At 38.6% G+C, this 72,089-nt stretch overlaps 1 long non-coding RNA gene, 2 other non-coding genes and 2 pseudogenes across 4 annotated transcripts; 2 read left to right on the top strand and 3 right to left on the bottom strand.

Annotated features, from left to right (window-relative positions):
- Positions 1–10,515: 10,515 nt before the first annotated feature.
- LOC110891230 lies at positions 10,516–13,429 on the bottom strand (annotated as a pseudogene).
- Positions 13,430–32,501: 19,072 nt separating this feature from the next.
- Positions 32,502–32,608, top strand: LOC118484426. Its single transcript, XR_004873537.1, has one exon. It is a non-coding gene; the product is annotated as a small nucleolar RNA R71 (small nucleolar RNA).
- Positions 32,609–40,597: 7,989 nt separating this feature from the next.
- Positions 40,598–40,704, top strand: LOC118484643. The gene has a single exon (XR_004873746.1). It is a non-coding gene; the product is annotated as a small nucleolar RNA R71 (small nucleolar RNA).
- Positions 40,705–49,481: 8,777 nt separating this feature from the next.
- LOC118484295 lies at positions 49,482–52,553 on the bottom strand. 2 transcript variants are annotated; one of them, XR_004873227.1, is made up of 8 exons: positions 52,467–52,553; positions 52,294–52,314; positions 52,028–52,072; positions 51,571–51,755; positions 50,758–50,786; positions 50,603–50,657; positions 50,031–50,521; positions 49,482–49,964 (listed from the first exon to the last, which is right to left on the bottom strand). It is a non-coding gene; the product is annotated as an uncharacterized LOC118484295 (long non-coding RNA). The 2 variants fall into 2 exon arrangements; XR_004873226.1 differs by having other exon boundaries at positions 49,482–50,521.
- A 1,370-nt stretch (positions 52,554–53,923) lies between these two features.
- LOC110887393 lies at positions 53,924–58,570 on the bottom strand (annotated as a pseudogene).
- Positions 58,571–72,089: the final 13,519 nt, after the last annotated feature.

The raw sequence follows: 72,089 nt of genomic DNA, 5'->3' as shown, positions 1-72,089 counted from the left end.
CAAAAGAAGATTGACCCTGGAAGCTTCACAATTCCTTGTTTGATTGGGAAATCTCCCATTCGCAATGCACTAGCCAACCTCGGGGCTAGTATCAACCTCATGCCCGCATCAATGTTCAACCGACTCGGCCTAGGAAAAACAAGCCCTACAAAAATGAGCATACAACTCGCCGATAGGTCTATCAAATATCCACAAGGTGTCGCTGAAAATCTATTGGTCAAAGTCGGCGAATTTGTCTTCCCGGCCGACTTTGTCATACTAGATATGGAGGAAGACACCGAAGTACCGCTTATCTTAGGGAGGCCATTCCTAGCTACGGCCCACGCAGTGGTAGACATGAATGGTGGAACACTAACATTGCGGATTGGGGACAAGGAAATGAAGTTCGGAGTTGGAAAAAGAGTGGAGGACGATGACCCGGTCACTTACATGAAGGTCATAGACTTAAGTTTGGATGATGCTCTCCGATGGTGCAGCATGGGATGCAAAACATCCCACTTGGGTAACATATGACTAGGCTTTGGGTCTAGCCAATGACCCTTATAAACGTGGCGCACCACGGAGCCACTCGGCGGAACTATCCTTAGTTTAGTTTAAATTAATTTTTATGTTTTCTAGTTTAGTTTTAATTTTTAGGAATAAAACACACTCGGGATGGTGAAGGATACCAAGGGAAAACTTGAACCAGCACCCCATGCACAAAATCAGAGCCTCCCGCAAATTTTTCTTCGTTACAGCAAGTTCGGCACGGGCCGTGTTTACAGCAAGTTCGGCACGGGCCGTGTCCAGCCAACACGGCCCCGTGCTGAACAATCTGCAGGAAATCGCCCAGTTCAGGTAACTGGACACGGGGCGTGTTCACTGAACATGCCCTCGTGCCCAGGCTTCTGTTTTTTTAAAATAGTTTCTTTTACTGGCAACCTGAACACGGGGCCGTGCCCGGACACCACGAGCCCGTGTCCAGATGCCCAGTAACATAAAAATTTGTTTTTAAACACACCTTTACACATTCAGTCAACCTAAAAACTTGTTTTTGGGACACATTGAAGACAATATGTAATTTAAGTGTGGGGGGGGGGGGTGCTAAAATCTTGAATCTTGCAAGTGCTAATTACAAGCCTTACACAAAACTCTATTGGAACCACTAAACACCCCGATTTTTTTTTCAAAAATTTTTCATTTTTTTACTCGTCTTTGTTTAATTTGAGAATTTCAAGTTCTAAAAAGTTTATATTTTTACAAATTTACAACCGATAGCGTCGTGATAAATAGAACCAACATAAGACAATTATGAAAAGACATGACAAATCTAATTAAAATTTGATTATATATACTTGATCACATAAAAACTCATTCCCTCAAAAAGTGAGTTTTGAGCCTTTATTGAGCATACAAATACACATCTTTAAACTAAATGCTCATTTTTCGTTTCTTGTGTGAATAGCCGCTTAGTTCTTACGACTCTAGAACTTGCCATGACGATACATTCCCGGTCCTTACCAACTTAAACTCAAGTAAGTAAATGATGGAGGCATTAGGACTAACCCTTTTTATTTCAACACCATTATTTTTCTTTTTTTTTTACCACCTACCCAAAATCCCCCTAGTTAACCCCTTTGAGCCTAAACTTTTTTCATTTCTTAACCCAAAACAAACATTCTTTTTCCAACCAAAACCCTTTTTCATTTTTAAACCCTTTATTTTAGTAACAAAGCTCGGTTTTTCTTATAAATTCCTTATAAAAAAAATGATAATGATGAAGCCAAAAGAAGAATAAACAAACAAGTTTATCAAAAAGAACTTTGTTTGAAAAATTGCTTCATTAGAATAAAAAATAGTTATAAAAAAAATAAAAAGTGTTATGAAAACTGACGCTTTTTACGTCTTTCGCCCTTTTCCACTAACCACTAAGCCATCCACCTACCTTTAACCCAAGCCTAACCCTTCCCCCCAAAAGTCCTCTTGATATTTACAAAGGTATATAGATAAAAAGGAGGAGGATTAATTGCTTGGCAAGCTTATGGTAGAAGTAAGTTCCATGCCGCTCTCGAGTGTTTCACAAAAATAAATATTCGGCCGAGTGTTGAGTGATACCCCGTAAGGTATGTGAACTTGTATATAAATGGAATTTTAAAAAGGCATGTTATGCCCCTAATAAGTAATTTATCTTATGTAATGTTTTAAATAAATCATGACGAATAGGATTGTAAATAATATAAAATTAAGACCTAATACAGAATCTTGGAAATCCCAACACTCTATGACAAGCCCAAAAACCTTCTCTTCTACCCATTCCATTTGGGAGTGTAGGCCACATTATAAAGAGTTTTACTTGAGGACAAACAAAGATTCAAGTGTGGGGGTATTTGATGTGTGCAAAATGCAACATATAAATTACATCAAAAGCGGCATAAAACTAACCCTTTTTTAGTACTAATGTTGGAAAAAGTGTGTTTTTGTCTTCCATTTGTATTTTCAGGATTAAATGAGCTAAAATTAACAAAAGAAGCAAAAATGCAGCCAAATCTAACAAAAATACAAGAAAAGGAACAAGCGTGGCATGCCCGACCCCCCGACAACATCTCCCCAAGCAAGAACAAGAGAACAGAAGGCTGAACACGCCCCCGTGCTCAATGAGCACGGGGGCATGCCCAGGTGTCTCCAGAAAAGACAAAGTTGTAGAAGCTTCTATCACCCACCACGGGGGCGTGTCCAGCGGACACGGGGCCGTGGTCAACTCTAAGATTAGCAGAATCTAGGAAAATCTTGATAGTACAGATACGCTCCTGCACACGGGGTCGTGCCCAGCGGACAGGAGGGCGTGGTCAACTAATGCAGACAAACTGCATTTAACGAAGAAAGAGAAGATGGGTGGACACGGGGTCGTGCCCAATGGACACGGGGCCGTGTCCGGGCTTCTGTACAGGCTATAAATAGGGGTGCTTGGCTCATTTGCAAACCATCCCTTGGCAAACCACCTCTCTCACACTTCATCCACCCACCACCATTACAACACACATCCACCACCATCATCCATCATCCATAATAGAGTGTGTGAGTAGTCTCGGGATCCAAGATTGATCGTAAGAGTTCTTGACAATCAAAGGCCATGTTTGCCTAAGTCTCTTACATCACTTGGTGAAGACAAGTGTCTAGTGTAATACTTTTTATTTTTAATCTTTTGGCACTTTTTATTTGGTTATGTATTAACGACTTTAATAACTAGTTTCTTATGTTGAAGGTGAATCTTTCTTATCATTTGTCCGTGGTGTCTTGGCATTATTTTACTGTCTATATAAAATAAAAGATTTTCACCATTCGTATCTCCACGGTCTATATGGAAATATGTTGGCTACCTGGCCGGGGGTTAAGGGAATGGTTTGGTAAGAGTCTTGCCTTGTTCAGTATATAGATCCTGCAAAGACCTGGGTCAACTTTAGTAGGATCTCCTTCAATACCCACTGGTATTGGATGGCGGGGATCCGAACTCCTTGATCCCCTCGTATGTAAGCTACTATTAAAACTTTAACCCGGCTATTTAGGATTGTATCCCTGCTGACTCACACTACTTAGCCGAGGGTAACGTCACATTCAAAAGAGGGGCCTACCATATTATGCATTAATAACTTAATTAATTATCTTTCAATAATCCAACCCTTTAGGATTGTATTCTTGCTGACTCAAACTACTGGGTTGAGGGTAATGTCACCTTCAAAAGAGGGGCCTACTACTATAACAAAGATAATCTCTTAAAAAGTGTAAAAGTGCGAAAATAATCAAAGGTTACACTAAACACGAGTCGGATCCAACTGATTCATCTTGTCTATCTGTTTTTATTTTTATTTTTTTTCAGCATTTTTAGTTTTTATTTTCTAGTTTAAAACCTTTTTCTAAACTTTTGATTTGATTAGACGTTGAGGATAAACCGGTATTAAAAGCTCTTGTGTCCTTGGACGACCTCGGTATCTTGCCAACACTATATTACGCTCACGATGGGTGCACTTGCCCACATGTGTGTTCGGTGTTAGCAAAATAACGTGTTTTATAAATTTAAAACTTGACTAACGTGTAAAAAGGGCTAAAAATATACATAAAAACCTATAACACCGCACGCACATCAATAGTTTTATTAGTATCAGTTTATAGAAGATACACAATTGTTAATTTATACACATGTGTACTGACTTTTATACATCTGTGTATTATATTCAGAAATGGTTACATATGTGTATATTAACAACATATAGTATATTGTGCATGCACACGAGTATATTCATATAAAATTATGAAATTAATGTAAACGAAACAAGTCAAATGTGTGAAAGCACCGGATCGATGACGAACATCAAACATTGCACTTGATTCAAGACAAGAAGAACAAAATATGAAGAACACAATAGAAAGATGTAGAAGATGAACTCTTTATTATGAATCAGTCATCACAGATTACACAAACCAAAGGAGTATACATCATCTACAAGCTGGTTTAGATCACAAAGATCTAAACCCTAGCTTTCTCTCACTAACACATAGTCTCTCTCTCTCTAGAATTCACACAGAATGATGAACGAGTGGGAGAGCTGCACCAAGCTACAAGAGTTGCACAAAGCTTTCTCTAAATCGTTTTACTAATCTACACAATACACACATATATATAGGCTAGGGACTAAACCTCGGACAAACCAATTCTACACCAAAACTCAGACAAAAGTTCTCCCTAGGAACTTCTTGGGACAAATTGTCCCTAGGAACTTCTTGGGACCAAACTTTACATAAAACTCTGACCAAGAAATTCCTTCCAAAACTTGGACAAATTGTCCCTAGGAACTTCTTGGGATAAATTGTCCCTAGGAACTTCTTGGGACTAAGTTTGGACACTTGTTCAACAAAGACCCTAAATGTTGGAAGCCTTGCACTTATCACCAAAAGTGCATTAACAAACTCCCCCTTGATCAATGCAGGTCTTCATGTGGTCTTGAATTCTTCGTTATGGTTGACTTTAACTTGGACTTCTGCTTTGGTTGACCAGAACTGATAAGCGACAGTTACCCGGCAGGAACTGCACTTACAGTCTCCCCCTTAACTGTTGCATCAGTTCTGTGTGGCATCGATAATCTTCAATCACGGATACTGCACTTAGATACTCCCCTTTAACTGAAGATATCATGTCAGCTTTCAACTTTGGCTGAGACTTGATCTTTCTGGTAGAGCACAGCGATCTTCAACCCTTCTAATTAAAGACTTGCTGACGATCACTTAAGGCCGCTTTGAGAAACCCAAAGAATCCAACATCAAACATTGTAGATCCTCTCCCTCAAACTACTCCCGAATCAAATTAACGCGAACCGACCTACAACCACATGTAGGAATATCGCTTGATACATTAATCTTCAAACCTAACCGGTAGCAGAAAGAAACATTGGATTTCCAATGTCCAACCTTGAACACTTCAAACTTCACAAAGACATGAAGCTCAGTTCGATAAGTTAATAACAAACTGAACTTTGTAAAAGTACATCCACCATCTTGATCAAAATCTTCAACCCTTCATGTATGATCTCATCTCATCACGAATCTTCATGAATCAATCTCCTATCTTCACGAATCCCCTGAATCCCCGAGGGCTTCCATCTCCGACCTTCCCCTCTAATCAAGAAGCCCCACATTATTTCGAGACTAGAACTAATCTTCTCTACTCTAAATAGCAACTTAATAAGGCTCAATCTTCAACTAGTCGTCAACCGAGAATTCAGCTTCATCATGTCAACACTTGATTAATAACATAAACACACGTGACAAAAACTCCATCACACACGAGCTATTTCACGCACAAGCTTTATATTTACAAAGAAAACAGGAATTTCAAAATTTTTACTCCCCCTTTTTCTTTGTAAACAAAACAAAAATCCAAGCAAGTCTTATTTTCTTCACCTCCTCACTTGATCCGGACAACATAAGTACCATACAACTTTTCGATAATCCAAAACCGACTTCAAGTCTTCAAACTACGCATAATTCTGACTCTTAGTTAGTTATCCGGTACCCCAGGTAACCCGGAATAACTAGAAAAACTCGGAACATGCACAACTCGAAACTTCCGAACTACACAAGCTTCTAAACTTAGTTAAAAATCCGGTACCCCAGGTAACCCGGAAGCTTAGAAAATTCGAAACTTGTAAAACCCGAAAGCTCTTGAAACCTCGAATCAGATCATCGGAATAGTACTTAGAGTACAAAGAAATTCAGAACAAGCAAAGACATCCGAAAAACCCATAACCGATCACCAGTTCGTTGTAAAACCGTTCGAAGCTCATTTTCCAAGCCTCGCAATAGAACCGGTTTCCTGATCACCCCGTTCATCCCCACTTGCAAACATCGCTCCCACACTTGTTCTTCGGCGCTCGCAGTCGCAATAATCAACGGTCGATTACGGCTACGAAACTTACGAGTCCGTGTGGCAACTTCGAAGCCGTCCATCTCAGGCATGTGGAGATTCGAAATCACGACGTAAAACGGGCTCATTGTGGGCCCGAGCGAGCTCAAGCACTCGAAACCCTCATTAATAAATACCAACAACATCTTATGCGATTTCGCACTACCGTCACTTTGGGCCCATAAAATCCACATCATCATCGTATTATGAACACCGACTTCCTCATTCTTTGGGCCCACCATTCATCTAATAAAATGAATCAAAATAACCCAAAGGTCAAGAATAGCAATCATGGCCCAATCATTTTCATGTACTTACCTTAGCCCTACCAAAAAAAAAAAAAATCACAACACCCAAAATTCTTACGAAGCCCAATAATTTCTCAATCATTTTGCAATCATTGGCCCATAATTTTCCAAACCCATGCAAACCCTAGTCTAACTCATTCAATCTCAGCCACCACCTCCATGTGCCAAACCCTAGCAACATAACAAATACGCAGCTGTCATCACCCAATCAAACCCAAACGACATCGGACATCTCCATCGATCTACCGCCATGAAAGATCATCGTACACGCCGTCTTCCACCAGAAACCACTTAACTTCCAAACCCGTGCTGCAAAAACATTCAGCCGCCGTCACCGGAAAACACCCATATCCGGCCACACCAAAGAACACTGAACATCTGTAACCAACGATACCCTCTATCTCGTTCAATCTTCAACATCCTTTACCGTGCACCACCTTCATCCGCCTCTCGGAGAATCAGTAAACCTCGGAGCAATAGATAACCTCGGAGCTGAGATAAAAAATCAAACCTCGGAACAGAACAGACACAGTTGTCAGTTCAAAAGCTCGGACAGGCAGTTCAAAACTCGGACAGATTAATTGCTTTTAATAACATCGGATCAGTTAATTCAAAACTCAGAGTTTCAAAACTCGGAAACTGAGTAGCTCTCAAAAAAAAAAAAACTCGGATCAGTGATTTCTTTTAAAATATCGGAACTGTAAAAAGGCTGTAAAATTCGGACCTGTTATCATAAATTCGGAGAGACAGTTTCAAAGACAAAAAACTCGGAAACATTAGAGACTAACCTCTGACCTGAATAAAAAAAAACTCCGAGTTGAGTAAAACTCGGAATATTTTTAGCATAACTCGGAGAAACAAATTCGGAACTACTATTTTGATTGTAGAAACTCGGAGAGCATCGGAACATGTCAAACCTCGGAAGGGAACTTTGAGCAGAACCTTTTAAAGCTTGGAATTAACGAGAGACATAAAACTCGGAATAGTTATACTGTTTAACACATACAGCAAACTAGTACAGAAGGAAACTTGTAAAGGAAACTTGTAAAAACTCGGACAGACATATAATTACTTCTTCATCGGAACAAACAGAGCTGAGTTAAAACTCATACACGATTAGGTGAAGTATGGAGACAAAACTCGGACCTGTTTAAAAACCTTCCAATACTCAGAACATTTGGACACAGACTATTTAAACGGGCTCACACTTCACCAAACTCGGAGACTGAAACTCGCACTTAAAACCCAAAACTCGGAGCAATACAAGAACTTGGACTCGTTTAAGAACTCAGAAGACGTAAAAGTTCGGAAATAACAGCTTCATGTAAAACTCGGACATGAAACTCGGATAAGAAACTCGGACTATTGAACTTGCTTCAAAAGTCGGACCATCCAGAACTATATAAAATTCGGACAGTGACAATACTCGGATATGGTGAAGGTCAGACACAAATCTCCGGACTTTCTCCCTAGTGTGACTTCACACTAGTTCACCAAAACCCCGGAAACAACAAACACAGAGTTTTAAAAACTCAGACAAGTTTAACACTAAGAAAAACTCAGACAGAGCAATTTTTGGATCAAACCTCATATCTGCAATAACTTGGAGAACAAAACAACCACGAACAACTCCATTTTCTTCAACTTTTCTGCAAAATCTTCAAGTCTTCAAGATGTTTGGCGGAAACAAACATCAAATCAAGAGCAATGGTGATTCAGAAGGCAGTTAGACCATTCTAAATCGGTAACCATGCTCTGATACCACTGTGAAAGCACCGGATCGATGACGAACATCAAACATTGCACTTGATTCAAGACAAGAAGAACAAAATATGAAGAACACAATAGAAAGATGTAGAAGATGAACTCTTTATTATGAATCAGTCATCACAGATTACACAAACCAAAGGAGTATACATCCTCTACAAGCTGGTTTAGATCACAAAGATCTAAACCCTAGCTTTCTCTCACTAACACATAGTCTCTCTCTCTCTAGAATTCACACAGAATGATGAACGAGTGGGAGAGCTGCACCAAGCTACAAGAGTTGCACAAAGCTTTCTCTAAATCGTTTTACTAATCTACACAATACACACATATATATAGGCTAGGGACTAAACCTCGGACAAACCAATTCTACACCAAAACTCAGACAAAAGTTCTCCCTAGGAACTTCTTGGGACAAATTGTCCCTAGGAACTTCTTGGGACCAAACTTTACATAAAACTCTGACCAAGAAATTCCTTCCAAAACTTGGACAAATTGTCCCTAGGAACTTCTTGGGACAAATTGTCCCTAGGAACTTCTTGGGACTAAGTTTGGACACTTGTTCAATAAAGACCCTAAATGTTGGAAGCCTTGCACTTATCACCAAAAGTGTATTAACAAACTCCCCCTTGATCAATGCAGGTCTTCATGTGGTCTTGAATTCTTCGTTATGGTTGACTTTAACTTGGAGTTCTGCTTTGGTTGACCAGAGCTGATAAGCGACAGTTACCCGACAGGGACTGCACTTACAAAATGTATGTAAATTCGTAATATACATATATGTATATATGTAACATCCGGTATTTTTGCATTTACGTTTATTTTTCCATCGTACTAGTATCTGATTATCCTTGCCTTATAACATTTTATCATTCTTATTTTATTTACTAAGAAGTTATTTTTTTAAAACAAATATATTTATTTTTTTATCATCTCCAATAATGTTGCAAAAAAAATTGACTTTCGTGATCTATATAAGTGAGCTAGTGGAATTGGTTCTTGATAATTATTTATTGTTATTTCATTTTAGGCTGTTGTATGAGTTGTTTATGTAGTTAGTATTTCCCTCTCCCTTTCTCTTGCTTGGTTGATATTTTTTTATTTTTTATTTTCTGGTGATCGGCTCCGGTTACATCCATGTTGATATGATTATGATATCTATATATGTTAGAGTAAGGTTAACGTACAAAAAGCCTTATCATACATCACGTAGGAGACAATGGTAACCGTTGGATCAGGGGTATAATCACGCATGTGACCACATAATCACGCATGGGACCACATAATCACGCGTGGGACCACATAATCACGCATGAGACTATAATCACGCACGTTCTATGATAATAACGCACGTTATATTTTTTGTCATGTATGTTAATGTAGGTTAAGCCTTGAAGTACATTATACTTTCTCATATATGTTATACATGATATATGTCATACTATGTGTATATTAACTTCTAAAATCTATAAACAATTCTATTGATAAGTGTAAACTTTTTTCCCAAAAATAATTGTGAAAACTAAAGCCTTTTTATTGAAATAAAAATATGTTATTTTTATTAAATTTTGTCCATTCATTGTAATTTCCAAATATTTGTTGTTTTCCTGTACACATAAGCTAAGTAAATGTAACATTTTGTGTTAACTTCTATCTAATATATCTATCAAATATAATGATATTACTTTGATCTGTGTTTGAAAATGGAATCGGTTGACCGGTCTGCTAGCACAGGAAGAAGCTAGCAAGCATCCTTGTAACTAAACCAACATTCAATTTTCAAAACATTAATTACATTACTTTGTTGTTGAAGAACATTATTTACATCAATAGAACGTCTATAAATATGATTGAACTCAAATTATGTATTTAATAGTGAAAAGAACATATATCATGATTATATTATTTGTTACAACTTTTAAATTAAGTCACCGCGGGAGCAAATATAGAAAAAATAAATTATGTAAGATTTTGATTACTTCACTAGAAATAAGACCACACAATACATAAAAATTAGTCGTACAACCATTTAATATTACATAAAAACTTCTGAAAAACACGTCTTAAAAGCTTATTGCTTGCTAATCACCTATCGAATCATAGCAGGTAAATTATATTTTGAAATGAGTGGTACGTCTTCATGGATAACATGATCGTCAATGTCTTGTGTCAACATGTTACCTAGCTCTTCGACAAATCTCTTCATTGCAATAGCCGGCAACCATACGGATACCAAGATTCCAGACTCGCCCTTATGATTTATGTAACGTGTATAGAAACCAGCAATATGGTGATTAGGCCCTGCATACACAGATTTCCCCCACCCGAAATCTAGTTCAAGTAATCCAAACCATGTCAAATCTGATACCATAAAGCTTCCAACGGTTGTGAAGAGGGGTCGTCCTCTTATAACCATTAGATCAGTAATGGATCTCATGTACTCCTCAGTGACTTCAGATTTGGCTTTCATCACAAGCTCCAACACGTATCCTAAAGGTTTGTTACATATGTCTTGAGCTTTAGAAATAGCAGCCGGGAAGCCAAACATATTTCCATAATATCCTACCGGGATCATAGGCTTGAACTTTGAATGCGCATTGACAATGATCATCAAACGCATGTCATCTTCAAGGTTCGGTTGGATAGCGATTGTACGACAACGCCAAAGGCCAGCTGTTAGCACCTCAAAGGTGGCACAACTTTTTAGGTGTGTTGGAAGGAACCTACGAAGAGCTGAAATCTGAGTAGGTCCAAAGAAAAATGACCTGTGTTCCATATCATCCAACGTGAAGATTTTACCGTTCGTGTCTGCCACTTCATCATACTCGTGATGAGTGCATGTCACATACGGCACTTCTCTTGCACAAAGCAACTCTCTTTGCCAAACAGGGAATATTGATGGTACTGATGCACCATTTGTCATTTCACTCAATGTTGTCATGAATTGTGCGTACCCGAATCCATCACACATGGTATGATTGAACCGTACGGCTAAAATGAAACCTCCACATAAGAGTCGTGTCACCTATAAATTGAATTGATTAAAAAAAACTTCAGATAAACTATAAATTCACATAAAATAACCTTGTTTACCAAAGAAATTGTTAAACTGGCCTTTTTAATTTGCTTTTTACATAAACGGACATTGACTGATCGAGCACATGGGCGCAAGGTAAGTTATTTCATTTTATTTTTTGTTATTTCATTTTTTATAATTAATTTAAAATTGAAGTTATGATACTTTTAAGTTTTATAATATGGAAAATTGGTATTTAATAAACCAACCTTTGCCCAGTTGGTAAATAATAATCCAACCTACAGAATTGGTATATAATAATCCTACCTATCAATATGTTGGTACTCAATGAACCTCCGTTAGTTTTTTTTAACTAAAGTTAGTTTTTAAGTTTTATTTATTACACAAACAGTCCCTGTAGTTGTAATTTACTAGTTTTAACTATGAGTTAATAGCCAAAATGGTCCCTGAGGTTAATAGCCACAGCACCGCCACCACCACCACCACCACCACCACCGCCACCACCACCATCGCCACAGCACCGCCACCACCACCACCGCACCGCCACCACCACCACCACCACCGCACCGCCACCATCTCTGTCTTTGATCATCGACGCCTAAGGGGTTTGAATTCAGATGCAGCAACAGACGATGACTGACCAAAAACATCACAGATCCAACAGCTCTAGCGATGGTGGTGGTGGTGGTGGCGGTGCGGTGGTGGTGGTGGTGCTGTGGCGATGGTTACGGTGGTGGAGGTGCTGTGGCGATGGTGGTGGTGGTGGTGGTGGTGGTGGTGGCGGGGCGGTGGTGGCGGTGGTGGTGGTGGCGGTGGCGGTGGTGGTGGTGGTGGTGGTGGCGGTGCTGTGGCTATTAACCTCAGGGACCATTTTGGCTATTAACTCATAGTTAAAACTAGTAAATTACAACTACAGGGACTGTTTGTGTAATAAATAAAACTTAAAAACTAACTTCAGTTAAAAAAAACTAACGGAGGTTCATTGAGTACCAACATATTGATAGGTAGGATTATTATATACCAATTCTGTAGGTTGGATTATTATTTACCAACTGGGCAAATGTTAGTTTATTAAATACCAATTTAGCTTATAATATTTTAAAAGTTTTTATTTTTAAGTTTTTAACTTCTTTTACAAAATTAAGCACTAATTTTTTTTTTTAAATAATTGAAGTTTTTGATTACTTAAAAATTAATTTTTAATAACCTTCTCTTTTTAAAATACTTTTTAAAAATTTAAGGTTTTAAACTCCAAAAACATCTATAAGTTAATCATCAAACTAGTCAAAAATTAAAACTTTCTTATTTTCCTGTATAATTTTCCCATAGTTCCACATGAAAGTTTACCTGAATGAGGAACAGTGGTGAATCAAGGATGCCACTAGATCCAGGAACATCATAAAGAAGCTCTTCCCTACACGGGAACGGCGGTTGTAGCGCGACCCCGAACTGCTCTAGTGTAACATCCGCTTCCGCTTCGATAAACAACACACCCTCTCCCGAGCAATCCACCATAAGCTTCCTTGCGGGACCTTCCTTTAGCCTGCCCGCGAACGGGTAGTAAAACACTAACGCCTTAGCCAGCGCCTCCCTGATCACACTCGCTGGATTCTTATTTCCCATTTTTGGATTGCTTCCGTAAAAATGAAAAAAATGGAATATGAAACCTTAGGCATTCTTGATCATCTATGTCGGAAAGAGGCTTCAGTTCCCGAGGTGTCGGTTTAGCAGGAACGATGAGCTCTGGTGGATGTCTCCGGACGGTGAACGTCAACGGAGTGGTGGTGGTTTGTTGTGTCATAACTGGTTTAGCTTTGTGTTGGTAATTCGAATTTGAAAGACTGTGGTATCATGTATACTTGTAGTGGTGTGAAATTTGGGGACCCCTCACGGTCTTCTACACGTTTACGTAAATTAGCCCGTGCACGAGGTTATATACCCTCCACCCTAATAAGTGCATGCATGAGGTTATATAATGATTCGGAATCATTATAAATAAATCGAATTAAAACAAATTAACTACTTCAGAACCAGATACTTTATACGTATAGAAAATGTTTCAAATACAATAGTCACTTTATACGTATAGAAAATGTTTTAAATACAATAGTCTTTAACGTGCGATGTGTACGATATTAAATCACGCATAAATAAAATATAACGTGTGTGAATGTATGATTTCTTCATGCGTGATTATATGATTTGTTCATGCATTATTATGTGTTTTGTTCATGTGTGACTAGGGTTTGAATTTTATAACATTTGTGATTATTATCGTACGAGTCGCACGTTATGGAATATTGTACATGTGTATATATATGTGTGTGCGTGTGTGTGTGCGTGCGCATGTGAAGGTTTAATGGGGAACTCAGAAAAAGTGTGGAACCGGAGGAAACCAACTCAAACAAGCTACGATTGAACTCATTTCAGCAATGTTGGTATCTGCTCATCACTATAAGGTTGGAGGGTGTAGGATGGAGCCCCTAGAGGCTTTATCAAGACATGTCAGCGACACGTAGTATCCACGACAGCCAGATAGCTTTATAACGTCTTCCCTTAACTTGTAGGGTGTGGGATAAAGCCCCCTATTAAACAAAATTAAAAAAAAAATAGATTTGATTGGATTAAATCATGCGGGCCCCACCTGAACATCTCCTTCTTCCCGTTACCATGGTGGCGAACAACTCCATGGTGCCCTATTAACTGTCACGGTATGGGTGGTGAGCCAGTGGGCGCTATCGGTGATGAGGTGGCTGGTGGCGCCCCCCATACCCTCCGGCCTAAGAATTGCATAGTAAAAGCGGCGACACGTGTCGCCGCTAAAGATACCGATCATCGCCGCTAAAGGTATTAGCAATGACATATCACCGCTAATTGTGACAACCCTCAAATTTACATGTAACCGTACAGTTTATTAATGATAATAAAAGTACTTGATGACTGTGCTGAATTATTTAACTGCTCTCCGATTACTGTGTTATAATTACATGTGCGTGTTAGCATACTAGTAGTATACAGAAAAATTACTAAATAGTCCGGTATATTTTCCTATGTGTTAGGAATTAATTTCGTTACAAAAATATAGGTATAAGACGCCTTACGGAACAATTAAACAAATTAACGAAACAGTATCCGACTGAACAACCGGACATTACCCGAGATACGAAAATATTGTCAGAAATATTATTTTATCATTTTAAATTAATTTTGGTCACAAAAATCCCCATACACCATGTAAACATGACATACACCCACTATTCTTGAAAATACCCTTAACCTTCAAACTTAATACCTATTAGTTAACAAAAATTTCACGTTACCCCCCCCCCCCCCAACCGATTTTTCAGCCAAATCTTCACCAAATATTTTGTTGAGATAATATTCTTGTAATCTTCATTATGGTTGGGAAAGAGATAAGTAATCATGACCATAGGGATAGGGTGGCTCATGGTGTAAGAGCATCTTTACATGCATTGGTCCTTGAGATCACCCATCATTACTAAACCACACTCTCTCACTCACTCCCTTTCCTTATTTTCGGCCCCCCATAACCGAAACCACCACCATCTCCCTCATATCTTCTCCTTCAACACATTCAAGTGCCATTCCAAGCTCCAAAATTGATTCCTAGAAGTTGCAAGTGGAAGAGCTTACAAGGAAGCTTTGTTCAAGTCCTTCTCACCATCTTCTTCTCTTCATTTTTTTTTGTTCTAGATTCCTACCCTAGCCTTGTGCTAGTAGTAAGTCTCTTCACACCCTTGTTCCATCTTATTCTTGTTATGTTTTGTTTGAATGTTCATGACACACAAGAGCTAAAACACTAAAATGTTGAACTTAAAGTTCTGCATAAAAACCATATATAAAAAGGGTGTGTGAAGTTTAAATCTGGATGGTTTAGGGTTGGTTAAAGCATGATTGAAGTTTTAACACTTGTTCATCAATAAACCATGGTTAGGGTCTTTGTCTATGCACTTTTAGTCACTTCCACAATATAAACAGCTTGCTGAGTTGAATTTTCAGCCAACTTCAACAGGCTGTAACGTGATCATTTTACATCAAAAAACGGATTTTCTAAAGCCTAAAATGTGTATTTTGGAATAACTAAACAAATGGCACTGGAATCATAATTTTTCGAAACCGTTTACTATTTTTAAAAGACTGTTTTTGGACAGCAGCTCAAGCTGCATTTTCACTGCAGAAAAAGTGTGTCATATTTGGAGTCATAACTTGAAACCTGAGTAAAATTGACTCATGGAACTTTTACAGTAGTTGGTCACCGTTGTCAGGACGACCCTCCAACTGGAATTTCGTCAAACGGACTTACGGTTAATTTTTAGTGAATATTTCCGTAAACTGCAATCAGAAAGTAACAAATCAGATTGCAGTCGAGAAAATGATTTTCTATAAAATATGGGTAACGAACTGGACTCTGAAATTTTTACATAATAAATATTGGAACATATAGAACCTTCTGTAAAAATTTGAGAATTTTTGGAAAAGGTTAACTATTTTATTAAAATGCTCGAAAACAGTCCAGTTTTGATTAATAAAGCTGAAACGACATAAGTAGTGATTTGCGTGTCTATATGTCGAGTAGGTTATCCGAGAATGATATAACATGTTATATGTCAATAAAAGTGTTATGTGCAATGTTGTATGTTTGTCTACGAGTGGGGAATAGATGGGAAACTTATAAGGGCATGAACCGTTAAAGTGATGCATGTTATGTGATAGATACGTGTAGGGACTTTGTGTTCTATTTGAAATCACTAATAAACTAAGTGATAATTATACTAGGGCGTAATTGACCGACCTTGACTATTAGCTATATTTGAGAATCAAACCGAGCAACCAAGGTGAGTTCACACTCTTTCCAAGGCATGGGATTCCCGGTGGGTTGGGAATGGGATTGAATGGCTACTCGAACTATCATTTCTATTAAACTACTTACTACTGTCATCGGATTGAAGGGCACGTACGTAAAGCCTACGTACACGACCATAAGACCATCAACTCTATCAATTGAAGTCCCTCATTTATCGACTTAATCGCTGAGGCCTATGGCGAGCGGGTCATTAGTTAATAGCGCTATTAGGTTTAACAAACCTCACACCGTGCCAGTCGGACGGGCGTGTACTAATGGACTATGGGCAAAGGGTCAATGCTGATAGACATTGACTTAGGGCACCTCTTACATTTTCGTAGCTGTCGATACGCGTGGTCTAGTAACACATGGGAAGCCCCCACCAACCTTCGCAAACATGTCAGAAAGATCGCGATACGAATTCATACGATACATGATTTACAAAACGAACAAATGATTTACGAAACGAATGCTTTAACTAAACAACCAGCTGTGAATTCACTCAACTTTGTTGTTGACTCGTTGTTACATGCCTTACAGGTCGCTAGATGCTTGGAGCTTGCACGAGGAAGGAGTTGTTGTGGTGTACGGACTGTTATGTTCCGTGCTTAATATTTAAATCCTTATGAACTTATTAAATTTGCGTTTTGGACTTTAAACTTATGGACTATGAATTTATATTTTGATATCACGTATTATGCTTCCGCTGTTTAATTTAAAACTTGGTTAACAGGCTTTTGGTCACCAATTGTATTGTGGTTGGTTTTATTTACTTAAAATACGTTGTTCAATATGATTGGTGGCTCGATCCTGGTCACGTCACGCCTCCAAGCGGTGGTACTCCGCATGGTGGATTTTGGGGGTGTGACAGATTGGTATCAGAGCCATTGGTTATAGTGAATTTGGTTTTAAAAAGGGAAAAGCTTTTTGATAAAACCAGATTATAACCTGTACAGTGCTCAACGATCCACAACGACGCTTCGCTCCACGTGCAAGACTCGACACAATAGGTGGTATGATCTATGTTATATTGTCGGTTAGATAGTCTACACTGTGCATTAGATAACGTGATAATTGCTATATGAACCTTGTGTGCTTACTCTCTACTGTCGTCCCACACTTACGCACTCCCGCGACACTTTCCTCACTTACGCTGCCTTGTTATGAAGATCATGAGCGGACGCGGAGGACGTATCAATCTCACTCTAGCCCAGTTGACGGCTTTGATCAACGAACGAGTTGCTGAGGCACTCGCAGCTGTTCCTGCAGGAGGTCCACATGCTCAGCCTCCTGTGTGTACGTTCAAAACATTCATGGATTGCCGACCTTGCACCTTCAGCGGCACAGAAGGAACTGTAGGTCTACTTCACTGGTTCGAGAAGCTTGAGTCTGTATTTGAGATGTGTGAATGCCCCGAAGACCGAAGGGTGAAATATGCTACTGGAACACTCGAAGGAGCTGCATTAACCTGGTGGAAAGCACAGGTTCAATTGCTTGGGTTGGCGGTTGCCAATGCCACCCCATGGAACGGTTTCAAGGAACTGATTAGAGAAGAGTACTGCAGTCATGACGACATCCACAAGCTGGAAGTGGAATTTTTCAATCTGAAGATGACGGGATCTGAAATTGAGGCATACACGAAGAGGTCAAATGAGCTAGCCATCTCGTGCCCTACTATGGTGGACCCTCCCTACAAACGCATTGAGCTGTACCTTAAGGGTTTGGTGCCAGAAATTCAAAGCCACGTAACCTCAGCTAACCTTGGCACTATACAGCAAATCGTCAAGTTGGCTCATCGTCTCACTGATCAGGCAGTTGAGCAGAACAAACTGCCCAAACGTATTAGCGCCACTATTTATGATACTCTTACCGACAACAAGCGAAAATGGGATGGAAACTCCAGTAAGGGTTCTGCTTCGGGTCAGTCTCAGCAGCGAAAGACTGAAGACTACCAGAGTCCTGGTCAGCAATCCTCCGGTAATCAAGGACAGGGTGGATATCGGGGAAACCACCCAAAGTGCAACAAATGCAACAGACACCATAGTGGTCAGTGCAACAAGGGACGCTGTCAGAGGTGTCTCAAGATGGGTCATGAAGCCAAGGATTGCAGGAGCTCACGACCTGCAAATCAGAATCATCAGCAGCAACAGCAAGCACCGCAGAATCAGCAACAGCAACAGGGCAACAGGGGATGCTTTCAGTGTGGCGCTGAAGGCCACTTTAATAAGAACTGTCCCCAGCTGAACCAGAATCAGAACAACAACCAAAGGAACGGGAACCACAATGGAAATAACAACGGAGGCAACGATGGAGGTAACAATAATGGCAATGGCGCCCAAGGTCGTGTGTTCGTGACTGGCCAAGGGGAGGCAAGGAACGATCCCAACGTTATGATGGGTAAGTTTCTTCTGGATGATTTCTTTGTTACTGTGTTATTTGATTCGGGTGCCGATACTAGTTATGTGTCCTTGAAAGTTAGCCAAATGCTTAAGCGCACTCCAACACTTTTGAACACCAAACACATGGTAGAAATAGCAAACGCTAAAAGTCTTGAAGCCACACACATAGTTAAGGGCTGTAACCTCGTCCTAGCTGGTCAGAACTTCTCCATCGATCTTATTCCTATCGTTCTGGGTAGTTTCAACGTCGTGATCGGGATGGATTGGCTATCTCATCATCAAGCGGAGATTATTTGCAAGGAGAAAATCGTCCGCATTCCTCGTTCTGGTAAAGAACCCCTCATAATTCGTGGCGACAAGAGTGGTGCTGTTGTGTGCATCATCTCTTTCCTTAAGGCCCAGAAGTGTTTGCGAAAGGCCCACACCGCTATTCTAGCCCTCGTTTCTGATGCATCCTCAGAGGAAAAGAAGATAGAAGACATTCCTATTGTGCGCGACTTTCCCGGGGTATTTCCTGAGGAATTACCTGGTCTTCCGCCTCATCGCCAAGTTGAATTTCAAATCGAGCTAGCTCCTGGAGCAGCGCCCATAGCTCGAGCACCGTATCGTCTAGCTCCATCGGAACTTGAAGAACTGTCCTCGCAACTAAAAGAACTCTTGGAAAAGGGCTTTATACGTCCTAGCTCTTCACCCTGGGGAGCTCCAGTCTTGTTTGTGAAGAAGAAAGACGGTACTTTCAGGATGTGTATTGACTACCGCGAGCTCAACAAGGTGACTGTGAAGAATCGGTATCCTCTTCCACGCATTGACGATTTGTTCGACCAGTTGCAAGGGTCGAGTTATTACTCTAAGATTGATTTGAGATTGGGATACCATCAGCTGAGAGTCCAAGAGGAGGACGTCTCCAAAACAGCATTCAGAACTCGTTACGGCCATTATGAGTTTCTAGTTATGCCTTTCGGATTAACGAATGCACCTGCAGTTTTCATGGACCTCATGAACCGAGTGTGCAAGCCTTACCTGGATAAGTTTGTCATAGTGTTCATTGACGACATCCTGATCTATTCGAAAAGCCAGGAAGAACACGAGCAACACCTGAGGCTTATTCTGGAACTTCTTCGAAAAGAGCAGTTGTACGCCAAATTTTCGAAATGTGACTTCTGGCTTCGCGAAGTCCACTTTCTAGGCCATGTGGTAAACAAGGATGGGATTCATGTTGATCCATCCAAGGTTGACTCGATCAAGAACTGGCCTGCACCCCGTACACCAACCGAAATCCGCCAATTCTTGGGTTTGGCAGGATACTACAGAAGATTCATCAAAGATTTCTCCAAGATTGCGCAACCTCTCACTTCACTGACTCAGAAGGGTGTCACCTACCGTTGTGGTGATGCACAGGAGTCCGCATTTCAGCACTTGAAGGATAGACTCTGTAGCGCAACTATCCTCTCATTGCCTGAAGGCACAGACGATTTCGTGGTTTATTGCGACGCTTCCATCCAAGGACTTGGTTGTGTGCTGATGCAACGTGACAAGGTCATTGCCTACGCATCACACCAACTTAAGGTTCACGAAAGGAACTACACTACGCACGACTTGGAATTGGGAGCAGTTGTTTTCGCACTTAAGATATGGAGACATTACCTGTACGGTACCAAGTGCACCATTTACACCGATCACATGAGTCTCGAGCATATCTTCAAGCAAAAGGAATTGAATATGCGACAACGCCGATGGGTAGAGCTCTTGAACGATTATGAATGCGCTATCAAATACCATCCAGGCAAAGCCAATGTTGTGGCCGACGCCCTCAGCCAAAAGGATACTATACCTAAGCGTGTACGTGCGTTATAGCGTACCATCCAATCTAGTCTTCCTGCCCAAATTCGTGATGCTCAGGTTAAAGCATTGAAAGCAGAAAACATCAGGGCTGAGTCCTTGCGAGGATCGAGGCAACAGCTAGAACAAAAAGAAAACGGCGCCTACTATGTTAACGGACGCATCTGGGTTCCACTGTATGGAGACCTACGCGAGCTGGTGATGGATGAAGCACATAAGTCTCGTTATTCAGTACATCCTGGTTCGGATAAGATGTACCACGACCTAAAGACTACATACTGGTGGCCTGGTATGAAAGCCAGCATATCAACCTACGTCGGTAAATGCTTGACTTGTGCTAGGGTCAAGGTCGAATATCAGAAACCATCAGGCCCACTTCAACAACCAGAGATACCTAAATGGAAATGGGAGCAAATTTCCATGGATTTCGTTACTGGCCTGCCCAGATCTCAGCGCGGAAACGATACCATTTGGGTGATCGTGGATCGACTGACCAAGTCTGCACATTTTCTGGCTATCAAGGAAACGGATAAGTTTTCTACTCTAGCAGACATCTACCTAAAGGAAGTAGTATCAAGGCACAGAGTGCCAACCTCCATCATTTCAGATCGTGACGCGCGTTTTACTTCTGAACTGTGGCAAGCTATGCATAAGTCTTTTGGCTCACGTTTAGATATGAGCACCGCTTATCACCCATAGACAGATGGGCAATCTGAACGCACCATCCAAACCCTTGAGGACATGCTTAGAGCATGCGTAATCGACTTCGGCAATGGCTGGGAAAGGCATCTTCCGTTAGTGGAGTTTTCGTATAACAACAGCTACCACACCAGCATCCAGGCTGCTCCGTTTGAGGCATTGTACGGACGTAAATGCCGATCACCTCTCTGTTGGGCAGAAGTTGGTGACAGTCAAATCACTGGCCCAGAACTCGTAGTAGATACAACAGAAAAGATTGCCCAGGTACGACAACGAATGGCGGTAGCTCGTGACCGTCAGAAAAGCTATGCCGATAAACGAAGAAAACCACTCGAGTTCCAGGTTGGGGATCGAGTGCTACTCAAAGTCTCACCTTGGAAAGGTGTAGTTCGTTTTGGCAAACGAGGCAAGCTCAATCCGCGTTACGTCGGACCATTCGAGATCATTGAGAAAATTGGCAAAGTCGCTTACAGGCTGAACCTACCTGAAGAACTCAGTGGAGTTCACAACGTATTCCATGTGTCGAATCTGAAGAAGTCTCTGTCAGATGAGACCCTCATAGTTCCTCTCAAAGAGCTCATAATCGACGACAAGCTGCGATTCGTCGAGGAACCAGTAGAGATTACGGATCAAGACGTTAAGATTCTCAAGCACACCAGAATACCTCTCGTCCGAGTTCGTTGGAATTCCCGTCGTGGCCCAGAGTATACCTGGGAACGAGAAGACCAAATGAAACTCAAGTATCCCCAGTTGTTTAAGAAAAGTGCAACCACTACTGAGACTGAAGCTACTGCAGAATTTCAGGACGAAATTCCACATCAACAGGGGGATGATGTGACACCCCAGGAAAACCAAGAAACCAACGCAACTTAACTAGCTTCTCAGTAACCACGTGCTAAATTTCGGGACGAAATTTTCTTAACAGGGGGAGAATGTGACAACCCTCAAATTTACATGTAACCGTACAGTTTATTAATGATAATAAAAGTACTTGATGACTGTGCTGAATTATTTAACTGCTCTCCGATTACTGTGTTATAATTACATGTGCGTGTTAGCATACTAGTAGTATACAGAAAAGTTACTACATAGTCCGGTATATTTTCCTATGTGTTGGGAATTAATTTCGTTACAAAAATATAGGTATAAGACGCCTTACAGAACAATTAAACAAATTAATGAAACAGTATCCGACTGAACAACCGGACATTACCCGAGATACGAAAATATTGTCAGAAATATTATTTTATCATTTTAAATTAATTTTGGTCACAAAAATCCCCATACACCATGTAAACATGACATACACCCACTATTCTTGAAAATACCCTTAACCTTCTAACTTAATACCTATTAGTTAACAAAAACTTTCACGTTACCCCCCCCCCCCCAAACCGATTTTTCAGCCAAATCTTCACCAAATATTTTGTTGAGATAATATTCTTGTAATCTTGATTATGGTTGGCCAAGAGATAAGTAATCATGACCATAGGGATAGGGTGGCTCATGGTGTAAGAGCATCTTTACATGCATTGGTCGTTGAGATCACCCATCATTACTAAACCACACTCTCTCACTCACTCCCTTTCCTTATTTTCGGCCCCCCATAACCGAAACCACCACCATCTCCCTCATATCTTCTCCTTCAACACATTCAAGTGCCATTCCAAGCTCCAAAATTGATTCCTAGAAGTTGCAAGTGGAAGAGCTTACAAGGAAGCTTTGTTCAAGTCCTTCTCACCATCTTCTTCTCTTCATTTTTTTTGTTCTAGATTCCTACCCTAGCCTTGTGCTAGTAGTAAGTCTCTTCACACCCTTGTTCCATCTTGTTCTTGTTATGTTTTGTTTGAATGTTCATGACACACAAGAGCTAAAACACTAAAATGTTGAACTTAAAGTTCTGCATAAAAACCATATATAAAAAGGGTGTGTGAAGTTTAAATCTGGATGGTTTAAGGTTGGTTAAAGCATGATTGAAGTTTTAACACTTTTCATCAATAAACCATGGTTAGGGTCTTTGTCTATGCACTTTTAGTCACTTCCACAATATAAACAGCTTGCTGAGTTGAATTTTCAGCCAACTTCAACAGGCTGTAACAGGATCATTTTAAATCGAAAAACGGATTTTCTGAAGCCTAAAATGTGTATTTTGGAATAATAAACAAATGGCACTGGAATCATAATTTTTCGAAACCGTTTACTATTTTTAAAAGACTGTTTTTGGACAGCAGCTCAAGCTGCATTTTTACTGCAGAAAAAGTGTGTCATATTTGGAGTCATAACTTGAAACCTGAGTAAAATCGACTCATGGAATTTTTACAGTAGTTGGTCACAGTTGTCAGGACGACCCTCCAACTGGAATTTCGTCAAACGGACTTACGGTAAATTTTTAGTGAAAATGATTTTCTATAAAATATGGGTAACGAACTGGACTCTGAAATTTTTACATAATAAATATTGGAACATATAGAACCTTCTGTAAAAATTTGAGAATTTTTGCAAAAGGTTAACTATTTTATTAAAATGCTTGAAAACAGTCCAGTTTTGATTAATAAAGCTGAAACAACATAAGTAGTGATTTACGTGTCTAAATGTCGAGTAGGTTATCCGAGAATGATATAACATGTTATATGTCAATAAAAGTGTTATGTGCAATGTTGTATGTTTGTCTACGAGTGGGGAATAGATGGGAAACTTATAAGGGCATGAACCGTTAAAGTGATGCATGTTATGTGATAGATACGTGTAGGGACTTTGTGTTCTATTTGAAATCACTAATAAACTAAGTGATAATTATACTAGGGCGTAACTGACTGACCTTGACTATTAGCTATATTTGAGAATCAAACCGAGCAACCAAGGTGAGTTCACACTCTTTCCAAGGCATGGGATTCCTAGTGGGTTGGGAATGGGATTGAATGGCTACTCGAACTATCATTTCTATTAAACTACTTACTACTGTCCTCGGATTGAAGGGCACGTACGTAAAGCCTACGTACACGACCATAAGACCATCAACTCTATCAATTGAAGTCCCTCATTTATCGACTTAATCGCCGACGCCTATGGCGAGCGGGTCATTAGTTAATAGCGCTATTAGGTTTAACAAACCTCACACCGTGCCAGTCGAACGGGCGTGTACTAATGGACTATGGGCAAAGGGTCAATGCTGATAGACATTGACTTAGGGCACCTCTTACATTTTCGTAGCAGTCGATACGCGTGGTCTAGTAACACATGGGAAGCCCCCACCAACCTTCGCAAACATGTCAGAAAGACCGCGATACGAATTCATACGATACATGATTTACAAAACGAACAAATGATTTACGAAACGAATGCTATAACTAAACAACCAGCTGTGAATTCACTCAACTTTGTTGTTGACTCGTTGTTACATGCCTTACAGGTCGCTAGATGCTTGGAGCTTGCACGAGGAAGGAGTCGTTGTGGTGTACGGACTGTTATGTTCCGTGCTTAATATTTAAATCCTTATGAACTTATTAAACTTGCGTTTTGGACTTTAAACTTATGGACTATGAATTTATATTTTGATATCACGTATTATGCTTCCGCTGTTTAATTTAAAACTTGGTTAACAGGCTTTTGGTCACCAATTGTATTGTGGTTGGTTTTATTTACTTAAAATACGTTGTTCAATATGATTGTTCAATATAATATATAGCTCTCAAAATTCAGTAGCCTAAAATATTACTCAATACTAAAAAAAAACATATTCAAAATAAGTTTATCTTAATACATTACAAGCCAAAATCATGTTTGAAAAATAAGTTTTAAATTTTAATGAAATACAATATTAGTTCATTAGTAAGGTAGTTAAGATTCAAATACGCCGTGGATGTCAAACTACAAGCCTAAAGACAAATAAATAATAACAAGTTTTTTGTAATATATTATAATGTATATAAAAATAAAAGGTGGGGTTCGGCTACAAAGTCCATTTTTCTTACAAAGTGTACAAAGTCATGAAACACTACAATTTCAACCATAAAACACACTCAAAACCCACAAATAACATGGTGAAGATCATTAAAACACAATATCCAAACCCTAACAGTCCTTAAAAACTTCAAACACACCATCATACAACTTTATGAATATAAAACACAACATGATAATCAACATAAAACACACTAATATCAGTCATTCGATAATCATAGCCTTATCATCCAAAACACAACACAAAATCCACAAATATGGTGTTTTAGTAATCTCCACTATGTAATTTGTGGGTTTTGAGTGTGTTTTATGGTTGGCATTATGGTTTTTTATGATTTTTTACACTTTCTAGGAAAAATGGACTTTGTAGCCAACTCCCACCCTAAAAATAAATATATTATAAAGAAAATAATCTGAACTAAGCCGAGCTGAGCTACCAAACGAGCCAAACCGAGCCAATTCGGCTCGTTACGAGCTGTGCTGAGCTGGCTCACTTTCTAACCGAGCCGAGCTTCAAACCGAGCCATATCGAGCGAGCTTTTTCCGAACTAAATCCGAGCGAGCTCCGAGCTGCGAGCTTTTCGGACAGCCCTAGCCGCCGGTAATACTTGGCTACTAATGAGCAAAAATTTCGTCACTAATACACTTGTCTCCGCTAATACTTCTGCCGGAGGATTTCCAAGAAGCTCGCCGAAGACAAACCGGAAACTACAATTTTTCATAAACTCGAACAAAAAAACTGAAACATCCATAAACTCAAACAAAAAAACCGAAACATAAACTCAAACGAAAAAACTCTTGAAACTACAATTTTCCGGACTATTTTCATTCAACTCTCATAAATCTATAAACTGAATCAAAACATTTTACATAAAATACACTACATATTTTCCACCTAAAACTAAAAAACAGGCCGAAGCACCCGTGATGAAGAAGATGCTCGGTGGCGAAGATGTTTGGTGATGACGAAGATGCTCGGTGATGAACGATGGAGCTTCAAATGTCACAACGGTTATTGATATGGCGGTGGTTGATGGTGGCGGATGACGGAAACTTTGCTGGGTGGTGAACGGTGGAGTGCCGAAGGTTAATGGTGGCGATGACGACAACTTTGCTAGGTGCTGAATGGTAGAGTGTTGGTGGTTGATTGTGGCGGTTGGCGGCTAAAGGTGGTGGTTGTGCTTGTTGGTGAATGGTGGAGTTTGATGAACATGAAGGTTGAAAGGGGTGTTGAGATGGGTTTGTGTTTTAGGAGGATAAGATATAAGGGGTGTGTGTTTGTTTGTGTAGGAGGTTGATGGCGGCCATTGGATCAGTTTTAATCAATGGTCAGCAACAAATCTAGAAGAAGCACACAGATCGATTCCTTTAGCAGCGACAACAATAGGGGCGACAACGAGCAATAGGGCCGACCTGCGTCTATGTCGCCGCTATTGCAGTCCCCGCTAATACTCAGATTTCTTGTAGTGCATTGAACCTTAAGGTTTAGCTTTTAGGGTTTAAGGTCTCTAGTTAGCATATTTGATGCGTGTGTAGTGTGATATATTTTTAAGTATATTTTTAGCCCTTTTTAACACATTAGTCAAGTTTTAAATTTATAAAACACGATATTTACTAACACCAAACACACATATGGGCAAGTGCACCCATCGTGAGCGTAGTATAGTGTCGGTAAGATACCGAGTTCGTCCAAGAACACAAGAGCTTTTAATACCGGTTTATCCTCAACGTCTAATCAAATCAAAAGTTTAGAAAAAGGTTTTAAACAAGAAAATGAAAATTAAAAATGCTGAAAATAAAAATAAAAACAGATAGACAAGATGAATCACTTGGATCCGAATCGCCTTTAGTGCAACCTTTGATTATTTTCGCACTTTTGCACTTTTTAAGAGATTATCTTAGTTATAGTAGTAGGCCCCTCTTTTGAAGGTGACTGATGCGTGTGTAGTGTAGTATATTTTTATATATATATTTAAGCCCTTTATACACTTTTAGCCAAGTTTTAAATTTATAAAACACGATATTCACTAACACTAAACACACATATGGGCAAGTGCACCCATCGTGGACGTAGTATAGTGTTGGTAAGATACCGATGTCGTCCAAGGACACAAGAGCTTTTAATACCGGTTTATCCTCAACGTCTAATCAAATCAAAAGGTTAGAAAAATGTTTTAAACTAAGAAAAATAAAAACTAACTAAATGCTGAAAATAAAAATAAAATAAAAACAGATAGACAAGATGAATCACTTGGATCCGACACGTGTATTAGTATAACCTTTGATTATTTTCGCACTTTTGCACTTGTTTAAGAGATTATCTTAGTTATTGTAGTAGGCCCCTCTTTTGAAGGCGACGTTACCCTCAACCCAGTAGTTTGAGTCAGCAAGGATACAATCCTAAAGGGTCGGATTATTGGAAGATAATGAATTAAGTTATTAATGCAAATTGTGGTAGGCCCCGCTTCTTGCGGTGACGTTACCCTCGGCTAAGTAGTCTGAGTCAGCAGGGATACAGTCCTAAATAGCCGGGTTATAGTATTAATAGTAGTTAACTTATGAGGGGGTCAAAGAGTTTGGATCCCCGCCATCCAATACCTATGGGCATTGAAGGAGATCCTACTAAATTTGACCCAGGTCCCAAGCAGGACCTCTAAACGCTGAACAAGGGCAAGACCCTTACCAAACCGTTCCCTTAACCCCCGACCAGGTAGCCAACATACCTCCATATAGACCGTGGAGATATGAATGGTGAAAATCTTTTATTTTATATAGACAGTAAAATAACGCCAAGACACCACGGACAAACGATAAGGAAAGATCACCTTCAACATAAGTAACTAGTTATTAAAGTCATTAATACAAAACCAAATAAAAAGTGCAAAAGATTAAAAATAAAAAGTATTATACTAAACACTTGTCTTCACCAAGTGATGTAAGAGACTTAGGCAAACATGGCCTTGATTGTCAAGAACTCTTACGATCAATCTTGGATCCCGAGACGACTCACACACTCTACGATGGACAATGGATGATGGTGGTGGATGATGGTGTTATGGTGGTGGTGGGTGGTGGATGAAGTGTGAGAGAGGTGGTGTGCCAAGGGATGAGAGAGAATGAAGCCAAGCTCCTCTATTTATAGGCTGAACAGAAGGCTGGACACGGCCCCGTGTCCGCTGGACACGGCCCCGTGCCCGCCTGACACTCTCTCTCCTCATTAATTGTAATTGCGAATTACAATTAATGCGCCTGCTGTACTTTTACCACGCCCCCGTGCTCGCTGGACACGGCCCCGTGGTGGGCAATGGAAGCTTCTACTGGTTTGTCTTTTCTGCTGCTTCCTGGGCACGCCCCCGTGTTCGCTGGACACGGGGCGTGTTCAGACTCTGTTTCCTTCTTTTTGCCTTGGGAGGTGCCGTTGAGGGTCCGGGCAGTCCACTTTTGTTCCTTTCTTGTATTTATGGTAGAATTAGTGGTCTTTTTGCTTCTTTTGTGATTTTGAGCTCATTTCATCCTGAAAATACAAAAGGAAGACAAAAACACTCTTTTTCCAACATTAGTACTTAAAAAGGGTTAGTTTTATGCCTTAATTGATGTGTTTTATATGTTGCATTTTACACACATCAAATACCCCCACACTTGAACTTTTGCTTGTCCTCAAGCAAAACTCTTTAAATGTGGCTTGCACTCCCAAATGGAATAGGTAGAAGAGAAGTTTTTTAGCTTGTCCTAGAGTGTCGGGAATCCAAGGTTTTTATAGGCTTTATTTTTATTTATTTACAATCCTATTCGTTATGATTTATTTTGAACTTTTCATAAGATAAACTACTTAGTTGGGCATAACATGCCTTATTAAAATTCCATTTATATACAAGTTCACATACCTCACGGGAGATCACTCAACACTCGGCCGAAGGTGTATATTTTAGTGAATCACTCGAGAGCGGCACGTAACTTACGTCTTTTCCATAGGCTTGCCAAGCAATCAATCCTCCTCCTTTTTAACTTTTTACCTTTGTAAATATCAAGAGGACTTTTTGGGTGAAGGCTTGGGTTTAAAGGTGGGTGGTTGGTTAGTGGTTAGTAAAAAGGGCGAAAATCGTAACAAGTGTCGGTTTTCGTGAAGTACCTTATTTTTAGTGACTTTTTATTTTTGAAGTATTTCTCCAAACAAGCTTTTTATAGCTTTTGTTTGTTTTTGACTTCATCATCATATATATATATATATATATATATATATATATATATATATATATATATATATATATATATATATATATATATATATATATATATATATATATATATATATATATATATATATATATATATATATATATATATATATATATATATATATTTTTGATGTCACATGAAAGGGCAAGTTGACGAAAAACCGAGCTTGTTACTAAAATAAAGGGTAAAAAATAAAAAAGGTTTTTGGTGGGTAAAAATGGTTTTTGGGGTAATGAAATGAAAGGTTTAGGCTCAAAGGGGCTATCTAGGGGGATTTTGGGTAGGTTAAAAAAAATGAAAAATAATGGTTTTGAAAGAAAAATAGTTAGTCCTAATGCCTCCATCATTTACTTACTTGGGTTTAAGTTGGTAAGGACCGGGAATATATCGTCGTGGCAAGTTCTTGATTTGTAAGGACCGAGCGGCTATTCACACAAGAAACGAAAAATGAGCATTTAATCTAAATATGTGTATTTTTATGCTCAATAAAGGCTCAAAACTCACTTTTGTGGGAATGGGTTTTTAATGTGACCAAGCATATATAATCGAATTTTAAACTAGACTTGTTATGCCGTTTCATAATTTTCTTATGTTGGTTCCTTTTTTATCACGACGCTATCGGTTGTAAACTTGTAAAAATATAACCTTTTTAGAACTTGTTCTTCCCAACTTAAACTAAGACAAGTAAATAAATAAAAAAAAATGAAAAAGTTTTTGAAAAAATTTGGGGTGTTTAGCGGTTCCAATAGAGTTTTGTGTAAGGCTTGTGTTTAGGATTTTGCAAAATTTCAAGGTTTTAGCATCCCCCCCCCCACACTTAAATTACACATTGTCCTCAATGTGTCCAAAAAAAATAATATTTTTGGTTGATTAGAATGTATAAAAGTATGTTAAAAAGCAAAGATTTTTGTTACTGGCATCCTGGACACGGCCCCGTGTTCACCGGGCACGGCCCCGTGGTCAAGTGCCAGTAACAAAAATTTCAGAGTTGAAACAGAAGGCTGGACACGGGGGCGTGTCCGCTGAACACGGCCCGTGTCCAGTTACCTGAACTGGGTGATTTTTCTGCAGGGGCTCAGCACGGGGCCGTGTTGGTTGGGCACGGCCCGTGTTGAGCCTTCTGTGATGGAGATTTTTGTCGGGTTGCTCTGTTCTTCATGCATGGTTCCATTTTTCTCGTTCCCTTTTTCATCCATTACCGCCATGAGTGTGTCTTATTCTGCAAAAATTAAAAGATTAAACTAAACTAAACTAAGGATAGATCCGCGGAATGCCTCCGTGGTGCGCCACGTTTATAAGGGTCCTTGGCTAGACCCGATTTCTGGTTATATCTTTTCTGAGTGGAGTGCCTTGCTTCCCAAGTTACACCGTCGGAGAGCGGCATCCAAGCTTGAATCAATAACCTTCATGTAATTGACTGGGTCGTCGTCTTCTATTTTCTTCCCAACTCCGAACTTCACCTCATCGTCCCCATACCTTAAAGTCAGTGTCCCTTCATTCATGTCTACCACTGCTTGTGCTGTGGCAAGGAAGGGTCTCCCTAGGATAAGGGGGACCTCGGTGTCCTCCTCCATATCGAGTATGACAAAGTCAACGGGATAAACGAATTTGCTTACCCTTACCAAGACATTCTCGATGACACCTTGTGGGAACTTGACTGATCGATCGGCGAGTTGTATGCTTATTTTTGTAGGGCTCGTGGTTCCCAAGCCAAGCCTTTTGAACATTGACGAGGGCATGAGGTTAATGCTAGCCCCTAAGTCGGCCAAGGCATTGCGAACGGGTGATTCCCCTATTGAACATGGAATTGTGAAACTTCCGGGATCGATTTTCTTTTGGGGTAGTTTATTGAGTACGAGGGCAGAGCATTCTTCGCCTAAATTAACTAATTGCAAATTTTCAATTTTCTTTTTATGTGTAAGGAAGTCCCTCATAAATTTAGAGTATTTGGGCATTTGGGTTAGGACTTCGATAAAAGGAATATTGACATGCAATTGTTTTAACAAACTTTCGAATTTTGCGAATTGCTCATTGGTTTTTTGACGAATTAACCTACCGGGGTATGGAACTCGAGGAGCCTTGGTAGGTTCTAGTGATGGGGGAGAGTTCTTTTCCTGCAGATGTGTCGGCATTGTTTCTTCCGTTGGTTGAGGTACTTCTACAGGCCCTACGGTGCGGTTTCGTAGTGTGAAGAGGTGAACTTGCGCCTTTGGGTTTGTTTCGGTATTGCTAGGTAATGCGCCTTGCGGTCTCTCGGAAAAATTTTGTGCTAGTTGATTTATTTGTTTTTCTATGTTTTGAATGCTAGCTTGTTGATTCCTAAAATTAGATTCTAATTGTAGAAATCTTTTCGAGTTTTTCTTATCAGTGTCGGAGACGAGGCGAGATATAGTATCTTCGAGCCTTTCTCGTCCACCTTGTTGTTGAGTGAAATTTTGTGACTCATTTCTTGATTGCTGAAAGTTTGTTTGTTGGGTTTGTTGGTTACTACTATTGCCGGTTTCCCTCCAACCAAGGTTTGGGTGGTTTCGCCATCCTTGGTTGTAAGTTCCCGTTGGAGGACCCGACGGCCTAGGTCTATTATCAATGTAGTTTACCATTTCTTGTTGATCGTCCGTTTCTTTCATGCAACTCCAATTTTCATGTGACCCACCACACCCTTCATAAGCCATAACCGAGACTGTTTTTGTCATTTCTAGTTTTTTTTATTTTTGAAGAAAGGGCCTCGATTTGGGCTTGTAAAGAGGTGCTTTCGTCGACCTTATGGGCGCCCGGGGCGATAGACTTATTTCCCCGGGGAGTGTGCCATTGAAAATTGGTTTGAGCAATTTCCTCAATTTGATTATATATTTCGTGTGGGCGTCGATTACCTAAAAGTCCCCCGGAGCTAGAATCAAGTGTCTGCCTAGTGTGTGGCAACAATCCATTGTAGAAAGTGGATACTTGTTGCCATATTGCGAGGCCATGATGGGGACACTTGCGTAGTAGCTCCTTGAACCTTTCCCATGTTTCATATAAGGATTCCCCGTCCTCTTGTGAGTATGTATTAATTTCAGCCATTAATTTAGCAGTTTTAGAAGGAGGGAAATACTTATATAGAAACTTTTGGGCTAGTTCATCCCAGGTGTTTACCGATCCAGCTGGGAGGGTGTTGAGCCAAGCTTTCGCTCGGTCTTTTAGTGAGAACGGAAACATACGGAGGCGTATGGCGTCGTTTGATGCTCCATTGATCCGAAAGGTATCACATATTTCTAAGAAATTAGTTATATGTAGATGAGGATCCTCGTCCGCAAGCCCGTGGAAGGTTGCGGAGTTTTGGAGCATTTGTATCAAATGCGGTCGGAGCTCGAAGTTATTGGCTTTGACATTCGGAGCATTGATAGCGGCGCCTAGATTACCTACGGTGGGTCGTAGATAATCCATAAGGGTACGTTGGTCCGCCATTGGGGTTGGATCACCCGAAACCTTCTCTTGGTTTTTGGCTTTTAACCTTTTTCTGAGAAAGCGTTCGGGTTCTTCTAGCGGTTCTTTTATGTCTTTATTAGAACTGGAGCTCATACACTATGTGAGGATGGTGTCGGGTTCCAAGTCCTGCAATAAAAACAAAAAAGAATGTCGGTCAGAAGGTTCACCACGGCCCCGTGTTGAGCGAACACGGCCCCGTGGTCGGAAATACAGTGATTGTTTTCCAGATCCCAGTTACTGGAGGTTGGACACGGCCCCGTGTTGCACCGGCACGGCCCCGTGGTCAGCCTTCTGTAACTTGAAAAACAAAAACTGCCAGTAACTTTGCTGAGCACGGCCCGTGTCCGACCAGGCACGGCCCCGTGCTGAGCTCTGCAGAAGCTAAAAGTCTAAGAAAAAAAATCCTAAAAAAAATAAAGAAAAATAAAAATAAAAATATGATTAGGCCGTTGATTCCTAACTTTCTTAAAATCCTTGTGTCCCCGGCAACGGCGCCAAAAACTTGATGCGTGTGTAGTGTAGTATATTTTTATATATATATATTTAAGCCCTTTTTACACTTTTAGCCAAGTTTTAAATTTATAAAACACGATATTCACTAACACTAAACACACATATGGGCAAGTGCACCCATCGTGGACGTAGTATAGTGTTGGTAAGATACCGAGGTCGTCCAAGGACACAAGAGCTTTTAATACCGGTTTATCCTCAACGTCTAATCAAATCAAAAGGTTAGAAAAATGTTTTAAACTAAGAAAAATAAAAACTAACTAAATGCTGAAAATAAAAATAAAATAAAAACAGATAGACAAGATGAATCACTTGGATCCGACACGTGTATTAGTATAACCTTTGATTATTTTCGCACTTTTGCACTTGTTTAAGAGATTATCTTAGTTATTGTAGTAGGCCCCTCTTTTGAAGGCGACGTTACCCTCAACCCAGTAGTTTGAGTCAGCAAGGATACAATCCTAAAGGGTCGGATTATTGGAAGATAATGAATTAAGTTATTAATGCAAATTGTGGTAGGCCCCGCTTCTGGCGGTGACGTTACCCTCGGCTAAGTAGTCTGAGTCAGCAGGGATACAGTCCTAAATAGCCGGGTTATAGTATTAATAGTAGTTAACTTATGAGGGGGTCAAAGAGTTTGGATCCCCGCCATCCAATACCTATGGGCATTGAAGGAGATCCTACTAAATTTGACCCAGGTCCCAAGCAGGACCTCTAAACGCTGAACAAGGGCAAGACCCTTACCAAACCGTTCCCTTAACCCCCGACCAGGTAGCCAACATACCTCCATATAGACCGTGGAGATATGAATGGTGAAAATCTTTTATTTTATATAGACAGTAAAATAACGCCAAGACACCACGGACAAACGATAAGGAAAGATCACCTTCAACATAAGTAACTAGTTATTAAAGTCATTAATACAAAACCAAATAAAAAGTGCAAAAGATTAAAAATAAAAAGTATTATACTAAACACTTGTCTTCACCAAGTGATGTAAGAGACTTAGGCAAACATGGCCTTGATTGTCAAGAACTCTTACGATCAATCTTGGATCCCGAGACGACTCACACACTCTACGATGGACAATGGATGATGGTGGTGGATGATGGTGTTATGGTGGTGGTGGGTGGTGGATGAAGTGTGAGAGAGGTGGTGTGCCAAGGGATGAGAGAGAATGAAGCCAAGCTCCTCTATTTATAGGCTGAACAGAAGGCTGGACACGGCCCCGTGTCCGCTGGACACGGCCCCGTGCCCGCCTGACACTCTCTCTCCTCATTAATTGTAATTACGAATTACAATTAATGCGCCTGCTGTACTTTCACCACGCCCCCGTGCTCGCTGGACACGGCCCCGTGGTGGGCAATGGAAGCTTCTACTGGTTTGTCTTTTCTGCTGCTTCCTGGGCACGCCCCCGTGTTCGCTGGACACGGGGCGTGTTCAGACTCTGTTTCCTTCTTTTTGCCTTGGGAGGTGCCGTTGAGGGTCCGGGCAGTCCACTTTTGTTCCTTTTCTTGTATTTATGGTAGAATTAGTGGTCTTTTTGCTTCTTTTGTGATTTTGAGCTCATTTCATCCTGAAAATACAAAAGGAAGACAAAAACACTCTTTTTCCAACATTAGTACTTAAAAAGGGTTAGTTTTATGCCTTAATTGATGTGTTTTATATGTTGCATTTTACACACATCAGTGACGTTACCCTCAACCCAGTAGTTTGAGTCAGCAAGGATACAATCCTAATGGGTTGGATTATTGAAAGATAATTAATTAAGTTATTAATGCGTAATGTGGTAGGCCCCTCTTTTGAAGGTGACGTTACCCTCGGCTAAGTAGTTTGAGTCAGCAGGGATACAATCCTAAGTAGCCGGGTTAATGTTTTAATAGTAGCTTACATATGAGGGGATCAAGAAATTCGAACCCCCGCCATCCAATACCAGTGGGTATTGAAGGAGGTCCTACTAAGGATGACCCAGGTCCTTGCAGGATCTATACACTGAACAAGGCATGACTCTTACCAAACCATTCCCTTAACCCCCGACCAGGTAGCCAACATATCTCCATATAGACTATGGAGATATGAATTGTGTAAATCTTTTATTTTATATAGAGAGTAAAATAACGCCAAGACACCACGGACAAATGATAAGGAAGATTCACCTTCAACATAAGAAACTAGTTATTAAAGTCATTAATACATAACCAAATAAAAAGTGCGAAAAGATTAAAAATAAAAATATTACACTAAATGCTTGTCTTCACCAAGTGATGTAAGAGACTTAGGCAAACATGGCCTTTGATTGTCAAGAACTCTTACTATCAATCTTGGATCCTGAGACTACTACACACACTCTATGATGGATGATGGATGATGGTGGTGGATGTGGGTTGTGATGGTGGTGGTGGGTGGGTGAAGTGTGAGAGAGGTGTTTTGCCAAGGGATGATTTGCAAGTGAGCCAAGCACCCCTATTTATAGCCTTCTCAGAAGCCCGGACACGGCCCCGTGTCCATTGGGCACGACGCCGTGTCCATCCATCTTCTCTTTCTACATTAAATGCAGTTTGTCTGCATTAGTTGACCACGCCCCCGTGTCCGCTGGGCACGACCTCGTGTGCAGAAGCGTATCTGTACTATCAAGATTTTCCTAGATTCTGCGAATCTTAGAGTTGACCACGGCGCCGTGTCCGCTGGGCACGCCCCCGTGGTGGGTGATAGAAGCTTCTACAACTTTGTCTTTTCTGCAGACACTTGGGCACGCCCCCGTGCTCATTGAGCACGGGGCGTGTTCAGGCTTCTGTTCTCTTGTTTTTGTTTAGGAGGATGCTGTCGAGGGGTCGGGCATGCCACGTTTATTCCTTTTCTTGTATTCTTGTTAGATTTAGCTGGCTTTTTGCTTCTTTTGTTCATTTGAGCTCATTTAATCCTGAAAATACAAAAGTAAGACAAAAGCACACTTTTTCCAACATTAGTACTAAAAAAGGGTTAGTTTTATGCCTCATCTGATGTAATTTATATGTTGCATTTTATATGCATCAAATACCCCCACACTTGAATCTTTACTTGTCCTCAAGCAAAACTCTTTATAATGTGGCTTACACTCCCAAATGGAATGGGTAGAAGAGAATGTTTTTGTGCTTGTCATAAAGTGTTGGGATTCCAAGATTTTTTTAGGTTTTATTTTTATGCTATTTACAATCCTATTCGTCATGATTTATTTAGAACATTACATAAGATAAATTACTTATTTGGGCATAACATACCTCTTTAAAATTCCATTTATATACAAGTTCACATACCTCACGGGAGATCACTCAACACTTGGCCGAAGATGTATTTTTGTGAAACACTCGAGAGCGGCATGGAACTTACTTCTACCATATGTTTGTCAAGCAATCTATCCTCCTCCTTTTTAACTATACACCTTTGTAAATATCAAGAGGACTTTGGGGAAGGGTTAGGCTTGGGTTAATGGTAGGTGGTTGGGTTAGTGGTTAGTAGAAAAGGGCGAAAGGCGTAAAAAGCATCGGTTTTCGTAAGACTTTTATTTTTTCCATAAATTTTTATTTTAATGAAGCAATTCTTCAAACAAAGTTCTTTTTTATGAACTTGTTTGTTTTATGTCTTGGCTTCATCATATATTTTTTTATTTTATTTATTTATTTATTTATTTTTTTGATGATAAGGAAAGTCATATGAAAAACCGAGCTTTTTACTAAAATAAAGGGTTTAAAATGAAAAAGGGTTTTGGTGGGTAAAAGGGTGTTTGTTTTGTGAGTTAAGAAATGAAAAGGTTTAGGCTCAAAGGGGTTAACTAGGGGGATTTTGGGTAGGTGGTAAAAAAGGAAAAATAATGGTGTAGAAATAAAAAGGGTTTGTCCTAATGCCTCCATCATTTACTTACTCGGGTTTAAGTTGGTAAGGACCGGGAATGAATCGTCGTGGAAAGTTCTAGAGTTGTAAGAAACCAAGCGGCTATTCACACAAGAAACGAAAAATGAGCATTTAGTTTAAAGATGTATATCTGTATGCTCATTAAAGGCTCAAAACTCACTTTTTGTGGGAATTGGTTTTTATGTGATAAAGTATATATAATCAAATTTTAACTAGATTTGTCATGCCGTTTCATAATTTTCTTATGTTGTTTCTTTTTATCACGACGCTATCGGTTGTAAATTTGTAAAAATATAACCTTTTTAAAACTTGTAATTCCCAAATTAACCCGAGACAAGTAAAAAAAATGAAAAATTTTTGAAAAAATTTGGGGTGATTAACGGTTCCAATAGGGTTTTGTGTAAGGCTTGTGATTAGGACTTGCAAAATTCAAGGTTTTAGCATCCCCCCACACTTAAATTACACATTGTCCTCAATGTGTCCCAAAAATAAGTTTTTAGGTTGATTGAATGTGTAAAAGTGTGTTTATAAACAAATTTTAATGTTACTGGGCGTCTGGACACGGGCCCGTCGTGTCCGGGCACGACCCCGTGTTCAGGTTGCCAGTAACAGAAATCATTAAAAAGAAACAGAGTCCTGGGCACGGGGGCGTGTTCAGCGAACACGCCCCGTGTCCAGTTACCTGAACTGGGCGATTTCCTGCAGTTTGTTCAGCACGGGGCAATGTTGGGTGGGCACGGCCCGTGCTGAACTTACTGTAATGAAGAAAAACTATTGGGAGGCTCTGTTTTTGTGCAAGGGGTGCTGGTTCAAGTTTCCCTTGGTATCCTTCACCATCCCGAGTGTGTTTTATTCCTAAAAATTAAAACTAAACTAGAAAACATAAAAATTAATCTAAGCTAAACTAAGGATAGTTCCGCGGAATGCCTCCGTGGTGCGCCACGTTTATAAGGGTCCTTGGCCCAAAGCCCGTCATATGTTACCCAAGTGGGATGTTTTGCATCCCATGTCGCACCGTTGGAGAGCATCATCCAAACTTTAGTCTATGACCTTCATGTAATCGACTGAGTCGTCGTCTTCTACTCTCTTTCCAACTACGAACTTCATTTCCTTGTCACCAACCCTTAATGTTAGTATTCCACCATTCATGTCTACCACTGCGTAGGCCGTAGCTAGGGGTGCTAAACGGGTCGTGTTCGCGGGTTGGCGGGTTCAACCCGACCCGAACCCGAAAAATTTGCACAAACCCGAACTCGACCCGAACCCGAAAATCGTATCATATATAAGAACCCGAACACGACCCGAAGTTTCGTGGATTGACCCGAACACGACCCGTTCAACCCGAATTTTTTTATTTTTTTCTGAAATTAATATATTAAAATTAAAATTTACTTAAAAAACACAAATGTATATAATAATATCATATTTAAATTATAAAATCTATTTTAATTTCTCTTTTTAACTTATAATCATTGCATAAAATATACACCCCATTTAATTTATGACATAAAATATATTGTGAAAAATATAATATAGTATAAATGTGTTAAACGGGTCAACCCGCCAACCCGACAGATTGACCCGAACCCGACTTGTTAACTTAAACGGGTTCGCGGGTTCAACCTGAAACTGACCCAAACACGTTTAGACTAAACCTAAACCCGCGAATGTCGTGTTAGGTTCGTGTCGGGTTTTCGGGTCGTGTCAGAAATTCACGCCCCTAGCCGTAGCTAGGAATGGCCTCCCTAAGATGAGTGGTACTTCGGTATCTTCCTCCATATCTAGTATGACAAAGTCAGCTGGGAAGACAAATTCGCCGACTTTGACCAATAGATTTTCAACGACACCTTGTGGATATTTGACGGACCTATCGGCGAGTTGTATGCTCATTTTTGTAGGGCTTGTTTTCCCTAGGCCGAGTCGGTCGAACATTGATGCGGGCATGAGGTTGATGCTAGCCCCGAGGTCGGCTAGTGCATTGCGAATGGGAGATTCCCCAATCGAACAAGGGATTGTGAAGCTTCCAGGATCAATCTTCTTTTGCGAGGGTTTGTTGAGCAGCAAGGCGAAGCATTCTACGCTTAAATTAACTAATTGCAATGATTCAGTTTTCCTTTTGTGAGTGAGGAAATCCCTCATAAATTTTGAATATTTAGGCATTTGGATTAGGACGTCTACAAATGGAATATTAACATGCAATTGTTTTAGCAAATTTACGAACTTTGTGAATTACTCATCAGTCTTTTGGCGAATTAACCGACCGGGGTACGAAACCGGAGGATTCTTGGTGGGCTCTTGATTTGGTGGAGGAGCCGTCTCTTGTTGGGGCGTTGGTGAAGTTGTGGTTTGGCTAGATCGGCTCTTTTCAGTTGGGGGTACTGGAGCCTTCTCGGGACCCACGGTACGGTTTCTCAATGTGATGAGATGTACTTGCGCCTTTGGGTTGGTTTCGGTATTACTTGGTAACGCGCCTTGTGGTCTCTCGGAGATATTTTGAGCTAGTTGATTTATTTGTTTTTCAATATTTTGAATACTAGCTTGTTGATTTCTAAAATTCGATTCCAGTTGTTGAAATCGATCCGAGTTTTTCTTTTCGGTGTCGGAGATGAGGCAAGATACGGTATCTTCAAGCCTTTCTCGTCCCCCTTGTTGTTGAGAGAAATTTTGTGACTCGTTTCTTGGTTGTTGAAAGTTTGTTCGTTGGTTTAGGTTTTGTTGGTAACTACTATTGCCGGGTTCTATCCAACCAAGGTTAGGGTGGTTACGCCATCCTTGGTTGTAGGTACCCGTTGGGGGACCCGACGGCCTAGGTCTATTATCAATGTAGTTTACCGATTCTGTTTGATTATCCATTTCTTTCATACAACTCCAATTTTCATGTGGCCCACCACACCCTTCACAATACATAACCGAGGCCGTTTTTGCCATTTCTAACTTTTTGATTGTTGAAGAAAGGGCCTCGATTTGGGCTTGCAAAGAGGTGCTTTCATCAACCTAATGGGCGCCCGGGGCAATAGATTTAGTGCCTCGGGGAGGTGCCATTGAAAGTTGGTTTGAGCAATTTCCTCAATTTGATTATAAATTTCATTTGGGCGACGATTACCTAAAAGTCCCTCGGAGCTAGTGTCAAGTGTTTCTCTTGTGTGTGGCAACAACCCATTGTAGAAAGTGGACACTTGTTGCCAAACCGCAAGACCATGATGAGGACACTTTCTTAGTAGCTCCTTGAACCTTTCCCAAGTTTCATATAAGGATTCCCCATCCTCTTGTGAGTATGTATTAATTTCAGTCATTAATTTCAGTCGTTTTAGGAGGAGGGAAATACTTATATAAAAACTTTTGGGCTAGTTCATCCCAGGTGTTTACCGAGCTAACTGGGAGGGTATTAAGCCAAGCCTTAGCTCGGTCTTTTAGTGAGAATGGAAACATTCGAAGGCGGATGGCGTCATTTGATACTCCATTGATCCGAAAGGTATCACATATTTCCAAGAAGTTAGTAATATGTAAATGGGGATCTTCGTCCGTAAGCCCATGGAAGGTTGCGGAGTTTTGGAGCATTTCTATCAAATGCGGCCGAAGTTCGAAGTTGTTGGCCTCGACATTCGGTGCATTGATAGCGGCGCCGAGATTACCTACGGTGGGACGTAGGTAATCCATGAGGGTACGTTGGTCCGCCATTGGAAGTGGGTTCCCGAAACTTTCTCTTGGTTTTTAGCTTTAAGTCTTTTTCTTAGAAAGCGTTCGGGTTCGTTTAGAGGTTCTTTTATGTCTCTACTGGAACTGGAGCTCAAACACTACGTAGAAAGATCAGGTGAGGTGCCTGGGTTCCAAGTCCTGCAATAAAAACACAAAAGAATGGTGGTCAGAAGTTTCACCACGGCCCCGTGCTCAGATGAACACGGCCCGTGGTCGGAGATACAGTAATTGTTTTCCGGATCCCTATTACTGGGGAGCTCGGTACGACCCCGTGTTGCACCGACACGACCCTGTGCTCAACTCTCTGTAACTCGGAAAATAAAAACTGCCAGTAAAGATGCTGGGCACGGCCCGTGTCTGACCAGGCACGGCCCATGCTGAGCTCTGCAAAAGCTGAAAAATTAAGAAAAATTAAAAAAAAAAACAGAAAAATAAGAAAAAACGATTAGGCCGTTGATTCCGAACTTTCTTAAAATCCTTGTGTCCTCGGCACGGCGCCAAAAACTTGATGCGTGTATGGTGTGATATATTTTTAAGTATATTTTTAGCTCTTTTTAACACATTAGTCAAGTTTTAAATTTATAAAACACGATATTTGCTAACACCAAACACACATATCGGCAAGTGCGCCCATCGTGAGCGTAGTATAGTGTTAGTAAGATACCAAGGTCGTCCAAGGACACAAGAGTTTTTAATACCGGTTTATCCTCAACGTCTAATCAAATCAAAAGTTTAGAAAAAGGTTTTAAACTAGAAAATGAAAACTAAAAATGCTGAAAATAAAAATAAAAATAAAAACAGATAGACAAGATGAATCACTTGGATCCCACTCGCCATTAGTATAACCTTTGATTATTTCCGCACTTTTTAAGAGATTATCTTAGTTATAGTAGTAGGCCCCTCTTTTAAAGGTGACGTTACCCTCAACCCAGTAGTTTGAGTCAGCAAGGATACAATCCTAAAGGGTTGAATTATTGAAAGATAATTAATTAAGTTATTAATGCATAATGTGGTAGGCCCCTCTTTTGAAGGTGACGTTACCCTCGGCTAAGTAGTTTGAGTCAGCAGGGATACAATCCTAAGTAGCCGGGTTAATATTTTAATAGTAGCTAACATATGAAGGGATCAAGAAATTCGAACCCCCGCCATCCAATACCAGTGGGTATTGAAGGAGATCCTACTAAGCTTGACCCAGGTCCTTGCAGGATCTATACACTGAACAAGGCAAGACTCTTACCAAACCATTCCCTTAACCCCCGACCAGGTAGCCAACATATCTCCATATAGACCGTGGAGATATGAATGGTGTAAATCTTTTATTTTATATAGACAGTAAAATAACGCTAAACTACCACGGACAAATGATAAGGAAGATTCACCTTCAACATAAGAAACTAGTTATTAAAGTCATTAATACATAACCTAATAAAAAGTGCGAAAAGATTAAAAATAAAAAAATATTACACTAAATGCTTGTCTTCACCAAGTGATGTAAGAGACTTAGGCAAACATGGCCTTTGATTGTCAAGAACTCTTACTATCAATCTTGGATCCCGAGACCACTACACACACTCTATGATGGATGATGGTGGTGGATGTGGGTTGTGATGGTGGTGGTGGGTGGGTTGTAGTGTGAGAGAGATGGTTTGCCAAGGGATGATTTGTAAGTGAGCCAAGCACCCCTATTTATAGCCTGCACAGAAGCCCGGACACGGCCCCGTGTCCATTGGGCACGGACCCGTGTCCATCCATCTTCTCTTTCTTCATTAAATGCAGTTTGTCTGCATTAGTTGACCACGCCCCCGTGTCCGCTGGGCACGACCCCGTGTGCACAAGCGTATCTGTAGTATCAAGATTTTCCTAGATTCTGCGAATCTTAGAGTTGACCACGGCCCCGTGTCCGCTGGGTACGCCCCCGTGGTGGGTGATAGAAGCTTCTACAACTTTGTCTTTTCTGCAGACACTTGGGCACGCCCCCGTGCTCATTGAGCACGGGGCGTGTTCAGCCTTCTGTTCTCTTGTTTTTGTTTGGGAGGATGCTGTCGAGGGGTCGGGCATGCCATGTTTATTCATTTTCTTGTATTCTTGTTAGATTTATCTGCCTTTTTACTTCTTTTGTTCATTTGAGCTCATTTAATCCTGAAAATACAAAAGGAAGACAAAAACACACTTTTTTCCAACATTAGTACTAAAAAGGGTTAGTTTTATGCCTCATTTGATGTAATTTATATGTTGCATTTTATACACATTAATATTGCATGATTAATATATTATTTTTCCCCTAACACGTGTATCATGTTTTGGCTAATCCAAAATTTGTTTGGATATACTAATCGAAATAAGTTTGAATCTGCTAATCATGACCAAAACAGAAATACCAAAGTGTCACTTACCGAAAACTATCAATAATGATAAAACTAAAGCTTGGTTATAGGTTAGATTTGGATCCCATAACCTAACAGATTTGATCCGCTTCCATTAGAGTTTTTTTTTTTTTTCCAAACTTGTGTAGTTACAAAACTTATTTACCATTTTGGGTACTTTGAGAAATATTTACCAAAATAGGTACTATTCTTTATCTCTTATATTTTTTCTTAAAAAATTGTTTATCTCTCCTAATCTAATTGGACAAAGCCTAAATTAATGATAACATAGTATTGTTATTTAATAAACTTATTATGTTTTTGTAAATTATTATTTTTATGTTACGTTTTTTAACTTATATATATCTATTTTTAATTTGTAATAAAAATACCTCAAGTTTAAAAGTAAAAAATCATGTATTTAGTTTGGTTTTTATTCTAAGAATAATATATCTCTATATAATCATTTAATCTAAACTATTCCAAACGTAATTGCTCAACGTAAATTGTTATATTTTTTTTATTTCATATTTTTGCAAAAATATGTATATGATTTTAAGTTTTTGTAATTGTGCTTTTTAACTTGGTGTATAGTTATTCAACGTAATTGTTTTTCAATTCACTTATAAACAAATTATTTGTTTTTAGTTTAGTGTATAATTATTTAATATATAGCATATATAAAAGAATAAATAGAACACGGTTACTCTATTAATAAATTGAGTAAATGATTATATTAGTTTTTTATTCTTAAAATAAAAACCAAAATAGATACATTAATTTTTTACTTTTAAAGTTGAGGTTTTTTTATTACAAATTAAAAACATAACGTAAGATAATTTTTTTTTACGAAAATATAAGTCTATTAAATAGCAATAGTATGATATCATTAATTTAGGTTTTGTCCAATTAGATTAGGAGAAAGACAAATAAGTTTTCAAGAAAATTAAAAGAAATAAAGAAAATTACCCATTTTGGTAAATATTTTTCAAAGTACCCAAAAAGGTAAATATTTTTTGTAACTACACTAGTTTGGGAAAAAACTTGGATTTTGACTTGCTGTGTGTTGCGTCAGTGTCGAAACATAAAGTAACTCGAATTTTACCGTCAAGTATTTGATCCAACTCGTTTCCAAACAAAATTTGTGTCACAACATAGACCAACTAAAAACGTATATATAAATAAGCACGAAACGTACTATATTTGACATGACTCATTATCGAGAAAAATTTACGTCGAACATAAACCAACTTGGACTTCTACCGAAAGGTACTTAAAAATAAGAACATAAGAAAATAATATTTTAAATTAAAAAATAGTACTGCGCGTTGCAACGTCGTTAAAACGTAAAGTAACTCAAATTTATACCGTCTAGTGAAAATGTATTATGTTTTGAACCGACTAGTTTTCGAACAAAATTTATGTCAAAACGTAAACCAATCGAAAACAAACATAAAAATAAGCACGAAAACGTATTATATTTAACCAACATACAAATAAATTAAGCACATAAAACTCGAGAGGGTCAAAATGACATTTTACTAAGTTTTTATAAAATAGATGAGGCGTAAGTGTCAATGCTAAAAGTGGAGGTGCCTAAAAAGAAAAAAAAACTACTATAGGTATAAATAAGCAAAGCACTACCGGACATTTTACGCGACGATAAAAAGACCATGTCATAGCGGTACATTCAAAAGTTACAGAGAAAATTATTGGTTTAATTTGTTACGACATCATTACTAAACTACTAAACATTAAGGTGAGAAAACCCTAAAAAAGAAGAAGAGGAAAAAACTTTAGTTAACATGTGGTACTAAAGATGTCATTAATAAAGTTGTTGCACCCACATACTAAAAAAATAAAAAAAAACAATAAAAAAATGAAAGTGTGTATTAATTACTATTATAATAATTTTTAGCCATTCAATAAAACTTATTTTCCATTATATAAAATAGATACTTAAATGAAAGTGATAGTTTTTTTAAAAATATAAATAAAAAAAGTGTAGAAAATAAGTTTCAAGCTTTTTTAAGTGAATAATAAAAAGTGTTATAGTTTCTAAAAATAAATAATTAAAAAAGTTATAGTGTAGAAAAAAACTAATTAAAAATGTTTTAAAAAAAGTCTAATTACAAAAATTATAGTTTTTTTTTTAATAAAAATAACTACTTAAAAATAGATTTTAAATAAATAATTAAAAGTAATAGTTTTTTGACAAGAAAAACTAATTAAAAGAAGGTTATTATACTAAACAATGGTTTTAAAGTTAATTGTAAGAAGTTTTTCAGAAATTTAGAGAGTAAAAAAAATAAACTAACAATAATTGGAGGAAAAATAGTTTTATTAATATTTAAGATAAAAAGTCACATCTAACGTTAGAAAGTAAAGAAAAAACCTAACTATAATAATTGGAGGAAAATTAATATTTAAGATAAAAAGTCACATCTAACGTTAGAAAGCAAAGAAAAAAAACCTAACTACAATAATTGGAGGAAAAAACCGTTTTATTAATATTTAAAATCAAAAAGTCACATTTAACATATAATTGATGTGTATATTCTTCAATTACATCCCAAAACTCCACATATTTTTGTGGTCCGCGTGAGAAGTAGGAAAAACCACTTGTTCACTTGTAGTATATGATTTGGCAATTCACTTTGTACTATACGATTTGGCAATTCACTTGTACTCTACGATTTCGCAACTCACTTGTACTATACAATTTGACAATTCATTTGTACTAATACGATTTGGCAATTCACTTATACTATACGATTTGGCAATTCACTTGTACTATACGATGTGGCAATTCACTTGTACTCTACGATGATGCAATTCACTTGTACTCTACGATTTGGCAATTCACTTGTACTATACGATTTGGCAATTCACTTGTACTCTACGATTTGGAAATTCACTTGTACTATACGATTTGGCAATTCACTTGTACTCTACGATTTAGCAATTGCATGCAAAGATGTGACAAAAATAGCTGTAATGGTTTCGGGCCCAAACATGTAAGCCTAGTCTTGGACACAATCACACAAAGCCTACTAATTTTCCAAAATATCAGGATCCAAACAAAACAAGACAAATTCAAAAATAAAATCAAATAGTTATAAGATAGCCAGCCGATGATGGCATGTCGGACGAGGCCAACAACTACGGAAGGTAGTGGTGCAAAAAAACTGGTTCTAGACCTGACCCAGCGTACCTGACCCGAAACCGGTAGCAACCATACTTGGTTCTGAATTGTTTGTACCCGATAGTTCCTACCCTACCTGGTTATACTCGGGTAGATACCGGTTAAAACGGAATAAACGAATGTAGTCAGTTCTAGGCATTACCAACGCTATATAGCCTTTTTTTTTTAACATTTTGACCGTTAGAACCAGTTCTAGAGAAATGTTAGCATGGTAAATCAAAAGGTCAACAAAATGGACGAACTCGCTATTTTACCCCTTTTATCCATTATTAATGTCACACAACCAATGGCGGAAACATCAGGATTAGACGAACAAATTGCTCAAAACATCATAACACTATAAAACTATTGTGACAATATACTTGAAATCAAATTTCATAAAATACTAAAATGTCATACATCGTTCAAATAAATCGAACATGAAATTGTTCAAATATAATTTATTTTATAAGTGAGTTTCTAGTCCACCCTAATCTTGTTTCTTCAACATCTTGTCTATAAACCTGCAACATGTATTAAAATAAAAATCATCAAATATGCTGGCGAGCATACATGTTCAAACCAAAGTTTCCAACGCAATTAAAGTACCTATCCAACATGAATAAGATGATGCAAGTTAACAGTTATGCCGAAACGATGTTACTCTACATGCTCAAACCAAAGTTTCCAACGCAATTAAAGTGCCTATCCCAAGAATCTAGCGGGATGGTTAACATGTTTAACTTAACAATACCCAAAAGAATAGTGGGCAGGGCGTTACAACCTATAGCACAATAATTGTTAAGGTAGGCTTGATCGAAGTTAATGAGCATATAGTAATGAAGTGTTTACATTAGCATCACATGTATAACAAGAATCAAACATTTCATGTGTTATTTGAATAGAGTGTGAATAAATAAAGTTTAACGTGTTTGTAAATTTGAATATGAATATAAGTTGCACCCAAAAGTGTTTAAAATGAAAATGAGATCATGTATACTCACATTGGTTGCGTATGAGAATCCATTGAATTATCGCATGAGTAGAGATTGAGAAAATCCAAGAGAACGAGCAAAGTGATTACCCTAGATATTTAGAATTTACACATAACGAACTCGTTACAAATTGTAAATTAAATATAACCCCTAATGTTTATGATTTGCAATTTAATTGATTTGGTATTATATTTTATCACATTATTAATGTTTAAAGAATTAGAATAACTCGTTAATTATTTATTAAAAATAAACGATCCTAATATTTATTGTTTATAAATTAATAATTTGTATATTATATTTAGATCACTATAATCTTTATAGTTATAAAAGAAATAAAGTTGACAATTTATTTTCGTTAGAGGTTTTGTTATAAAAGGAAAAAAAATAAAATGAACATGATACTTATTTATGTTGATTATGTTTTTAAGAGAAAAGAAGGAATGGTAAAAGGAATTATAAAAATAAAGCGAATGGATTTATATAAAAAAATCAAAAATGAATAAAAACTATGAATTTAAAGGGGTTTGTAAACGTTAAGAGAATTAAATGTAAAAGGAATTATAAAGTTTTTATTTTAAAAATACAGGAAAAATGAATCTAAATTAAAACACAAACTTACTTAACCCACTTATTGTTTTATGTAAAAAAGAATATATCAACAGTGAATGTAAAAAAAATATATCAACATTCCATGAGGCCGGGTTCAAAACCATGACCTCCGATATACTCGCAACACAATTAACCATTAGACATTGACCAGATTCATGTTGGATAAATATTATTATTTCATTTAAACGAATTCTGCAGGTCGTCTTCTTTATTTATAAAAAAAAAGGTATGCATAACTGTTATATGTAATATATATTTATAAAAAAAAGGTATGCATAACTGTTATATGTAATATATTAAAATCGCGTTTTCTTCCTCGTTTCAGTTTTAAGCGGTATCAGTATATATGTAAAGGATGAAAAAGAAAACAAATGAGGGAGAAGGTTATACCGAAACAACAAAGACGTGAACTCGCGACTGTTTTCTGGTAGTCTTCTCGGTTTCCGGCGGGTCACGTAAAACTCCAGCGACTTCCACACTTCTCCGATCAGTGGCGGATCTAGAAATTTTTCCCAACAGGTTCCTTTTGGTAGATTTTCACTAATTTTCACTATTTTTTTTAAATCATACAAAATTTCCACTATTTTTTTCATTTTTTTTCAAAACTATGGGGGTTCCCAGGAACGCCAAAATACCTCTGGATCCGCCACTGTCTCCGGTGAATGTGAAGGGGTTCGAATGAGCGTAGAGAGGGTTTTTCGAATGGTGTGTGTCTCTCCGACCATACATTATGTCGTATTTATAATCGCGTTTCGGACTCGTCTTTTGGAAACCTTTGTAACAGAAGTCGTACGCGTTTTCTTTGGTTAAAAAAAGACTAGGTTCATGATTGACACATAGTTGGAAACTTATAATTGAGATTGAACCAAAAAAAAAGAAACATAGCTAATACTTGCGCTGTTCTCGGTTTTGGGCGGCAAAGAAAAAAAGGAAAAATCCGTTCTTTTTGCGAATATTAGATTAAAGGTTGTGCTATCTATCATAAAACGAAACAAGTGGTGGGGTGGTAAGCATGCGCGTTTTGTTTTCAAAGTTTAAGATTCGGATCTTTCACAACGGGTCGGATTTCGGGAAGCCATTTTGACGAATGTTACAATTAACTTCCAATTAATTAGGAAGTGACTTTGTATTTGATTCATCCCCCCCCCCTCTCTCTCTCTCTCTCCATACACACACACTTGATCTACAAGAATGTCAGCATGGTAGATCAAGACGTACACGTGCTTTTTCTCTGATTTGTTGGGTCAGGTCAGGTGTGATGTGCAGAACCCAAAACATAGGGCTTCTCGACATAACACGTCATACTTAGCAATTAGATGTGTAGAACCCAAAAAATAACTATGACCATGCTCAACATCTAGAGGGTTACGCGTATGGCAGGAGACTCTCTCATATGTTTAGATTCATGGAAGAATTGTTAGCGCAAGACATGGAGACACGTAAAATTTAGAAAACCATAATCGAACATAACCCCAATAACAAATATGTTCCAAAAGATATACACAATGCTCACCAGAAGATTAATGCCGGAAAGTTCGATAAAAAGCGTCACCCATGTAGAAACTAGAACAACTGGTTGTCGAGAAATACTTCACCTATTACACGCTGCAGGATCCATCCACAAACGCCACTAAGAATATTTTCTCTGTTAATAAGTTGTCCTTCGATATGTGCCAGGCGTTCCCGCATGTGCTGATGATCGACGCGACCTACAAAGGCAACATTTACAATCTTTTATTTGTGTAAGTTGTGGCTATGATGTCGACAAACCAGACCTTTTATGTTGCGCATGCCTATATGTCGTCCGGAGACCTATGAAAATACAAGTTGGTTGTAAGTAGGTCTATCAGATTAAGCATAATCCTGATGATTTTGTTAGCCGATACCAAGCCCAACTTGTTGCCAATGGCTTTTATCAAACTGAAGGTATGGACTACACTGAGACTTTTAGTCATGTGATTAAACCCGCTACTATTCGTCTTGCTTATCAATTGCGTTTTCTCGAGGAAGGGCTATTCGACAGGTTGATGTCAACAATGTCTTTCTTCTTGGAGAGTTATCTGAGACTGTCTCAGCCACCAGGCTTTGTTAACCAATCTAGATCTCATCATTTTTGTTCGTGCAGAAGGCTCTTTATGGCTTAAAGCAGGCTCCTTGTGCTTGGTTTTCTAATCTATCTTCGGCTCTTCTCACTACTAGTTTTACGCAGTGCCTTCAAGACACCTCATTATTTGTTTATAGCAGATATCCGATATTGTGCTATGTTCTGGTTAATAATAACAAACTGTACTTAATAATAAGAAAAATAAAATAACAAAAAAAACTTATGTAATAATTTGTCATTTACCAGAATAACTTCGTCTGCTACATTCATGTGCCTACAGAAGCAGGGTCCTCTGAAACTGATTTAAAAATTACGATGTTAATAAAGTGTAACATGTTACGGTTAGCATGAGAAAAAAAAAACATGAAAACAAAACACAGATTCTACAAATGAAATACCTTGAAGAACTTTCAGCCATATGAAATACCTACAAAAAGAGGTTACATAAACAAAGCACGTCAAATGAATTATTTAAAAAAATATAACCATTATGATACATCATAATAAAAAACTGTGTAACCAAATGATTTACACTGACAATTAAAAAAAATTAAAACTCCTCAAAATATACAATCCTATTATACTATCATCAAATACAGATAAAATTACCTAAAAAGATGATAGATTACATAAACATGACAATCATATAAAATACATCAGACTGAAAAAATCATAAGAATTTCCATGACAATAAGAATCAGGGTTTCTTTAACATAAACTTAAACAATACATCAGACTGAAAAAATCATAGAAACATAATCATACCAAATATTCTGTATCAAAATCGCATTTAGGGTTTTGCATAAACATAATATTATATAAGAAAACCATAATCTTAAAAACCCTAAGTAAACATAAATAACAATGCTAATGGGATTTATGCTTTGGAATGACATTCACAAACTTATTAACAATCAGAATCAAATAAAAGTTATTATACATCAATTCAAATAAAACTTAAGACAGATATTCATACAAATCGGATATAGGGTTTCGTATAAAAAATATTCTGCATCAAAAATCGGTTTTAAGGTTTCGCAGAAACAACATATTCTTAAAAAAGCAATAATCTTAAATACCAAAAATGAACATATTTTTCAATCCCAAACGGATTTAGGGTTAAATAAACATAAACATACTTTAAACACAGAACATAAAAGGAAAAACACATGAATAATGATTAAAGAATGAATTTAACAAAAACAACTTACAGTATGTAGAGCGATATGTGAAATTCAGGAATCGATTCAATAAAGAGTAGATGTAGATGAAGACGGTCAAGAATGTAAAACCATCTATATATGTAGATCCACTAAAGAAATTCATTGTTATATGGAAACCGATGGTATTCTTGGAAGAAGATTGGAGAGAAGTTGAAGAGTTGATTGAACCATAACTGCAAAGGAAGTAAATAACTATTTTTAAAAATAAAACGGCAAACTAATAATAGAAACATTGACTAATTACAGAAACAGACTTATAATTTCAAATTGATAAATTAAGTTTAAAAACATTAATCTATTTATATTTAAACAACATTTTTAAAAAGAGACATAAAATTATCTTTAAAGCAAAATTGAAAAATTGATAACTGAGAATATTATTAATTAAAAAAAAACTTAACGGAAAACATAAAAAAAGAAAAGAAAAGTATAATATTTATCTAACCTCTGTTGATTGACCAATGGTGGTATTCCGATTGTTATGACGGAACTAGGGATTCACATGGAAAAAAATAAAAAAAAATCAGTAACTGCGATAAATATATATGGTCGGATCTACAGAAATAAAGATAAATGAAAAACTTGATTTTCTTTGAAACAAAAATCAACAAAAAGATCTGATCTAGATTTTGGTTTTTAAACACAGTAAACATGTTCAATCCGTTAGATTAAAGATGAATCCTACATAAACAACAAAGTGAAACAACATACCTTCAAGATTTATGATCGGATCTTCAAAAATCAGACCAAATAAGAAGTTAATAGAAGCACAAACAATGTTTATAAATTTAACTTTATATAGAAATGAATAACATAAAATCAAAAGCCGATCTTGATTCAGAACATATAATAACAAATATTTAGATTGAATTTAGTGTATTTACCTTTGATGTTGACCTAATTTTTGTAAAGTTGGTGAGAAGATAACCGATTGTATGTTCTAAAGGAAGAGAGAAGAAGGTAAAGTTGAGGTAGGTATGAATGAGAGAAAAGAAAATGAAGTACGTTATAAATGATCCGAATATATGCAAAAGGTGTATTCGGAAACAATAAACCCGACCCACACCATTCCGGATCCCGCGTCCATTTTGTTAAAATCGTGATTGATGAAGCCATTTGAGAATTCCCTCTTAAACTCAACACAATAACTTGCCACGTCAGCAAAATTGTCCCAAATCCAATGCCACCTAGCCCACATCACATCTCATTTATATAGATATATAGATATAGATATTATTTTGATCTGTGTTTTGAAAATGGAATTGGTTGACAGGTCTGCTAGCACAGGAAGAAGCTAGCAAGTATCCTTGTAACTGAACCAACATTTAATTTTCAAAACACTAATTACGTTACTTTGTTGTTGAAGAACAAATATTTACATCAATAGAACGTCCATAAATATGATTGAACTCAAATTATGTATTTAACAGTGAAAAGAACATATATCATGATTATATTATTTGTTACAACTTTTAAATTAAGTCACCGTGGGATAGGGGTGTTTATGAGCCGATCCGATCCGATCGAGAGTCTGCTCGTGCTCGGATTGAATTACAACCGATCCGATCCGATCGGATCGAATTTGCAATACCGAGCACAAAAGCGATGCTCATGCTTGGATTGAATTTGAATCGAGCGGATTGTTTTCGCTCGAGTTTGCTCGGTTTTTCTCAAATCCTAACTAAAATCGAGCGGATCATTTTCGCTCGGTTTCGCTCGATTGAATTATAAGGCTGCGTTCAACAACAAAAACAAATCCTAACTTAATTAAAACATATCCAACACCTTATTTACAAAAGCAATACATAACTAAAATCATGATTCTAAAAATGTTCTTAACAATATCAAAAAGCACAAAATAAAGTGAGAAATACAAATTGTCATTTAGCTCAAAAGCCATAAACTTCTTCTTTATGCTTGATCATTTCCATCCACAAAATTCAACTTCAAATCAACATATAACCTATAAACACAAGCATTAAATAAAACTATTAAGTTCTACACATTACATAACAACTTTTAGGGTTAGATTTTGATATTAACTATTAAGTTGGGCTAGTATATATTTTGGGCTTTTAATCTTTAAAAATCTATAATATATATATATATATATATATATACTATTAATAAAAATAATTCGAGCGAAACCAAGCAATCGACGAGGGAGCGGACCTTTGCTCATGCTTGGATTGAATTTGAATCGAACCGATCCGAGCGGCTCATTTACAAACTGAGCGGAAATCGAACAAGCATTTTTCGAGCAATCGTCGATCGTTGAGTAGTTTGGACAACCCTACCTTGGGAGAAAATATAGAAAAGATAAATTATGTAAGATTTTGATTATTTAATTAGAAATAGGACCATACAATACATAAAAGTTAGCGGTACAACCATTTAATATACATAAACACTTCTGAAAAACACATCTCAAAATATACATAAACACTTCTGAAAAACACATCTCAAAAGCTTATTTCTTGCTAATCACCTATCGAATCATAGCAGGTATATTATATTTTGGAATGAGCGATACGTCTTCTTGGATAACATGATCGTCAATGTCTTGTGTCAACATGTTACCTAGCTCTTCGACGAATCTCTTCATTGCAATAGTCGACAACCATACGGGTACCAAAATTCCAGACTCGCCCTTATGCTTTATGTAACGTGTATAGAAACTAGCAACATGGAAATCAGGCCCTGCATACACAGATTTCCCCCACCCGAAATCTAGTTCAAGTAATCCAAACCGTGTCAAATCTGATATGATATAGCTTCCAACAGTTGTGAAGAGGGATCGTCCTCTTATAACCATTAGATCAGTAATGGATCTCATGTACTCCTTAGTGACTTCAGATTTGGCTTTCATCACAAGCTCCAATGCGTATCCTAACGGTTTGTTACATATGTCTTGAGCTTTAGAAATAGCAGCCGGGAAGCCAAACACGTTTCCATAATATCCTACCGGGATCATAGGCTTGAACTTTGAACGAGCGTTGACAATGATCATCATACGCATGTCATCTTCAAGGCAGCGGCGGACCCAGGAATTTTTCAATGGGGGTGCGGAACATTTTTAAAAATTTTAGGCCCGTAGGTATATAAGTAAAAAAATCGGTTCATATCGGATCGGGTCGGGTCGGGTCGGGTTGGGTCATGTAAAATAAACGGACATCAAACTAAATTTATATAATCATCAAAAACATGTCAAACCTTGTTACAAACATAATTAAAACGTCGACGCCCTACGTGTTTTCATTTTTTGAAATCTATCCAAAATATCATCTAAAACTAATTTCTTAAGCAATTCTTTCTTTATATAACATAAGTTCATCGCTCCATAACATAATGTTTCAATTTTAACTTTCAACTATTCAAGCCCTAGAAATCATAAGATAAGTTGTAATCACCCTAAAAATATATAAACAACATAATCAACCTAAAATATATAAACAACATAATCACCTTAAAAATCATCTAAACAACCATAAACAGCGTCAAAACACATAAAATTTCAAACCTATTTAACAACTTTATTACCCTTTTTTCTCCTATAATATCAACCAAAATCATCAAAATAACAAAGAAACTTACCCGTGTTCGGATTCCGGTTAGATTTGGTGTCAAACGACGATGGTATGTTGGCTGATTACGGTGGTTGCCGGCTGCTGGACTGTTGTCGCTGGGTGATGTTGTTCGTTGGCAGTGCAGGGACGCAAGAGAGAGAGAGAGAGAGAGAGAGAGAGAGAGAGCGGGAGAGAATTTCTAAAGATTTTGGGCTTTAATTATTTTATTATAGTTTGAAATATTGTTGGGTTTGGCTAATGGGCTAAGGCTTAGTGGGCTAGCTAGTTAGGAGTTATAAGTGGGTAAAGGTATGGGTATTTGGGTTTAAAATATAAATTGATAACACTTTTTACCTAAGGGGTGCGGACGAAAAATTTCAAGGTTGCGGTCGAAAAATTACAAGGGGTGCGGACGAAAAATTCCAAGGGGTGCGGACGGGATTTTCGACGGAATTTAGCACTAATTTTTTTTCCCCGGGGGTGCGCCCGCCCACCTTGGGTTGACTTTAGGTCCGCCCTTGCTTCAAGGTTCGGTTGGATAGCGATTGTACGACAACGCCAAAGGCTAGCTGTAGCACCTCAAAGGTGGTACAACTTTTTAGGTGTGTTGGAAGGAACCTACGAAGAGCTAAGAGCTGAAATCTGAGTAGGTCCAAAGAAAAATGACTTGTGTTTCATATCATCCAACGTGAAGATTTTACCATTGGTGTCTGCCACTTCATCATACTCGTGATGAGTGCATGTTACATGCGGCACTTCTCTTGCACAAAGCATCTCTCTTTGCCAAAGAGGGAATATTGATGGTACTGATGCACCATTTGTCACTTCACTCAATGTTGTCATGAATTGTGCGTATCCAAATCCATCACATATGGTATGATTGAATCGTACGGTTAAAATGAAACCTGCATATAAGAGTCGTGTCACCTATAATTTTAATTGATTAAAAAAACTTCAATTTAACTATAAATTCACGTAAAATAACCTTGTTGACCAAAGAAATTGTTAAACTGGCCCTTTTTTTCCAACGGACATTGACTGATCACATGGGCTCAAGGTAAGTTATTTTATTTTATTTTTTGTTATTTCATTTTTTATAATTTATTTAAAATTGAAGATATGATACGTTTAAGTTTTCTAGTATTTTAAAAGTTAAGTTTATTTTTAAGTTTTTAACTTCTTTTACAAAATTAAGATTTAAAAAAATAAAAAAAATAAATAACTGAAGTTTTTTATTATTTAAAAACTAAGTTTTAATAACCTTATCTTTTAAAAATACCTTTTTTTAAAAAAATAAGGTTTTAATTAGTTTTGAAACTAAGTATTAATAATTTCAATTTTTTTTAATTATAGGAAATAACTTACATTTTTTAAACAAATAAGTGGTTTAATTTTTTTTGTTAAAAATTTACGTTTTTTAATTCTAAATATGTTAAAAAAATAAGCTTTTAAAATAAAATTGTTTAGATGTATTAATTAATTTATTTATAACTTTTTATGTCACAAGAGTTTCTATGGGCCTACGTTGAAATGACGCCACTCATATTCTTGTGGTATTGTTGTGCAAAAGGGACACACGTTATCGTTTTAGTGAACGCATATACAAATGTTACCGTTTTAGTGGACGCATATTTTTAAGAAGATTCAAAGTCAATTGCATTTTTCCTAAAACGTGTTGATCAAATTTTGATGATTTTCCTGTGTAACTATATGATCATACTTAAGTGTGGGTATAGCAATATCATGATTTCATCAAGCTCCCTGCCTCGTTTTCTTTTTTTGAAAGGCAATCAATATATATGTAGAAAAAAACCCTAGAGAACCTGGCAAGAAGCTAAGAAACTACCAGTCCAAAGAAAAAGTTACAAGCAAAGAAAAAACCCACATATATTTTTAGATTTTTTTCGTATTTTTTTCCTTTATCTATTAGCTATTCATACCATCCACATGAATCATATCAAATATATGTTGAATACTTAACCGATTTGCAGATCCGATTGGAGATAATTGGCACCGAATATAAAATACTTAACCGATTTGCAGATCAGATTGGAGATAATTGGCACCGAATATAAAAAAAACAATTACTTGGATTCCTCTTGGAATCGTGACACACTATCAGATCAAACGTTTGAGGGTACTCTCAAAAACCTGATCGAATTAGACCAAGAGGTTTCAAGAAACGAATTTGTTGTTTGTTCAAAATTGTGTACCTTTTCCTTTGTTTTGTATTCTGTTACTAGACTTTGTGAGTAGTTTTTTTACTGTCTATATCCCACCAACATGTCGGTTCTTTGGTACAAATAATGAAGCCCATAAAAGACCAATCGAACCATAGTCAATTAATATGCTCAAAAAATAATACGCCCAAATAATAAACCCAATTAATTAGTAGAGGCTCATTATGAATAATGAACCAACAACGTATATGTTGTATATAATTATATATAACATCGACTTAATTTAATTATAAAATCACATACACCAAATTAATCTTGTTAAATTAAAATGAGGATACACTCCCGCATCTCCTAACTCGTTTAGTATTTAATAAGATTAAGTTTAGTCGACAAGTTAAATTAAACCGCTAAAATATGTTAATAACACTAAAATTACCAACAATATCTTACAATGAAGTTATACTTATGTATAAAGTTAACCATAATATATAGAAAATGAAATCAATTAGATACTTTAAATTCGAGAAACATCTAAAAGTTATTCATCAAACTAGTCAAAATTAAAAACTTTCTTATTTTCCTGTATATTTTGCCCATAGTTCCACATAAAAGTTTACCTGAATGAGCAACAGTTGTGAATCAAGGATGCCACTAGATCCAGGAACATCATAAAGAAGCTCTTCCCTACACGGGAACGGCGGTTGTAGCGCGACCCGGAACTGCTCTAGTGTAACATCCGCTTCCGCCTCGATAAACAACACCTCCTCACCCGAGCAATCCACCATAAGCTTCCTTGTGGGACCTTCCTTTAGCCTGCCAGCGAACGGGTAGTAAAACACCAACGCCTTAGCCAGCGCCTCCCTGATCACACTCGCTGGATTCTTATTTCCCATTTTTGGATTGCTTCCGTAAATATGAAAAAATGGAATATGAAACCTAAGGCCTTCCTGATCATCAATGTCGGAAAGAGGCTTCAGTTCCCGAGGTGTCGGTTTAGTAGGAACGATGAGCTCTGGTGGTTGTCTCCGGACGGTGAACGTCAACGGAGTGGTGGTGATTTGTTGTGTCATAACTGGTTTAGCTTTGTGTTGGTAATTTGAATTTGAAAGACTGTGGTAACATGTATATTTGTAGTGGTGTGAAATTTGGGGACCCCTCACTGTCTTCTACACGTTTACGTAACTTAGCGGTCTGGGTTCGGGTTCAGGTTAGAGTTCGGATTCGGCTTCGGTGAGGTCGGCTCCCATCCAGATATTATTTAGGGAGTTTGGAGAGTTAGGGGAAAGAGGATATGGCGCCTTTGTGCCATTTGGAAAGTTTGGAGAGATGCCCTAATAAGTGCATGCATGAGGTTATATAAAATAATCACATTATCCTAGCTAATCACGCATAAATAAAATATAACATGCGTGATTATGTATGTGTGATCGTATGATTTCATCATGCGTGAATATAAGATTTGTCCGTGCGTGATTAGGATTTGAATTTTATAATATTCGTGATATACTATCTTACGCATTGCACGTTAAGGAATATTGTACGTGTGTATATATATGTGTGTGTGCGCGCGCGTGCATGCACATGTGGAGGTTTAAGGGGGAACTCGGAAAAAGTGTGGAACCGGAGGAAACCAACTAGGGGTGTAAACAAGCCTAGAGGCTCGAGAGCTACTCGTGATCAGCTCGGTTAAAAGCTCGAACGAGCCAAGCCTTAACGAGCCCGAGCCCGAGCTCGAGCCTAAAATAGAGCTCGTTTTCTTATCGAGCCCGAGCTCGAGCCTGAAATACGATGCTTGTTTAGGCTCGCGAAAACGAGCCCATACAAAATTTTAATTTTTTTATATATAATATATTAATAATGATGATAACATTGATGAGCCGAGCTAGAGCCGAGCTTTGGCTCGTTTAAGCGATGTTGAAGTGACCTTGAGCCGAGCTTTTAGCTCGTTTAAGGTTGTTCTCAAAATAGTTCGAGCTGAGTCGAGCCGAGCTCGAGCTTTGGGTTTTACTCGCGAGCCGAGCACGAGCTCAAAGAAGTAGGCTCGAACCGAGCCGAGCTCGAGCTCGAGCTTCATAAAAACCTAACGAGCCGAGCTCGAGCCTGGTCGAGCTCGGGCTCGGCCCGGCTCGTTTACACCCCTAAAACCAACTCAAACAAGCTCTGATTGAACTCATTTCATGACGTTGGTATCGGCTCATTGAACCATAGTGTTTAGCTTTTAGGGTTTAAGGTCTCTCGTTAGGATATTGCATAGTTATTTTTATAATTAATATATTATTTTTCCCCAAACACGTTTATCATGTTTTGGCTAGCTAATTCAAAATCCCCAAACACGTTTATCACGTTTTGGCTAATCCAAAATTTGTATGAATATATTAATCGAAATGAGTTTGAACCAGCTAATTAATCACGCCCAAAACAGAAATACCAAAGTGTCACTAACCGAAAACTATCAGTAATGAATATGATAAAACTAAAACTTGGCTATAGGTTAGGTTTTGATCCCATAACCAAACAGATGCGATCCATTTCACCCATGATATATTAAAATTTAAGAGGAAGTTAAGGCAACGTGATATGAACATCTGACCTTTGGCCCTTCAATAAAACTTATTTTTCATTATATAAAATTGCTAATTAATTAAAAGTGATAGGTTTTTAAAAAATAAATAATTAAAAATCTTTAGTTTTCTAAAATACATAATTATAAAGTGATAGTTTTTTCAAGCTTTCTTTCAATGAATAATAAAAAGAGATATAGTTTTCTAAAATAAATAATTATAAAAACTATAGTTATTAAAATATTATAGTTTTGATAAAAATACTATTAAAAATAGTTTTTAAATAAATAATTAAAAAGTTATAGCTTTTTAACAACAACAACTAATTAAAGAAGGTTATTATACCAACTAAACAATAGTTTTAAAGTTAATTGTAAAGCTTTTGCTGATATTTTAGAAAGTAAAAAAAAAAAGAGTAAGTTGCCATTTTAGTCCTTGAGGTTTGTTCTAAATTGTTATTTTGATAATTGTTATTTTCATTCAAAAACCATTTTTTATTCAGTTTTATATATATACAGAGAGAGAGAAAGAGAGGGATGGGGTAAAAACTAAACAATTTTTCATTCGGCAACGTATGAGAAACAATTTTTCAAACGTATTTAAAAACTAAACATTTATGCGTGCCATTTTTATATACGTTTGAAAAATATATTTACGCGTGACGTTTTATAGGAGCTCGGACCAACGATCAAGGGCGTAAAAAACATATTTTTTTTTTCGTTCGACACCGTGCGCAAAAAATATATTTTACATTCGACAACTTACGTAAAAACATTTTTCAAACGTATGTAAAAACTATTTTACGCCTTCCGTTTTTATATACGTTTGTAAATTAGATTTACGCATGACGTTTAGAGGAGCTCGGGTTGGCGATCATTTTTTTTACGCACTTTGTCAAAACATTTTTTTACATAGTGGTGTTCTCATCCTGAGTTCGTGTAAATGTTTAAGCACGTTGTCAAAACCTATTTTACGCACGTTGTCGAATGTTTTTCTAAAAAGTTGTAGTGCAAAGTTATCAAACGTTAACGAATGAAATAGAAATTCTCAATAAATATATAAGACAAGTATAGCTTGCATTTTATAAAGAATATTATGTCAGAATTAGGGGAAATAGAGTAAAGAGAAATAGATATTATTTTCGATAATTTTTTATTTTCTAATAAACATATAAAACAAATATAGCTTGCATTTTATAAAGAACATTATGTCATAATCAGGGAAAATAGAGCACAAAAATAGATATCATTTTCGATATTTTTGTATTTTCTAAATTACGTAATACTTTTGGTGTTTGAATTTAAAAACTAATATATTTTTTCCCAATTTTAAATATAAAAAGAATAAAAGAGATAAAATGAGAGAGATATTGATGATATGATATGTTTTAGAGATAAAAGAGTGGAGATGTGACATTGAGATAAAAAGACTAAATACCCTTTTAAATTAAATTGATTATAGGTGATGTGTTAAAATTCTATTGGATAAGAGGAGTTCTCATTGTTCTCACAACTGGTATTGGTTCTTTCTTGAACCGAATCCTATATATATACATATATATTAGGCTGAGGTAAAATAAGAACCACCCTTAGTTGAGAAAACCATAGGAACCATTATTAACCTTAGATCTTTCTACAATATGTGGTTGAGATTGAATTTTAATAAACATGTGTCATGTGTTGTTTATCTTTTGTAAAAAGTATTTATTTAATGAGAAAATGATTATTTGGTTAAAGATCTATTAATTATTTACAAGAAACATGTCATGTCAGGAGTCTTTTAATTGTTTTTGACTCTACATTCAAACTATCGAATCTTTTTATTATTTTTTGTCTATTTTTTTAAAATGTGAAAAAAAATCCTCTTTAATACATTTTAAAAAAAATATAAAAAAAATTGAAAACATAAACCAATTTTTAACATCCCAAGCTTCTCTATTATTTACGTTTGATGGTTTACGCCGGCGCGAACGGTTACGTTTTACGTTCGACCAAAATAAACCACCATTTTTATTTTAATATTTCTCTTATTACATTTTTTTACGTTTGATGTTTTACGTCGGCTTTTTTTTTTTTTACGTTTGATGCTTTACGTCGGTGCGAAAGGTGCGACATCAACCGAAAATTCTTTTACACAACAAAATAAAAAATAAAAACGTACGTAAAAACTATTTTGCACGTTACGTTTTTACATACGTTTCCAAAAAAGATTTAAGTGTGACGATAAGAGGAGCTTGGGCCAACGATCAAAGGCGTAAAAAGCATTTTTTTACACATGTTGTCAGACATTTATTTCCGCAAGTTGTCGAATGTAAAACATATTTTTTCCTACCGGTCGACGGATGGTATCGGAAGGTTTTTTTAATGCATGTTGTCGAATGTTTTTTAACGCACGTTGTCGAATTTTTTTACGCGCATTATCTTTTTTGAACGTAAATGTTTTTGTTTATTTTTTTACATAGTGGTGTATTGCGTAAAGACGTTTTTTATACATGTTGCCAAACATTTTTTATGCACGTTGTCAAAGTCCATACCTTGATTTATTTACACACATAAGAAATCGACAAAACCCCGCTTGTGACACTCGAGGTTTTTCCGAACGATCACCTTGTAATATTTCGTGTATATATATATATATATTATTAAATGGAAACGTGATTTTACTTGATATGTGTTGTGTATGTGCATTATATATAAATATATAATAGAGCCGAGACCACGACCCGAGACCATGACTCGCAACCGGGCGGTTGCGAGTGGGCCACTCGGTCTCGAGTGGGCCGTTGAGCCGAAACCGGTTTGGGCCGAAACCCCAAGCCCAACCCGAAACCCCCTAGTCTTGTTGACACTTGGTATATAATCCCCACTTTCCTTCATTTCCTTCATTTGGCACTACACACAAACACATACACTTCTACTCTTTCTCTCAACTAGAAACCCTCAACAACACACCCCAATCCCTTCCTATTTTCGGTTCAAGCAAAGATCCCGGACAAGAAACTCGGTCAAGACTATCACTCGGACATTCCATCTTCTCGGTTCTCTTTTCTTTGTTTTCGGCTCCTCCTTTCATAACCGGTTAGTGCTATCTTGTGGGTTATCTTTTGTGTATAAGATGTATGTATGTTGTATGAACTAAGAAATGGTTGGTTAGTAGTTTATGCATGATTATTAGGTTGTTTTGTAAAGTTTGTGAATATGTGTTAACATGACTAAAAATGACATGATATTGGTAGTTTACAAGTGTTCATAGCCAACTACACTATGCTTCTTTGTTTCTTGCAAGAATGATGATGTTTAGCATAAGATTTTCGGCTATATAATGTATGTTTTCTTGTTTAGCATCAAGATCTTGTTAAATGTGTGATTTTCGGTTCATAAATATGTGTTTATGTTGGCATGAAGACCCTAGAAAACTATGAACATAAGAAGAACTTGTTTGAATATGGTTTGAAGGTTTTAAAAATGGCAAAGTTTGATCTATCTTTACTAGCTTTCAGATTAGGCAAAGTGTTAGTGAAATATTATTGGTTGTTTCCTTTTATGGGCCTGAATTCTTGGTACAATTTGGACTGTCATACCTGCATCATCACGAGTATTTGAAAGTGACAGCATTACGACTCGCAACGACAGCATTCCGACTCGAAACCGCACCGTTGCGACTCGCAACCAAAGCATGACAAGTCGAAACCACGTGATTGCGACTCGAGACTACGTCGGTTGCGACTCGCAACCACAGCATGATGACTCGAGACCACGGTTACGACTCGCAACCATAACGTGACAAGTCGAAACCACCTGGTTGCGACTCGAGACCAGCTGGTTGCGAGTGGGCTGTTCATCTTGGTTACTGGGCCCATATGTGTTTAACTTGGACTATCTGTTGACTGGATTATGTGTTGCTGTTGACTGCTTAATTACTTAGGCCGGCCCAGTAACCCACTGTTTACTTATATGCTTGATACGTGTTAGTTACGTGCCTATATGTGTTTTACGTGAATGCTTGTACACCGAACCTGACCTATACCGGTAACCATGTTAGGACGTGGTGACCAACGTGATTGACAAGTAACCTAAACCTACCGAGCAACCCAAGGTGAGTTCACAACTTGAAAGCATGCGTCCCGGTGGTTTGGGACACGAGACTAACAACCCTATCCCCTGGTAAAAGGGGATACCATTTACATACTTTCCCTAGTTATTGGGAACAAAACTTACTTTTCCTTCCCGGGTATTGGGAAACCTTTTGGTTAATTACTGTTTATACGGATTGCAACTAACGGCACTAAACGAAACTCTATCACTCAAGTCCCTACTACAAATACCGATTAGTCGCCGGGTTAGGCGAGCGGGTTATTAGTTGATAGCGCTATTTAGGTGTTTACCAGCCTCACACCGTGCCCTGGTTTGGGACGGTCGTGAACTAATGTACTCAGAAATCCGTCAATGATGATAGAACATTGACATCGGGGCATCCTGCGGATACGCAACGGTTACCTAGTGTTCGGTATTGGAAAAACAGTTTAGTCGCTAACTTTTGGGGTAGCTCCCCAGGGCATGTATAAACGGATAAATTAACCGGTGAAACAAAGTTTTTGGTAATTAAAACTGGACAACTAGTGAACTCACTCAGCATTATTGTTGACCCCCTTACTGCATGCTTTGCAGGTAACCCGTGACGAAGGAGCTTGCTGCTTGGGAACGTGTAGTGTCTGTTCACCCTTGTGTTGGGTGTTACCTTATTTTGGACCATGGACTTGTTTAACTACTACTTTATTTATGCTTCCGCTACTTATTACTGCTTTGAACTTAAAACTTTAAACCCTGAACTTAATATTTGCTAAGCTTATGAATAGTAAGTATTACTTTTGTTATCAACTTAAGTATTCGGTATAATTGGTGGCTGGATCCTGGTCAGTCACGCCCTCGAAGCGGGTGTTATCCGCAGGTGGATTTTGGGGGTGTGACAGATTGGTATCAGAGCCATTGGTTATAGTGAACTTGGTTTTAAAAAGGGAAAAATCTTTTTGGAGAAAACCAGACTATAACCCGTGACTCGCGATGACACTACACTCCAAGTGCAAGGCTCGACACATTTGACTTCATAGCTCGGACCAGTGTTTACTTGTTTGCTTTATGTTTCCTGTTATGCTATACGTACTAGTGTGCCTAAACTAGATAGATACACCTCTCTCTTCTATCTCATTCTCGTTACACTACGGCATCGCACTCATACTGTGTTTTCTGGTTATGAAGACAATGAGTGGACGCGGAAGGGGAAACATTAACATGACGCAGGCTCAGTTCACTAACCTGCTCAACACCGTGGCTGCAGCTTTCGCAGCTCACCCTATAGGTAAGCTCGTTGTTTTAGGATGTATAGATCCTACCGCCACATCGACTTTTCGCCTCTAAACCTATACGCTTCGCTTCTCACGAACAGGTCAGCATGCACCTGCGCAACCACCAGTGTGTACTTTCAAAACTTTCATGGATTGCAAGCCTCTCCCTTTCAACGGCACTGAGGGTGCCATAGGTCTTCTGCATTGGATTGAGAAAATTGAAGCTGTCTTTGCTGTTTGCGAGTGTCCCCCTGCAAATTGGGTGAAATTTGCTACTGCTACGCTTGAAGGAAGCGCGCTTTCTTGGTGGAAGGCGCAGATTCAGATGTTTGGGTTGGAGACTGCAAATGCTACGGCATGGGAGGATTTCAAGGATATGATTAAGGATGAATACTGTCACCGGGATGACATCCACAAGCTTGAGAATGAGTACTATGAGCTCAAGATGGTTGGGTCGGAAATTGAGACCTACACCAAGTTATCCAATGATTATGCTGCTCTTTGCCCAAACATGTCTCGACCAATGTACCGAAGGATTGAACTGTACATCAAGGGTTTGGCTCCAGAAATTCGAAGCCATGTCACTTCAGCCAACCACACTACCATTCAGCCGATCGTTCGACTTGCTCACAAACTCACTGATCAGGCTGTAGAGGAGGGCAGGTTGCCCAAAAGGATCAGTGCTACCGTCGGAACTTCTAGTGACAGCAAGCGTAAGTGGGAAGGAAGTCAAAGCAAGGATGCTAACCCCACTCAGGCCCCAGCGCAGCAAAGGAAAACTGAAAGCAGCAAAGGCACTCAGCAACAGGGTGGCTACCGGGGAAGCTACCCTAAGTGCAACAAGTGTAACAAGCACCACAATGGGGCATGTAACAAGGGCCAGTGTCAGCGATGCCACAAGATGGGGCACGACGCCAAGGATTGTCGAAGTCAGTTCCCAGCTAGACAGAATCAGCAACAACCCCAACAGCAACAGCAGCAGGGAAACAACCGGGCATGTTTTAAGTGTGGAGCTGAGGGGCACTTTAAGAAGGATTGTCCTGAACTGAATCAGAACCGCAACAATAATCAGGGAGCTGGGAACAGCAATCAGAACAACAATGCTGGGAATGGTGCTAGAGGAAGAGCTTTTGTGATTGGAGCTGGAGAAGCAAGGAATGACCCCAATGTTGTGACGGGTAAGTTCCTACTCGATGATCGTTATGTTTCTGTGTTATTTGATTCCGGTGCCGATGCTAGTTATGTATCCCTACGTATTAGTAAGAAGCTTAAGCGTCCGCTTTCGTTACTAAGTTCTCCTCACCTCGTCGAGTTAGCTAATGGTAGAAACATCGAGGCCTCACACGTTGTCAAGGGCTGCAAACTAGAGTTGTCTGGTCAGACATTTAGTATCGATCTTTTCCCTGTTACTCTCGGAAGCTTCGACGTCGTTATTGGTATGGATTGGTTATCCAAGCATCGTGCTGAGATCCTCTGTCAAGAGAAAGCAGTTCGTATTCCTCGCCGTTCTGACAAACCCCTCATTGTACCAGGTGGCAAAGGCGGAGAAATCTCCGGCATTATCTCGTTCTTGAAGGCCCAGAAGTGTTTACGAAAAGGGCACACCGCTATCTTAGCACTTGTTACCAACACGCAGGAAAAGGAAAAGAGGATTGAAGACTTTCCAGTAGTGCGTGACTACCCCGAGGTATTTCCTGAGGAATTACCTGGACTCCCTCCCCATCGTCAGGTCGAATTCCAAATCGAGCTAGCTCCCGGAGCAGCGCCTATAGCTCGTGCGCCTTATCGACTAGCCCCCGCAGAATTGAAGGAACTCTCTACTCAACTGCAAGAACTATTGGATAAAGGATTTATCCGCCCTAGTTCATCACCCTGGGGAGCACCGGTACTCTTTGTTAAGAAGAAGGATGGCACGTTCCGAATGTGCATTGATTATCGTGAGCTGAACAAGGTTACCATCAAGAATCGTTACCCTCTCCCGCGAATCGACGATTTGTTTGATCAACTGCAAGGATCGAGCTACTACTCTAAGATTGATCTGCGATCAGGCTACCATCAGTTAAGGGTCCGCAATGAAGATATTTCCAAGACTGCATTCAGAACTCGTTATGGTCATTATGAATTCCTCGTTATGCCCTTTGGAATGACCAACGCGCCTGCAGTATTCATGGATCTTATGAACCGAGTATGCAAACCCTACCTCGACAAGTTCGTGATTGTGTTTATAGACGACATCTTGATCTACTCGAAAAGTCAGGAAGAGCATGAACAGCACCTACGCCTTATCCTCGAACTCCTTCGCAATGAGCAACTGTATGCCAAGTTCTCGAAATGCGACTTCTGGCTTCGAGAGGTCCATTTCCTTGGGCACGTGGTTAACAAGGATGGAATCCACGTCGACCCTGCAAAGATCGACTCTATAAAGAATTGGCCTACCCCTAAGACTCCCACTGAAGTTCGCCAATTCTTGGGATTGGCAGGTTACTACCGCAGATTCATTCAGGGATTCTCAAAGATTGCACAACCCCTCACTACACTTACTCAGAAAGGCGTCACCTACAAGTGGAATGAAGCACAGGAATCTGCTTTTCAGAGGCTTAAGGATAACCTCTGCAGTGCTCCTATTCTCTCGTTACCTGAAGGCACGGACGACTTTGTGGTTTACTGCGATGCGTCTATTCATGGGCTCGGTTGCGTGTTGATGCAACGCGAGAAAGTTATTGCTTACGCCTCTCGACAACTTAAGACACATGAAAGGAATTACACAACACACGACTTGGAACTGGGAGCGGTGATATTTGCGCTTAAGATATGGAGACATTACCTGTACGGTACCAAGTGCACCATTTACACCGATCACAGGAGTCTCGAGCATATCTTTAAGCAGAAGGAGTTAAACATGCGACAACGTCGATGGGTTGAACTTCTGAATGATTACGAATGCGCCATCAAGTACCATCCGGGCAAGGCCAATGTTGTGGCAGACGCCCTCAGCCGGAAAGACACTATACCACGGCGCGTGCGAGCACTACAACTTACTATCCAGTCTAGTCTCCCTACCCAGATCCGAAATGCTCAGATTGAAGCTTTGAAACCGGAAAACATCAGGGCTGAGTCCCTGCGAGGATCAAGACAACAGTTAGAGCAAAAAGAAGACGGCGCCTACTATGTGGCAGGGCGCATTTGGGTCCCACTTTACGGAGATCTACGAGAGCTTGTGATGGACGAAGCCCATAAGTCCCGTTATTCAGTACATCCTGGTGCAGATAAGATGTACCACGACTTAAGGACCACTTACTGGTGGCCTGGCATGAAAGCCCACATAGCGGCCTATGTTAGCAAATGTTTGACCTGCGCAAGAGTCAAGATCGAGTATCAGAAACCAGCAGGCCTACTCCAGCAACCGGAAATCCCAAAGTGGAAATGGGAGCAGATTTCTATGGATTTTGTTACAGGGCTACCTAGATCCCAACGCGGGAATGACACTATTTGGGTGATAGTAGATCGATTGACTAAGTCTGCACACTTTCTGGCCATTAAGGAAACAGACAAGTTCTCAACCTTGGCAGAAATCTATTTAAAGGAAGTAGTCTCCAGGCACGGGGTGCCAACTTCTATTATTTCCGACCGAGACGCTCGTTTCACTTCCGAGTTGTGGCAAGCTATGCACAAATCCTTTGGCTCACGTTTGGACATGAGCACCGCTTATCACCCGCAAACGGATGGGCAGTCTGAACGCACCATCCAAACCCTGGAAGACATGCTTAGAGCATGTGTGATCGATTTTGGCAAGAACTGGGAGAAGCATCTACCGTTGGTGGAATTCTCCTACAACAACAGCTACCACACTAGCATTCAGGCGGCACCTTTTGAGGCATTGTACGGTCGTAAATGCCGATCACCTCTTTGCTGGGCGGAAATAGGCGACAGTCAACTCACAGGCCCAGAACTAGTGGTAGATACAACGGAAAAGATTTCCCAGATCAGGCAACGCATGGCGGCAGCTCGTGACCGTCAGAAAAGCTACGCTGACAAGCGTAGGAAACCGTTAGAATTCCAGGTCGGGGACCGGGTTCTACTTAAAGTCTCACCCTGGAAGGGTGTGGTTCGTTTCGGTAAACGAGGTAAACTGAATCCACGATATGTTGGACCATTCGAAATTACCGAGAAAATCGGTAAGGTTGCTTATAGATTAAACCTGCCTGCAGAGCTGAGTGCAGTGCACAACGTATTTCACATATCTAACCTGAAGAAGTGTTTGTCGGATGAAACACTTGTAATTCCTTTTAAGGAACTGACTATAGATGAACAACTACACTTTACTGAGGAACCGATTGAGATCACGGATCGAGAAATCAAAACCCTCAAACGTAGCCAGATACCCCTTGTGCGAGTTCGTTGGAACTCACGGCGCGGCCCAGAGTTTACCTGGGAGCGGGAGGACCAGATGAAGTCCAAGTATCCCCAGTTATTCCCAAACGAAAACCCCAGCACTGAAGCTACAACCGAATTTCGGGACGAAATTCCAAACTAACGGGGGGATGATGTGACACCCCGTTGAAACACGCTAGCTTGGCAGTGGCTGCTTCAACTTTCGGGACGAAAGTTCTTAAAACTTGGGGATAATGTGACACTCGAGGTTTTTCCGAACGATCACCTTGTAATATTTCGTGTATATATATATATATATTATTAAATGGAAACGTGATTTTACTTGATATGTGTTGTGTATGTGCATTATATATAAATATATAATAGAGCCGAGACCACGACCCGAGACCATGACTCGCAACCGGGCGGTTGCGAGTGGGCCACTCGGTCTCGAGTGGGCCGTTGAGCCGAAACCGGTTTGGGCCGAAACCCCAAGCCCAACCCGAAACCCCCTAGTCTTGTTGACACTTGGTATATAATCCCCACTTTCCTTCATTTCCTTCATTTGGCACTACACACAAACACATACACTTCTACTCTTTCTCTCAACTAGAAACCCTCAACAACACACCCCAATCCCTTCCTATTTTCGGTTCAAGCAAAGATCCCGGACAAGAAACTCGGTCAAGACTATCACTCGGACATTCCATCTTCTCGGTTCTCTTTTCTTTGTTTTCGGCTCCTCCTTTCATAACCGGTTAGTGCTATCTTGTGGGTTATCTTTTGTGTATAAGATGTATGTATGTTGTATGAACTAAGAAATGGTTGGTTAGTAGTTTATGCATGATTATTAGGTTGTTTTGTAAAGTTTGTGAATATGTGTTAACATGACTAAAAATGACATGATATTGGTAGTTTACAAGTGTTCATAGCCAACTACACTATGCTTCTTTGTTTCTTGCAAGAATGATGATGTTTAGCATAAGATTTTCGGCTATATAATGTATGTTTTCTTGTTTAGCATCAAGATCTTGTTAAATGTGTGATTTTCGGTTCATAAATATGTGTTTATGTTGGCATGAAGACCCTAGAAAACTATGAACATAAGAAGAACTTGTTTGAATATGGTTTGAAGGTTTTAAAAATGGCAAAGTTTGATCTATCTTTACTAGCTTTCAGATTAGGCAAAGTGTTAGTGAAATATTATTGGTTGTTTCCTTTTATGGGCCTGAATTCTTGGTACAATTTGGACTGTCATACCTGCATCATCACGAGTATTTGAAAGTGACAGCATTACGACTCGCAACGACAGCATTCCGACTCGAAACCGCACCGTTGCGACTCGCAACCAAAGCATGACAAGTCGAAACCACGTGATTGCGACTCGAGACTACGTCGGTTGCGACTCGCAACCACAGCATGATGACTCGAGACCACGGTTACGACTCGCAACCATAACGTGACAAGTCGAAACCACCTGGTTGCGACTCGAGACCAGCTGGTTGCGAGTGGGCTGTTCATCTTGGTTACTGGGCCCATATGTGTTTAACTTGGACTATCTGTTGACTGGATTATGTGTTGCTGTTGACTGCTTAATTACTTAGGCCGGCCCAGTAACCCACTGTTTACTTATATGCTTGATACGTGTTAGTTACGTGCCTATATGTGTTTTACGTGAATGCTTGTACACCGAACCTGACCTATACCGGTAACCATGTTAGGACGTGGTGACCAACGTGATTGACAAGTAACCTAAACCTACCGAGCAACCCAAGGTGAGTTCACAACTTGAAAGCATGCGTCCCGGTGGTTTGGGACACGAGACTAACAACCCTATCCCCTGGTAAAAGGGGATACCATTTACATACTTTCCCTAGTTATTGGGAACAAAACTTACTTTTCCTTCCCGGGTATTGGGAAACCTTTTGGTTAATTACTGTTTATACGGATTGCAACTAACGGCACTAAACGAAACTCTATCACTCAAGTCCCTACTACAAATACCGATTAGTCGCCGGGTTAGGCGAGCGGGTTATTAGTTGATAGCGCTATTTAGGTGTTTACCAGCCTCACACCGTGCCCTGGTTTGGGACGGTCGTGAACTAATGTACTCAGAAATCCGTCAATGATGATAGAACATTGACATCGGGGCATCCTGCGGATACGCAACGGTTACCTAGTGTTCGGTATTGGAAAAACAGTTTAGTCGCTAACTTTTGGGGTAGCTCCCCAGGGCATGTATAAACGGATAAATTAACCGGTGAAACAAAGTTTTTGGTAATTAAAACTGGACAACTAGTGAACTCACTCAGCATTATTGTTGACCCCCTTACTGCATGCTTTGCAGGTAACCCGTGACGAAGGAGCTTGCTGCTTGGGAACGTGTAGTGTCTGTTCACCCTTGTGTTGGGTGTTACCTTATTTTGGACCATGGACTTGTTTAACTACTACTTTATTTATGCTTCCGCTACTTATTACTGCTTTGAAC

This window comes from Helianthus annuus, chromosome 11, assembly GCF_002127325.2.
Source record: "Helianthus annuus cultivar XRQ/B chromosome 11, HanXRQr2.0-SUNRISE, whole genome shotgun sequence".
Lineage (NCBI taxonomy): Eukaryota > Viridiplantae > Streptophyta > Magnoliopsida > Asterales > Asteraceae > Helianthus > Helianthus annuus.
Note: the sequence above shows the minus strand (reverse complement) of the source record. Positions and strands in the feature narration are given on the sequence as shown.